Here is a 72,089-nt window from a genome sequence, read left to right on the forward strand (position 1 = left end):
CAAGCAAGGGACGACTATTTATTTTTTAAATTTTTAGGTCCTCCCTTTAAACCTGTAGGTCTAACCCGTTAAACTCGTAGGATTAGCCGTTTCCAACCTTGCATGAAGAAAGCCTGTGGGGCAAAAGTAAAATTTGCCAAAATTGGAGCATAGCTTTGTGAGATAAAGCTCCTTAAAAAATAGTTATCTCATAGGAGGCGTTCTTATTATGACTGGTATATCGAGCAGTTTTAGCATATAGTTCATGCTCGTTAAAAAATAAACGCAAAATTCGAGCAGTTTTATGACTGAATTTATGCTCGTTAAAAAATAGAAAAGTGTGAGCAAAAATTTCCCCCAGAGTTCAAGCTCATGGAAAAAATGAACCGGTAAATAACCTTTTGAGATTGTAAATTCATCAGCCATAAGAACCTTGATCGTGTTTTCATCCATCACCTCCACCGTTCATTTGGCCGATCATTCACTTCCATTTGTGTGTTTACCTCTTTTGAGAAACAGCTGCGAAGAGTGATTTCACCTAGCCACCCTTGTGACACTGCCGTGATTGGAAAATTCCAACCTGTACCTGGAATCTGCTGCTATCCCTGTTTATCACTCGTTCCTCAAAAGACGAGTCTTCTTTGAGCTCTTTTCACTGACTCGTAAAATATGAAAAGTTTGCCGAGTTTTGGCCTTCCAGCTCGTTAAATGACCGGAACGCTATCCCTCCTCTGAATTTTAATCTTTTTGGACCTGAGGGATTATTGCACAAAAGGATCGAGCGCTTGCCTTGTTCGGCTCGTTAAAAGTACCGAACAACCATCCCTTCTGTATTGTTTTATACTTTTTCGGACTTAAGGGATTAGCTGACGAAAAAGGAATCATGGAGTTAACTTTCTGTACCTTTTCAGACTCTCTAAAAATGAAAAGGACCGAGTTTTCCTTGTCGTTAGACTCGTTAAAATGATTAAATAGCGACAAACTTGTCTTTAGACGAGAACGAGTTTCCCTATCGCTAGGCTCGTTAAATCATAGCAATGGGCTTACCCGAAGGGCAGGTTATAGAACAAGCATATGTTATCCTCCTCAAGCTTGACAAAAATAAAGAGGTACTGGTCAGAAATGACTGGGGAAAAATTGGGAGAACATCAAAATTTAATGGTAGCAAGTCACTCTTGAACATGACACTTTTCCTCCGTACCACATCGGGTTGGGTTGTTTCATTCACCGGTCTCATCGCCATGGTCCTCGCCAAACCATCCACATTTGGGGTAATGCTACCGATCCATCGCATCAGTGTCGTTATATGTTCAAGAGGGGTCATTCTGAAAGTGTCAACCGTGTCCCATCCACTACCATACATTATCCTTCATCCATTCATGATCGCCACCCTGAATCATATGTCACAGTTTGTTTTCACCTCCACTAAAATCATTAGCTCCGTTCCGTGTCATTGATGTGGGATTCATTAAGGCCCTCCTTTGGCGGATCGCTTCTTGTCGACTTCAGCTCATTATCCAAGAAGTTGATCTAGGAACACCCCCATCAGTACTTTGAAGCTTGCATGCCTCAATGGCAAGTTTCTCACTTCCGGCGACAGGTATACATCAATGACCTTCGACCAGAAGATTTTGCGTGGCGTTCGACGCCAAGTCCTTTATTCACGCCACGTGAATTGTATTGCAGTACCTTGAGGGTCATCGTCATTATTGGTGATTCCTCTCGCGCTTGTTAATGGTTTTCATTATTGACCGGTAATCAAGTGATGTCTTTCCATGTTCGACTTCAGCGCAATTCTCACATGGATCGACTTGTACTTAGAGTGAAGATCGAACGAGTTTGAAGACCCCGGATCTAGTTTCATCCATCCGGGCTGCGATATATATTCAGGAAATATAAAAGCATTTGCCATGTACATCATTGCAGCAGATGATCATCCTATTCAAAGGATGATAATTTGAGCAGAAAATTATCAGTCTATCTTCAGACGATCGTCTGTCATATGTACCAAAATGTATTTATAAAAGCTGAGCATGGGAATGCCCGCCTCAGCTAGATCATGAAAATAGAATGAAAAATAATGTATTGTATTGTATTGTATTACAGGGCGCCTCCTCAGCACTGGAATGAACTTCGGACCCTCTAGATAAAGCATTTCACCCGATAAACGGCCTCATACTTTAGGGGGCAACTGTTATAGACATTTTTGTGCCTCGCGTCATGGAGCATGAAATGTCGATAATTACAGGGATCCTCAGTCCCTAAACATGTTGTTCTTACCCCTAAAAGAACAAGGTCATCAAACAACAACACTCCCAATCAGTTCTCCACCTGAAAACACTTCAAAACAGGCTTATTTTGGATCATGTCAGCTACTCCACTGAGCTTCTGCGCTGGAATGCAACTGTCCCTCCTTGTACCTACGCTGGAAGTCAAGATTAATGAAGGCTACCTGCGCTGGGCGAGATTGGCCAAGTGGCACAGTCATCCTGCAAGGTGTCAACTGCCCAGGAAGCTTCCAAACTGACACTTGGTTCATGAGATTCGCCCTGTGATGAGTAAGAGGTACTTGATCACCATGTGTAAGCAAGGATCTCCAAGTGGACTCAAGAACTGAAGATTAGCTGAAGAGGGAGAGGACACAAGGCAGCTTCATGTCAGTCTCAAGCTGACTCATCCTCTCTTCTTCTATCCTATATATAGAGCTCTTCTATGAGGTCTAAGGAGGCTGGAATTTTGTGTAAAGCAAGGAGGTGCTGTTGGTTTACAGTTAGAGCTATTGGGTGATTGTTTTACTAGAGGTGAAGAGGAGAGTTCTTGCTGCTGGGGAGGTGCTGCTGGATTGGAGCCATCATTGGTTGTAACCTTCTCAGAACCCTGTTACTTCTATCAATAAAGTTTTGCATGTTCTCCTATATACTTGTATTACATTGATGGATTGTATTTACTTGTATATTTGATTCACTCTAATCCATGCATCAGTTATGAGTACATGTATCTTGTAGTTTCCTCTCTTGTTTTGTGCAGGATCTGTGTGTAGCTGGACCGGCAAAGAGAGCAAGGAGCTGGGAACAAGAGACAAAGAGAGAGGACAAGGATCGACTAAGCGAAAGACACCAGGTTGGTTAATCTTTTCTTCCTTCTCTCTGTACTTTCATAAAGGAAAACATCAAAGCCTTACTTTCAGTTGTTGCTAAAGACTGTCACCTTTAGAGTAGGGATAGGGTCATCCGCATCGGATACTTTTCCCCACAACAGGGGTGTACTAAGAAACAAAAACAACAATTGGAGGAGTTGTTACAGGCATACAAGGAAGTGTTCTGAGAGCCTAAAGGGCTACTCCCTAAGAGAGAAGTGGAGCACGAGATTCACCTATTGCCAGACTCCCCATTGCCAAATATTGTGTTGTAAAGGAAGTCTGTTATAGAAGCAAGGTGAAGAAACAGTTGTAGCAGCTGTTGGAATAGGGTGTCATTCTACCGAGTACATCACCATGTTGGTCACCCATCACCATTGTGCCAAAGAATGATGGGACTTGGCAGATGTGTATAGATTACAATGCATTGAATAAAATCATGCTCAAGGACATATATCCCCTGCCCAAGATAGACGATCTGCTAGATAATGTTGCGGCAAGCAAAGTATCTCACCAAGATGGACTTGAAGTTTGGATATCACTAGGTTTGAGTCAAAGAGAAGATACATGAAAGAACACCTTCAAAACCAGGCAAGGTTTGTATGAGTGGTTAGTTATGCCATTTGGCCTATGTAATGCACCAACTACATTTATGAGATAAACAAATGATGTACTGTGCCCTTTTATAGATTCATTTGTTATTGTCTATATGGATGATATACTGGTATATAGTGCTACCTAGGAGGAGCATATTTCACATTTGACACAAGTGTTGGAAACATTGAAGAAGCAACAATTCCTAGCAAATTTCAAGAAGTGTGAGTTTGCGCAATAGTCCTTGGTGTATTTGTGATATCTAATTGGTGGAGGAAAATTGAATATAGATCCTTCCAATATGGAGGCCATCATGAAATGGACGATGCCTACTAATGTTACTGAGGTTAGGAGTTCCATTGGAGCAACACAACACTTGATGAAATTTATAGCCTCGTTTTCAATGGTAGTAGCACTGCTCCACACCATAACAACAAGTGGCAAGAGTTTCAAGTGGGGAAAAGGGTAGCATAAGGCTTTCGATGAGTTAAAGAAGAAGATCAGTGAAGCACCAGTTCTAGCATTATTAAACTTGCAATGACCCTTTGAAGTGGAGACAAATGAGAGTGGGTATGCTATGGGAGATGTCTTGATGCAAGGAGGAAGGCATGTTTTATACCATTCTGAAGTATTTCATGGGGAAGTTCTTAACTACCCTGCCTACGACAAGGACCTCTATGACTTGGTGCAAACTATGAAGAAGTGGAAGCACTATATGATCAGAAAGGAGACAATAACACACAGAGATCACCAACTGATATAGTACCTACATGCCCAGAATAAGCTACAACAGACTAGGCACTACAAGTGGATGGGGTTTTTACAATAGTTTCATTTGGTGATCAAGTATAAGAAAGGCAAAAAAAAAAGTTGGTCGATATGCTTTCAAGGCCACCCACATCAAAGATTAAAACTTTTTGGGGACTCTTATGCACACGGAGCCATTCACCCATGATGCATACAAAGAGTCATATTGAGAAGATGAGGACTTCAAGGAGGTATATCAACAGTTGTAGAGTCAGAGTCATGTGCATGATGGTGACAACACCGTTGACTACCATCTCTAGTATGGGTTACTCTACATACTGGATAAGCTATGTGTTCCTCAAGGTGAGCATTTGTAACTGATTAGAGAGGTTTACACCTCCAAGGTTGTCAGGCACTTTGGTGTAGGGAAGACCATGGCTAACTTGCAAAGGTATATGTATTGGCCCAAGATGCAAGAACAAGTATCTAGGTTCACAAGGGGATTCATACTTTGTTGTACCAGTAAGACTAGCAACAGGAAAGAGGGCCTGTATAAGTCCTTACCTGTACCTACTTGTCCTTGTGAAAGAATTTACATGGAATTTGTGGGAGGTTTACCGACAACCAGGAAGGGACATGACTACCTATTCATGGTCATTGAAAGATTCAACAAGATGTGTGTTATAATGCCTTGTAAAAAGACCAACAATAGACAATAAGAAACAAACTTATTCTTTAGACAATTCTGGGTACACTTTAGGATACCAAGGAGCATCATTTCAGATAGGGATACAAGATTTTTCAGTGCATTATGGACTACATTGTGGGAGAATATGGACACAAAGCTGAAGAGATCTACAAAATTCCATCCACAGACAGATGGGAAAAAATAAGTAGTCAATAGGACTTTGGTGCAACTTCTAAGGGGTTATAACCAGAAGCATCCGAAGACCTAGGATGAAAATCTGGTGTATATACAACATTCTTATAATAGTGAATTCCACACTTCTACATGAAATTCCTCATTTCAAACTTGTTTTGGATATTTTCCACCTTCACCTTTGGATATTTCATATGGGCAGTAAGGAGGAGTGAAGGAAGACATTACATGAGATGCTTTAAGGGTTGAAAAATTTATAGAGAAGATTAGGCAGATCCATCTATAGGTATAGGAAGCACTGTAGAAGTCATAGGTGAAGTATAATTCTAGGCATGATCAACACAGAACAAAGAAATAATTCAAGGTGGGAGATAGAGTATGGTTATAGTTGAACAAGGAGAGGCTGTAGGGGCCTGGTAAGAACATGAAGGATCTAAGGCATGGTCCCTTTGAGATACTAGAAAATTTGGGTGATAATGCCTATCGACTCAGTTTACCACCATATATGCACATTTACTTAGTTGTAAATGTGGAGAATTTGAAACTCTATGAGCCTTCTATGTTAGATCAGGAAGAGGAACAAGTCTTACCTTCTATGGAGGATTTGACACTAGATGCTCACACAGAGTTGAAAAAAGATACAATTTTGCAAAAGAGGTCCAAAACTACAAGACAAGGGCAACAAGACCTTTGGCAGATTGGGTTGAAATGACAACTTCCAGGCAAAGATAAATGGTACACCAGAGAGAAGGTGGAGAAAAATTTCCTCAGCTCATTCAGTAAAAGCTTTTGGGGAACAAAAGCTTCCCAAAATGGGGAGGTGTGATCCGAATTGGATCATTATATTGTTTGTCATCCATATCGATGCATTTTGAGTGGAAAAAGTGGAGGAATCAACTCACGGGAACATTTTTACTGGTGGGAACCAGTTTGGGAAAACGAGGTCTGAAACCTTTTGGGAGCGTTTTGAGGCATCAAATGATGTTTTTTTAGTGTAAAACTTTGTTGCTCAAGCGTAGCACATTTCCATGCTATTCTACACACAAAGAACTTTCCAACGGAGAAAGAATCAAGTTAATCAAAGTCTGTATGCAAGAGTTATGACACTCCAAAGTTGACCTTCCTGTTTTCACACCTATAGTTCGGGAGGATGTCGCGTCAACCCCATTATCAATGGAAAAGGGGCTAGCCACACGTTTGTGATGTATAATACTCTATAAGAATCTATTTCGTAACTCTATTTAAGAGATGATGTAGTCGAAATTAACCACTAGCAGGCTATTGGGTTGTGTTATAACCCGACCACTAGGAGGTAGAGGCATTCCATTTCTTTTAAGAGAATTTTGTTCCATAGTTGAGCAAAGATAGATAGGAGAGATAGGAGGTAGAGCACACACAGAGGATATGTTCATTGTAGCAACCCATGGGCCACATACATTACTTCTTTGTATCTGCAGCCATCTTTCTGTACAAAGAAAGAGAGCAAAACGACATCACCTTCCAGCTGGGTTTTCTCCCGAAAGGGTTTCCCAGAGAGAATATCTTGTGTTTTATGTGTGTGAGTTTATTTTGTCATTCTCTACTTTTATTCTTGATTTAATTTTACGATAGTTTATGGATCAGTTCAAGATTTCTTGGAAACTTTTCAAAGTTCTAATTTCTTAGAACAACATTTGTTGTGTGAATTATATTTGCATTACATGGGTCTTCCAAAAGATCTAGTTGACCTTGAAATCGATGCAGATTATGTTGGGTCTTGTTCAAACATTTGAGATAAAGGAATGAGGTAGATGGAAAAGACACCAAGGCATAACACAATGATGATGGAAATGATGATGATCGTGATGTTGATGATCATGATAGACATGATGATGATGATGAGAAATCTGTTGGTAGTAGCCGATGACATTTATCATATAGACACCATCATGGATCATTGTAAATTGTTATGATTCCTTTTTCCATGTTTATTATCATATGTATAATTTTCACCCGCAATACCATATTGAGTTGTATTATTTTGAGATGCATCATTTTGACATATATCATTTGGACATGTATTATCTCAGCCTGTATTATGTGTCACTGGTCGCAGATCAACAATTTTTTTTATTAATAATATAAAAATATAGGTTATAGTTAAAAAAAATTATCTTCTTATTTTATTCCAACACTGTGGTGTGGTTTGTAACTATAAGAAACCTGAAAAATATCTACTCTAAAAATCTCCATGATGTGAATTTGGCTTGCATTATGTCTAGCTAGTCATGACCAACAATTTTATTTATTAATAATATAAAAATACCACTTATAGTTTAAATTAAATGTTGTTAGTTTGCATGGATATCCATTTTCTTAAAAAATCATTGTAAGTAGTATGCTATAAAATATTTCAAATGCAATATGACTTACTCTATAATCATATACGTTATTTAAGAGGTATGATATACTTAACTAATTTAATTGAAATAAAAAATTAAATTGATAAATGGAAGCTATAAAGGAAGCATCATGAGTTGTTAAAATGGAAGCAGAATGTGGCTGTAAAATGGAAGTAAAATTCAACATTAAATTGGAAGCCATACTTGGAGTTATTATTGGCTCTAAATATGAAGCTAAATTGCTTGCTTAATAGGAAGCAAAATTGGAGGCTACTTCAAAAAGAAAATTTAATACTAAAAGGAAGCAAACCCTGGACCTAAAAAAGAAGCAAACCCAGGTGATAAACATGAAGCAAACCATGAGGCTTATCACGGAAGCAATTTTGGAAGCAAGAAAGGAAGAAAAAATGGAAGCCGAACTAGAAGAACACCATAAGAAATCTTTGAAGAAAAACTTGGCATTACCTAAGAAGCAAAAAAAGAAGTAGTTTAGGTAGCAAACCAAGAAGTAACAATGGAAGCAATATTAATAGCCCAAATGGGCGTGACCTGAGAAGCAAAAACATAAACAGTTTTTGTAGCCAAATAACAAGTAATTATGGAATTAAAAATTGATATTAACTGATAAGAAAAAGAAAAAGCGATCCAGGTAGCAAATGGAGAAGTAATAATGGAAGAAATATTAGAAACCAAACTTGGCATTCCCAAAGAAGAAAAAAAGAATCCATTTAGGTAGCAAACCAAGAAGAAACAATGGAAGCAATATTAGAAGCAAAAAAAGACACTATAATGGAAGCCATATTAGAAGCTAAAGGCTATTTCTAGTGCTGGGTGTTGACATGGCTCGTCTTCTCAGGGGTAAGGTAGCTCAGGTGGCATCCAATGAAATCATGACTGATATGAACTTAAACATGAACACAAACAATTACAAATATAACCATAAATACAGAGATGCAAAAGAAATAACACTTCATTTCATTAATATCAAATACTGAAATATGCTTACAAACATGATGGAAATAAGACTAGATCAGGCGATGGTAGCTTATCTTTGAGAAGAGATATGTGGCGGCTACATGCCTTTGAATTTTGTTACAATGAGGCTCGAATGCCTATTTACTATTGAGAAATAATGGAAAACCCTGAAAATCCAAAAACATAACCCTAGGAGATGAAACACCAAAACTATGGGCCCTTTTTGGGTAAATTTTTACATCAACTTCCCGGGTTCGTAACTTTGGCATACAATCTCCATTTGACGTGCACACTACCTTGTTAGAAATATCTATCTGAGGAATACAACTTTTGAGATGGATGTTTGCCTTGGTTTTGTTGAATAAAGTGTAACTAGGTTTGGTTTTCACCATAAGTTGTAATTATGATTTTATAAAGAAGAAACAAATGTTTATTTGATTCCTTACATCATGGGTTTCATGAGCAAGAAGTGTTTTGCTTAGGTCAAAGAATTCTTCTTAATGTCTTTAGGATTTATGAATATAATTACAAAATTTTATGTTACACAAGTAAAACCCATACTCGAAGATGTTGTCACTATCTCTCTCAGCTAAACAAACAAAACAATCTCCATATGGATATGCAGTAGACCAACCCAAGGATCTTATGTCGACCTACAAGTTATCGCATAAGCCACTATAAGTATGTAAGTAATATCACTCCAAAAGGATAAGAAGAAGAATCTGATATCTCTACGAATCTCACAAGTAATGCGAAGGAAATCGATTATGAACCATATCTTCCACATGTTTCAGGTTAAAGTATTCTCTGTTTCATCACAGTGATATGAAGTAAACTACGAAATATATATATATCTCTGTCTCGGGTTAAGACAACCTTTGTTTCATCACTATGAAGAAGATTTTCTTGATAATTTCGGGTATACTCTGTCTCATCACATGTACAAATGAACCAACCACTGTCTTAGGACAATATCCATACAAGGAGATATATAAACTATGATGATGTGATATAGAAGACCAAAGATAGAGAATTCTTGTCAAGCGAGAATACTGAACTGTGGGATATATTGTGAAGGAGGAGAATAGGACAGTGTTAAGGTTTAAGAGATCAAAATTCTCCAATACTACGACAGCTAGAAGGAGAAGGATCTCAGAGGTATGCAAGAAGAATGGCTGTGAATAATCTATGAGATAGTGACAAGTGTCTTGTAAGTAAGGCTAGGTCAAGCAGTTTTGTTAAGGGTATTGGTATTCGTCAATTAGATATCTATAAGAAGAGATTGAAGGGTTTTCATCTCCAAGAGGGAGAGGTTTTGGCCTTGGTAGAATGCCAACATCGTGTGTTCTTGTGTCGTAATTTTTGGTAGCAATTTGATGAAATAAACACACTCTCTAATAATAAGAAGAAGATCAAGCTAAGATAAATTGTAATGACACTTCACAAATTTTTATCAAGACTAGAAGAATCTTACTAATCCTATTTGCCAAATATTTTTCAACATGGTATTAGAGCTTTGGTTTTAGTTAGAGGAAGGGTAGAAAAGAGACATTTCAAGGACCAAGTTTCTAGTAGAGCATCAAAGAAATCTGAAAGGATATCAAGATCTACATTGCAGGATCAAAAACCTAACAACCTTCAGATGGTAAAAACAGGTACAAGACCTTGGTGATGAAGTTCTCTCCATCAGTATCAATGAGCACAATGAAGTATGATATCTGAACATTCATGTGATTACAATACAATCTCTATCTCGACCTCCTCATAATCACAGTCCTCAATATACATGTCACCACGTAGTATATTATTAGCATGCTCATCATGAAGAGATACTAACAAGTCTTGGTATCTCTATCTCGGTAATCTCTCAGCATAAGAATGATGGTTTCAAAGATCCTATAACACCGCTTAGTTTCGATGGAAAGAATCATTGTAATCCCATAATAGTGAATTGTCTCATACTCAGTGTCGAATAAGAAACTTAGCAATACTACAGTAATATATATATTCTCCGCACAACCATGACAAGTAAGATCTCGATGATAAACAAAATTACATTCTCGGTCAAGGAGCTGTCATGATCCTAATATAGATTAGGATGTCAGTAAAAACTATGAAGAGACAATCATGATCTGGATAGATCAAAAGGAAAATCTCCAATACACATCTCAATAAAGTCACAGTGATGAATTCAGTGACAAGTTCGGGCTCAAAACACAATGCACAATTCGAATGAACAACACTCATATGACATCACTGTCTCAGTGCAGTGTTACATCGATGTACTTATCATAGTTCCGAATCTTGTAGCATGATGCTTGGATCAGAGCATGAATTTTCTATTGCTGAACTATAATAAGGTCCACTTGTGGGGTGGCAGTATCATGAGCATGTCAACAATGTGCTCAATATCGAAGGAGTCAAAAGAAACAAGAAGATGAATTAGTAATCAAGATTATTTCAAGATCATAAAGTAGTTTCGATGATGGCAATATCACTAAAGTCATGATGCCGGAAGGTCTCCAAAGAAGTTTTGGTAAAAGGATACTAGTGGTTCATGATGGGAAGCTCAAGCAAAAGAAGCATCAAGGTGAAGATCTCCTCTTCACATGCCAAGTAAGTATCTTTCATGTTTTTGGTTTAATAAATTTGTTTTGCAAGGAAATAGAAATATTGAAGGATAGTCATAGTCCTCATGAAAAAGGTCCTTGCATAAAATAAGGAGGATTTTCATAATCCTCATAGAAAAGAAAAATCATTGATGTCTATGGAAAGGTCTTTGAAGGTCAAACAATGCTTGAATGTATCAATAGACTTATAGGAATCATATGAAATCACTCAAAGGTCCTCACATGCTAAAAAGAGGAGACATAAAGAGGGATTTATGAAATTCTAGAGGATATATTCTCTGAAATTATAGTAAAGAAGGTCACATCACTTAGACCAACTCAAAAACTTAGTCCTCAAGCAAAGCAAGAAAGAATAAGTATAGCTAAGATTAAATGCTATAAAAATATTTTGGAAGCTCATATCACAGAAAGATGGAGGAAGATGAAGAAAAATCCTAAGGAAAAAGGGAGTAACAAATCTCTCCTATGAGTAAGATAACATCCCTCACAAAAAGTGTCCTATCATAAGCTCCTAAATTTTTAGATATGGCCATGATTAAGATGTATCGCGGCATCATGAAAGAATTAGAAGCAAGATCTCGTGTCATCGCGATGGGAATCATGGAAATAAAATACATGACAATCAAACATGAAGGACATAACTCTTGGGACCCTCATTGGACATTGAAGCAAAGGAAGAAGTCATCCAGGATAGGTGTCATCATACTTCAAGTCAAAAGGGAAACATTTGTCATATGAGGATATACAAGATCCTCAAAATTCTCTGATAGAATCCTATTTGGAGGATTCACTAATCAAGAGAGGAAGAAAGTGTTTCATCAAGAACTCGAACTTATGGAATTTATGGGATAATGGTATGATGTCATAAAATATGAAGAAGATCAAGGGATTGAAGACACTTCAATCAAGGAAGCTGTTGGAAGAAGCCTATATGACCCAAAGATAAAATGAGGTATGTATGCTTGTATTTAATTTTTATAATGTCATGTCATATGGTTACAGGTAATATAGATCATCATTGAAGCATGATCAAGGTAAAAGGATCTCCTCCTTTGAAAGGATGCATAAAGGCATAAGTCACACTAGATGAAATCAACATATGAAGTATGAGGTGGTTGATTATGATTACAAAACTCTTATTAGAAACCCCTGAGAATGAAATGTGTGAGGAAGGAAGAGATTGTAAACTATGAAACCATGATGAAGGTGATCAACATCAAAAATACCAAGAAGAGTTGACTAGGAAATCTCCCTAAAAGGTATGAAAGCTGTAATGAATGTCTGAAAAAGATGGAGACCCTTGACAAAATATATCTTTGGGAAATGTGTCAACATGTGTGCAAGATGTTGATACTTACTAAAAGGATTTCATGATAAAGAGCCATCTCAAAAGGTATGATTTTATTTAATGATATATATTGATTTCTTAAATAATATTTGGATAAGTTCATGTAGGGCTACTTACAAGTACAACTAGCATTCATGTGATGAATTGAAGAAGCATGATGAGAAAGAAGTAGTCAATATGATGAAGGTTCCAGATATGAAGAAGGCCACTTTCCATGAAGAAAGGAATGACATGAAGAAATAAGGAGGAAAGTGATCAATGACTATTGCCCTTCAAGAAAGAAGCTGAACTAATTTTCATGAGGAGAAAAAATGATCTAGCAACTGAAGGACCCACAAAGAAGAAGTTGTTGATATATGGAAGAGTCCCTAGCTAAGAGGGAGCTCTGACTGGTCCCTGATCAAGAGGGAGATTGGATTATATCTCCTCCAACTACAAAGGAGTGACAATCGTGTTTTTCTATTTCATGTGTCATGCACTAGACCAGGACTAACAACTGTAAGTCTAGGTGAAGGCCATGGATGGAAATGAAGACACATGATAGACACAACATTCTTGTCTTCACTTGGGAAGAAAGAACAGGAGTATTAGGTAATAATCTAGCATCTGATACTCTTTGAGGATGTGTAGGGCATCCAAGAAAAGAGTAGGCAAGAGGACCAATATTCTTTGAGGGTTTGGAACCCAAGACAAGAATAGTCCTAGAAGGTCATACTCAGTGAACACCTGAGTGGGTATGTACCTTGAGAGACAATGACTAAGGTGTCTATAAGTCATTGGTCTCACCAACATTTTGCTTTGATCTATTGAGAAATAGAGATGTTAGTCAAGGCCTTGCTATGTGACAATGTTGGTTATATGATGCTATACATATGGATTACTAGTCCGACTCTTCTTAATGGATCTCTTCTATATTGAGAATAACCATGTACCATGTGTGAAAACCTCCCTAGTTAAGAGGGAGTGTTGAAGAAAGTGTAACTAGGTTTGGTTTTCACCACAAGTTGTAATTATGATTTTTTAAAGAAGAAACAAATGTTTATTGTATTCCTTGCATGATGGGTTTCATGAGCAAGAATTGTTTTACTTAGGTCAAAGACTTCTTCTTGATGTCTTTAGGATTTATGAATATAATTACAAAATGTTATGTTACACAAGTAAAACCCATACTCCAAGACGTTGTCACTATCTCTCTCAGCTAAATGAACAAAACAGTCTCCATATGGATATGTCGGCCCAACCCAAGGATCTTATGTTGGCCTACAAGTTATCGCATGAGCCACTATAAGTATGTAAATAATATCGCTCCAAAAGGACAAGAATAAGAATTCAATATCTCTACGAATATCACAAGTAATGCAAAGGAAATAAAATATGAACCATATCTATCACATGTTTTTGGTTAATCTCTGTTTCATCACAGTGATATGAAGTAAACTATGAAATATATATATCTCTGTCTCGGGTTAAGGCAACCTCTATTTCATCACCACGAAGAATATTTTCATGACAGTTTCAGGTATACTCTGTCTCATCATGTGTACAAATGAACCATCCACTGTCTTAGGACAATATCCATACAAGGAGATATATAAAGCATGAACCTGTGATAAAGAAGACCGAAGATAGAGAATTCTGGTCAAGAGAGAATACTGAACTGTGGGATATATTGCGAAGGAGGAGAAAATGTTAGTGTTAAGGTTTCAGAGGTCGATATTCTCCAGTAGTACGACAACTAGAAGGAGAAGGATCTTAGAGGTATACAAGAACAATGACTGTACATAATCAATGAGATAGTGACAAGTGTCTTGGAAGTATGCCTGGGTCAAGCAATTTTGTTAAGGGTCTTGGTATTCGTCAATTAGATATCTATAAGAAGGGATTGAAGGGTTTTCCTCTCCAAGAGGGAGAGGTTTTGGCCCTGGCAGAATTCCAACATCGTGTGTTCTTGTCTCTTTATTTTTGGTAGAAATTTGATGAAATAAACACAGTCTCTAATAATAAGAAGAATATCAAGCTAAGATAAATTGTAACATCACTTCACAAATTGTTATCAATACTAGAAGAATCTTACTAATCCTATTTTTTAGAGATTATTCAACATGTTTTCCCAAAGAACGTTGTTTAGGACCTCAAAACTGCTCTGGAAGTTTAGGACCCAGAAAACTACCAAAAATAGTATACTATGCTACAATTAAGGAAATTGAAAAACTAAAAGATACATTGGTGGGGGTCCAAGTGGAATAGGCGGGTGGCCACCAACATCCACCTGGATCAGTCCTCCCCCCTTAGGAAGAAATGGTCCCCATTGCGTTGAGTGCCTCCATGAGATGGGGAAACTGCTGCTGAACTTGGTCCAGTGAGCCACTTGCCTTGGTGGAGGAGTTGGCTAGCTTTGACAACCCGATGTAGTTGGAGCTTCTGCGAGTAAGTGTTTTTGATCCGTGTGTTCATAATCTGATTAGTTGTGTCCTGTTCCATGCGGTAAAGGTTTAACTCTGTTGCTGTGAGTTGTTCCACAATGCCTGACGTGTCTAGTAATGGTGGGAAGTATGGTCTAAGGCAATCCACATTGGACATTGGGTGCATGCCAAGGAATGGGGGAATGCTGAGCTCAAAAGCATTGTTTCCCATAGCCTTGGTAATGGTGTAACGACGATATCAAAGTGGTTTGAGCTTTTGATGGGCTCCAGTAAGGCGTTCTTTATATAAATACAACTAAACTTTGTCGCCCACCTGAAACTTGTGTGGCACCTGATGTTGATCATGTCGCTTCTTGTACTTGGAATTTGACTTCTCCAAGATGTCGTGAACTTGCTGGTGGATGTGGTTGATGCATTCAATAAACCTGGTCACTTTATCAACCTCAGACAATACATGTATGTATTATGTCTGTGTAGTCACATGAGGCATGCTAACATTTATCAAACACAATGGTTGAAATCCTAGATCCACTTGAGAGGGGCTGTGACTAGTCGAGCTATGGAGATCTCTATTATAACTGAGCTTCACATAGGGAAGACTCTCATCCCAAGTTCATGGATGCTTGGAGTTGTACATGTAGAGTATGTGCACTATCATCCTATTGACGACCTCCGTCTGGCCATTAGCCTGAGGATGGAAGGCAATCGACTTGGTGAGCTTGGTGTCCAATAGTGTCCAGAGGCTTGACCAAAATGTGCCTAGGAATCTACGATCTCAATCTGATATAATGGTCTACGTGATCCCAAAATGTAGCCACACTCGTTCAAAGAAGAGGTTGCAGTGTCCTCTACTATGATACTCTTCTTGCAGGCCGCCAATATAGTCATCTTAGAAAATCTATCCACGACCATAAATACACAGTCATTACCATGCTTAGTAGAAGCGAGGCTAGACATATAGTCCATGGATATGGATTTCCATGGCTGGTTAGGAGTAGGAAGAGGAATGTACATGCCTTTCTTCTTAATGGTTGACTTGACAATGATGCAGGCAGTGCAAGATTTGATATATTTCCCAACATCCAGTCATAGTTTTGGCCAATAAAAGTACTTTTGTAGTACAACCATAGTTTTATCCACACCAAAGTGTCCTACAAATCAACTGTAGTGTGCTTCCCAAATCATCTTGGCACGCTCGCTTAAAAGAACACAAAGGTGGTCCACGTAGCATACTAATGCATCATGGAGGTGGAAATCAAGAACTTGCTTTCCATTTAATAGCATCTGGTATGTGGAGGCAAACTCTAGATCATTTTTGTATAGTTGTGACCATCTAAAGGTCTTGTGGCCATAAGAGTTGAGAACAGTAATCAATGCTGCAACTAGGGGCTGGCTGAGATAGTCTGCAACATGATTGGTGCTGTCCTCTTTGTATTTAATATTCAAGTAGAATTGTTACAGATATGTAGACCAATTCTGATGGTATTCATTTTGAAACTGCTCTTGTGTCTATTTAAACTAAAGAGGTTGTTGATCAGTGTGGATGATCGTATCCTTCCCCAAAATTTAATGCTTCCATTGCCAGCAAGCTTGCATGATGGAATACATATCTTTATCATAGGTGGGGTACTTACAAATTGTATCAGAAAGTGTCTCACTATGATAGGCCACTAGATGCTCGTGCGAGGACCACACTAATAGCATAGTCAGAGGTGCCTGTCTCAATTTCAAATGACTGTTGCAGGTATGGAAATGTGAGTACCAGTGCAGAGTATAGGCAATGCTTCAAATAAATGAACGCCTTTTGTTGGGACTTAGACTAGGAAAACTTTTCTTTCACCCCACTCTTAGTAATTTGACTCAAGGGCCAAGTGATATGGGAGAACCCCAACAAGAACCTTCGATAAAAATTTGCATGACCCAAAATGATGCAAAGCTTTATTAGAGTGGTCGGGGCTGACTAATCCCTTATGACTTACATCTTGGTTGGATCCACATTCACGCAACACTCATCTATGATGTAACCCATATATTGGACATGGCTCATGCCAAAGGTGCATTTATACAAGTTGGCACACATTTTGTGACGTCGAAGGGTTTGAAGGACCCACCAAATGTGTTGCAAGTGTTATTCCCAACTCTTCCTGAAGATGAGGATGTCATCCATATAAACAGCCACAAATGAGTTTGTGAAGGGTTTCAAGATGTCATCCATTAGCCTCATAAAAGTAGCAGGGGAATTTGTCAACCTGAAGGGCATAACCAACCATTCAAAAAGGCCTTCCTTATATTTGAAGGAAGTTTTCCATACATCTATGGGCTCTATTGGAACTCGGTGATATCCATACTTCAGATCGATCTTGCTAAAATAGTTGGCCCCCTTGAGTTGGTCCAAAATGTCATCAATCCGTGGGATTGGATACCATTCCTCTTAGTGATTTTGTTTAGTGCCTGATAATCAATGTAGAGCCTCCAGGTCCTATCCTTCTTCTGTACAAGTACAATCAGGCTCCCACAAGGCGAGGAACCTGGTCGGATGTGCCCTTTTTGTATCAACTCTTGGATTCATCATTTGATCTCTTCATTTTCTAGAATGGAGCGATGATATATCGACCCATTCGGTAGAGGTGCTTCGGGAGTTAGATCGATTGAATGCTTGACCTGACAATGCAAGGGTACCCTTGTGGGTGAGGAGAAGATGTCTCTGTATTCTTCCACGATTGTATCCACCTTCTTCGGTTGCCTGGAGTAACCCTCCCCGGGGGCCATGGATATGGCTACGATCTTCTGCTTACTTGGAGAGCGAATTAGAAAGAAAAAGAATTCCCAGTTTGGGAGATGATCTTACTGCATTCCTTAGCAGAGGTCAAAGAGATGTCGATAGGTGGGGCTACCTCTGGTATCCTGTATAACTTATTACCCAAAGAAATAATAACAGAGTGAGGTCTAGACTAATATACAACATGCAACTTTCACAAGTATGGTTGTCCTAATAATACATCACAAACTTCAAGAGGATCAACATTACATAGTACCTCATTTGTGAAAGGCTTGATGCTGTAGGGAAGGCGACACTGCTGGCTTGTGTGGAGAGCTTGTCCTTGGTGAAGGCACCCGATGGTGTACGACTGCAGATGTGCTATAGTTGGTAGTCCCAGTAGCTTCATGAACTCTACTAAAATGAGGTTCTTTTGGCTCCTGCTGTCGACAATGAACTGCAATGGAGAACCCTTCACCCACATCTGTGAGTGGCAGAGGAATCCCCCCTCCTTTGGATCTTCAGGCTCAATCTTCTAGATCTTGGTGGTGGCCACAGTGACACTGGTCTCTACGTCAATGATCTACTTCCCTTTTTTAGTCTCCTTGTCGGTTTCCGACTCAGATTTGGAACATGCATCTGATTCAGAAGCCTTCAACAAGACCACCAATGAATGCTTGGCCTGAAACTCACTTGTGTTGTGAGTGGAACTCTTATGGAACCCACACCACTTTCCCATGTCCTTATTTGTATTCGTGGTGTTTTTCTTTGCTTACAGCTTCAACGGGTTATCCTGGGTTGCCCCGCCTTGGCTCTGTCCTTTGATCTATGATTTGGGGGCGCATTTCCCTTGCTTCAGATTCTCAGATCCAAAGTATCAATTTTTCGGTTAAACTTTTGCTCAACCTTGACAGTGTATTAGTACATTGTGTCGAGTGGGAGATGTCCAAGAAATCCATCTCATCTTGGATATACCTATGTAGGTGGTCACGATACTTGAGTACCAAATGTCGCTCAGAATCCTTGATACGCAACTTCGTTCGAAGGGTATGGAAAACATTGGTAAACTCATAGCTCCTGACAGGGTAGTACTGCTCCTTGATGGCATCCCAGAATGAATTCCAATTGGGTTCAACTGTAGTGAGGGTGTACTTTTTTCCTTCTTCTCATAGTAGGTTTCCCACTAGTCCTTAATGTGGGGGGTGACTTTGAGAAGTGAAAAAGTAATATTTTCCCGTTTAGAAAAATCATGAACAAAATAATTTCCCTCTAGCATACTCAACCATTTATCTATGGTGTCCACATTTATATGACCGTCCAATATGGGGATGTTAAAGTTAACTTGTACCTGGTGCTTCTAAAGTAGCTGCTGGAAGGAGATGTGTTGTGATTGGGTAGCCACTGAAGGATTTGGGAAAAATTGTCCATCATCGCATTCCTTTGTCACTTGAGGACTTCTTCAAGAAATATTTTGAAAGGATCTCTTGCCCCATTTTCTTTCTTCTCTTCCACCATGGGAGGCCATATGGATTTTCGAGGCTGGTCTTGCAAAGGTTTGACCAGTTCGAGCCCTAATTCCTTATATCCTCACCTCGTTGGTGACATGAAAAGAAAAGAAGAAAAAGAGCAGAACGCTCTGATACCACTTATCCAAACTTAAACAGGAATGCAACAAATTACATATATAACCATAAATATAGAGATGTAGTAGAATTAACACTTCATTTCATTAATATCAAAAACCTGAAATATGCTTACAAATAGAATGGAAATAAGACTAGCTTGGGCGATAGAAGCTTATCTCTGAGAAGAGATGTGGCGACTACATGCCTCTAAACTGTGTTACAATGAGGCTCGAAGGCCTATTTATTATTGAGAAATAATGGAAAACTCTAAACATCCAAAAATCTAACTCTAGGAGATGAAAGGCCAAAACTATGGGCTCCGTTTGGGTAAATTGGTACATCAAATTCTCGAGGTCGTAACTTTGGCATATGATCTATGTTTGACACGCACAATACCTCATTAGAAAGAACTATCTGAGGAATACAACTATTATCCATGGTAAGAAAAGCATGTTCTCCCTGGCTTTCCCAAAAAATGTCATTTAGGGCCTCAAAATGACTCCAGAAGTTCAGGACCTGAAAAACTGCCAAAAATAGTAAACTATGCTACAATTAAGGAAATTGAAAAATTGAAGGAGACAATGGTGGGGTCAAAGTGGAATAGGAGGGTGGCCATCAACATCCACCTGGATTAATGATACTACCGAATAATATCGTGACTCCTTTCCAAACTAAATCCGATTGAGAATTCACCAAGCCTCTTCAAAAGCCCAAATAGAAAGGGAGGATCACTTTAATTTAGAAGATTTGAAATATGTGGCTGATTGGCTTCCTAATTTGGGGCATACCCATGGGAGGTAGATTCTTTACATGTGTACAATAGAGTTGTACTGGCACATGACGATTTTAGTTAGAAAAATTCTTTCAGAAATAAATGAAGCCAAGTGACATCTGTCTCACTAGAAGGACAACACATAGGAGGAGTATAGAGCCATGTTTTTGGAACACTGGTACATGACACTCATACTCGCAAGAAGTGAAGCATTATTAACTAAAGGAAAGGGACCAACCTTGCCTCGCACTCGTGATACACCCATAGATGTCTTAGCCTTGACCTGATGGCTTTCATCATTTTAGCTTTGATCATAATTTCTCATCTTTGAGCTTTTATATGCTATATTTTATGTTTTATGTCCCTCTATTTAAACAAAAATATAAATATTGCATAATGGTTGTAAAATTTTGGACAAAAACTTTTCTCTTTCACCACCAGTTTGGTTTCCCTAGTGGCAGATCGAGACAAAAGGACTCTTTGTATGGTTGTACATGATATAATTTCTTGATTTAGTAATAGAATATCAAGCTTACAAAAAAAAAATTATAACTCTTAATTTTATGGATATTTGTTATAATTTAAATGTTTTATGAATTGATATTTTTTCCTTGTAATTTAAAATAATAAAAAGAAGCCCATGGGGTGTAGAATAGATGGTGATAGAGTGTATTATTAAGACAATCGATGATGTGAAGGTCACCGATTCAAAACTCTATGGGAAAAAATCTGGCCATATCAAGGGCTGGTGTGGCTCAGGTCAAGTGTGATACCTGAGTGATTTTGATGGCTTAGATGCCCTTGGGTCACATTTCTCAAGCCAAAGCTTAAGCATGTAGTCATCTCAGGACTTACACAACTTAGCAAACAAAAAAATAATAAAAAGAAAAAATGGTATTTTATAATTAAAATATATATATATATATATATATATATATATATATATTTTTTTTTCTAGTTAAGACTAACCTAAGTACCCATGGGGGATTTGAACCGGTGACCTATCGCAAGGAGTGCCTTGACAGCGCACCCATTCACCGTAAATCCAAAACCCCATGGGCATAATTAAAAATATATTTTATAATAACAATTATTATTATTTTTTTTAATTTTAATTTTAATTTTTATTATTTTAATTTTTTTTTATTTATTTATTTATTTATTTATTTTTTTTATTTTTATTTTATTTTATTTATTTATTATTTATTTATTTATTTTTATTATTTATTATTTATTTTTTATATTTTATATTTTATTTTTATATTTTTGTATTTTTTATTATTATTATTTTTTTAAATTTTTTTTGTTTTTATTTATTTTTAATTTATTTTTAATTTTTAATTATTTATTTTATTTTATTTTATTTTTATTTTATTTTATTTTATTTTTTATTTTTTATTTTATTTTATTTTTTATTTTTTTATTTTATTTTATTTTTTTATTTTATTTATTTATTTTATTTCTTTTTCTGCCTCCCCGAGCTCTGCGAACCACTGCGTGCTCTCACGAGCTGGTTGGCCACGCTAGGGCTGCGCCCCTCTGCCATGGATGAGCTGGGCTCATCCCAGGCTCCTCCCATCAATCTTCCGTCCTCCCCTAAGGCTGAAGATGTTGCTTTCAAGTCTCTTCTAGCTTCGATGCCAGCCAAGAAGAAACCGAATGTTTTGAAGTTTGTTAAAAAGATGGAAAATATACCGGAGGTCTCCCTCCCTCTGGAGGGGTCGATAAAGGTAGCTCTGTCACTGGTTGAGAGGGCTCTGGTAGGACAGTTCACTGGCCTTTGGCCTTCTCCCAAAGTCATGGAAGCCTGGGTCTATAGGAACTAAAGACCGTTAATCAAGCAAAGTGTCACCTCGTATTTTCTAGGGTGAGGCTATTTCATGTTCGAGTTTATTTCAAAAGAAGACAAGGATCTAATCTTCAGGAATGGGCCCTATTTTATGGGCCCTCAAGGTCTCTATTTGAACAGATGGACTCCCAATTTTGATCCAGCTGAAGATGTTCCATCGACAGTTCTAGTGTGGGTAAGGCTTTCGAATCTTCCTATACATTGCTAGAACTAGGATTCTCTCCAACATATAGGCAATGCGCTGGGAGAATTCATGGACCACGCAAGCACCAGGGACCAATATGACTGTGTTAGGATCTATGTCGAAGTGGATCTATAAGTGGGGCTGCCAGAGGCTATAAAGATAAATGTAGGAAGCTGGACCCATGTGCAAAAACTTGACTACGAACAACTTCCTTTCAAGTGTCGTAAGTGCTAGGAATATGAACATTTTGCCAAGAACTGTACAAAAGATGAAGAGGCGGTGCAAGGAAGGGAAGAAGGATGGAAGCAGGTCAAAAGATCAAGGGCTAACCCTAAAACCTCAAACTCTCTTGGAGCTTCAAAAGGGAAAGGGTCGTAGCCTTCTTCTAGTGGTCAAGGACAGCAGCCAAAGGCACAAGAGAATGCTTTCGCTGCCCTATCCTCACCCTCAATTAAAGTGCGAGAAATAGAATAGCAGCAAAATGAGGTAAATGAGGAGATTCTCAAAAACCCCAAGCAAGGTGAGAGTGTAGCCGTAAGCCCTAATGTAAAGGCCATAGATATGGAAGAGGAAGAACAAGAATCGAAAGAATCTGAGGAGTAAGGAGAAATAGGTGACTCCCAAACACTGTCTCATAGATCGACAAGAGGAAGGAAGTCTGACCAGGAAAAAAGAGAGCGAGAAACATATAAAGACAAACTCCAAGGCAGTCAGCCAACATTGGAAAAGCTACTAGCAAAAACACCAAAGATTACAAGAAGTCACGGATAGGGGCCCAAAGGGGCCACCCAATCTTAGAAAGGTAAATAATGAATATTGTCTCCTGGAATTGCAGGGGGTTGGGGAGCAAGAAAAAAGAGGAAGTAATGTGAAGTTTGATCAGGATAGAAGCCCCAGATATCTTACTGATCTAGGAGACTAAGTTGGAGGAAAAGAGCTTCCTTCAAGTAGGCAAGAATCTTTGGAGAAAAAGTTGAGGGTTAGCTGTCTCAGCCCAAGGTGCATCGGGAGGGCTGGGAGCTCTATGGAATGAAGCCAAGTTGGAATTGGTTAATGGAAAGTAGAATACGCACTGGCATCTTATGCAATTCGTAAGCCGAGAAACAAGGGAGGCCTTTAGTCTCTTTAATGTTTATGTGCCGGTAAACGCAAGGGAAAAGAAGCGGTGTTGGGACTCAATCAAACTCATGGCCAAGGAAGAGATGCTGAGCAATATTATTATAGCAGGGGATCGAAATATAACCTTAAGTTCTTCTGAGAAGAGAGGTGGTAGCATAGTAAGGGATCCAGCGAGGGAATGGGTGGAGGACATCATACAAGATTGGGATCTGCTCGACATCAAGCCCTTGAAAGGTAAGTATACTTGATCAAATAAAAGAATGAGTCCTGGCCATATTACTGCGTGATTAGATAGATTTCTTATTCAAAGTTCCTATCTTCTCCTTGGTTTAGAAGCTAGGATGCTCATTCTACCATGTAGCATTTCGGATCATAAACCTATAAGACTGGAGATATTAGGACAAATTTTTTTTGGGCCCATTCCTTTTTGATTCAGTGCTTTATGGATTGGGCATCCAAACTTTATGGATAAGGTTAAAGAGAGCTCGAATCAGCCTGTCACAGAGTCTCCTTTCTTTGTATGGGAAGAAAAATTAGGAAGAGTAAAAGCTGTTATGAAGAGCTGGGCTAAAACTCTTCTGAACCCGACTGATGAAAGGAAGATGGCCCATGCCTTCCTTGAGAAACACCAATTGCATATGGAAGAAGAGGACCCTACAGAGGAATCTAGAGGCATATAAGGAAATCTGCAGCACAAAATTCCACAAAGCATGTTTGCAAGAGGAAGAATATTGGAGGTAGAAATCCTGTAGCCTGTGGTTGAAAGTGGAAGACAGGAATACCTCCTTCTTCTACAAGCAAGCCCAAGCTAGAAGGTCCTTCAATACCATTTCTGAAAGAAAAGAAGATCTTGTTACCCACAAGGACTTCACAAGTATCAAAGGGGCAACCTTCTCCAACTTTGAGAAACTATATAGTGAAGTCGAGGTAACGAGCTAGGACACTATGTTCTTAGATGTTATCCCCCCCAAGATCTATCCAAATATGAATCAACAACTGGAAGCTAAAGTCATCAGAAAAGAAATAAATGTTGCACTCTATGAAATGGAGCCGGATAAAGCCCTGGGTTCGGATGGCTTCACAGCCAGATTCATCCAAGTCTGTTGGCAAATAGTGAAGAAGGATTTGCATAGAATGGTGTCAAAATCTCAATACTGCCAAAAAATTGGAGGAAGCACGAATTCTGCCTTTCTCGCCCTCATCCCAAAGGAGAAGGGAGCCAACACTTTTAACAGGTTTCATCTGATTTCGTTATGCAACATTGGCTACAAACTCATAAAAAAGGTGATTGCCAATAGACTAAAGGTCCTCTTGCCCTCCATTATTCTTGAAAACCAAGGGGGGTTTGTTCAGGGTAGGCAGATCGTGGACAACATAATCCTCATGCAAGAGGCTATTCATTCTAGCTTGCAGAGGAAAGAAAAAGGTATGGTGGTTAAGCTGGACCTAGCTAATGCGTTTGACAGAGTACATCATAAGTTCCTCTTTGATGTGATGCATAAGTTTGGGTTTGGTCAGGAGTTTATTAGATGGGTTCGGGCTTGCATCTCTGAGCCCCAGATTGCCCCACTGGTGAATGGAAGAACAATGGAGTTCTTTAAAGCCTCTAGAGGGCTGTGCCAGGTTTGTCCGCTTTCTCCTCTTCTTTTTGTTTTGCAAGCTTCAGTTCTAAGTTTTTATTTAGAAAAATGCCAGGTGGACCAAGAGATTATGGGTCTTAGGATTTCTCGAGGATTCAAGGATATTAATCATGCATTGTTTATTGATGATTCTCTTTTGCTAGGTGTTGCCTTTTTTACTTTTGCCTCCAGATTTAGGAAAGTGTTGGATGATTTTTGTGGTACTTCAGTGTAACATCCCTATGGTAATAACTTAGCGTAAATTAGATGTGATGACCCCGGGTAAAATGTAAATGTGGGAATGTTACTGTGGTAAGAAATGATTGGAAAGTTGATTGTTCATTTACTCTTTTTGTTGTGTTACAAAAGAGGATGACTTTATCGTGCTGTTAAAAATTAAATATTTTGGAAATAGATATATATATATATATATATATATATATATATATATATATATATATATATAGTTCTTTTTGAAATGCTAGCTGCCTCTAGGAGGAGGATTTTCTTTAAAAGAATCAGTTATGAAACTAAAAAAAAAACTACCCTCTCACACAGGAAAAGTCCTGAAAAGAAGAAACCCCGGGGCTGTTGGGGAGAGAGAGGGGGAGAGAGAGAGAGAGAGAGAGAGAGAGAGAGAGAGAGAGGGGGAGTTTTTCCCAAGGAAAAAGGGGAAAAGAGAGGAAGGGGGTTAAGTCTGGTAAGGACCAGATAACCCAAGCACGAAGTGCAGAGATCTTGTTGAGGGCTGTGGGCCTGCAAGATGGCTCGGGGGGAGAATCCAAGTTGAAGATGGATCTCAAGGTTGGGTGGCAAGAGCAAGCATGAGTTGCAGGTGAACATCTGGAATCTTTATTCATGTAACTGGTAAACCAGGTATGTATATATAACCACAAATATTGTTAAGAAATAAGCTGTGTCTAGAGCAGAAAAAGGATTGTAATAGAAATAATCTAAATCTGAATCCATTGATTGATACAATATTACTAAAAAAATGTCGACGGTAGCGTAAGTAGACATCTAAACTCTGCCTGTCATTACCAGTAAATGCTCGTGGACTTCCTGCTATAAATCAGCAACATTAAAACCAAGCATGAGGGTAACCATGCGAATAGAGAACAATAGAAATAACTTAGAGTACGAACAGTGTATTAAAACGATTCATCATAGTCGCTATCTAATGGGCTTGTGCCCAGTAAAGAAGGAAAGACTTAAATCAGAGAAGAAATTAGTTACTACAGCGCCGTGACCGGCATAAATAAAATAATAACCAGTTCTACTTTAAACCCTCATGAAAGGGCTCGAATATTATCACAAAACGTTATTACAGAATCCCTTGCATCGCAACCCTGAGCCGAGAGGTCGGGTCTCGATTTCACGGGATGTAATGCATATTACAGTGTCGGAGTTGATCGGCGGGAACATCCAATAGGGCGGCCACTATCAACGAAAGGAAATAATATATCATAGGAACAATATACCCTACCAGAGTAGGCGCACCCGACCGATGGTACATGGCCGCATGCCCTGCTGTAGGTGGCAGTAATAGCAGCAAACAAGATATAGATAAGCGATATATGGATCTATATCTGTCCTGACCTGGTGCCGCACTATAACCGGCGGAAATCATAATCTTTAACCATAATCAAAGGCAGTGACACCGTAGTATAGCAGACAATCATCACTGAACAAACCCCACGGAGTATAGAAGGCGAAGCAAAAACTTATACAATACTCAGGAAAAGCGATAATGGAGCTGTATGATTAATCTATAACAGTCGCCGTAGCCATTAGATATTTAAAAAAAAATAAAAATGAATGGAAATCATTCTGTGGACTGATAAATCTGTTACAGATCTCTGATAAAGTAAAGTGTAAAAGTCTCAGCCATGGTACATGCATAAAAACAAACAAAGGGTGAGCATTTCATTGCCCGATTAAACCCAGTGAAAAGGGCGACTCGGTGGTCGAGGAACCATTGTGCAAAACATATTCATTATGTACAACCTCAGTCAGGCATAAACGCCAGAAAACCCCAATAACCATAACCCTTAAATAGTCAAGAGCTGCACAGACCAAGCATGGGACAGACGACCGTAACTCATAACCGGGTATGAGTCGAACGTGAGCCCTGAAAAGAAAGAAAACAAGCGAACCAGAGCCATGAGGGACCCCTCTGGCAAAACTTCAACCGTTATGCATACGTGCAGAGCATCCACCACACAAGACGAGCCCAGGCTTCGCTCTATGGGGGAGGAATTGGAGGCATACCTGAGTAAATGACGGGGCTCGGTCGTCCCTTGAGCGAGGAAGGCTGTAGCAGAGAGCCCGTCTGCACATCATAGAAATCATAGGGTTAACAGAAACAAAACTTCAACCGAATCACATAATCGAACCCTAGCTGAAACGAGCTCATGTGAATACATATTAAATGGCGGAATCGAAGCAATTGAGCAGAACCAGAAGTAATACCTGAACAATCGTGGTAGCGGGACCTTAAAAAGAAACACAGAGGAGGGATCGGCGAAGCGGTGGAGTACCAGGGTGCGCTGCGGGAAGGAGGAACCAGCCATGGGGTGGAGCGATGCCACAGAGCGAGTGCACAGAGAAGCGCTGCAAACTGACTTTCCAAATGAGCCAAAGATAACCTGTCGGGTTAAGTAAAACCCCAAGCCTCAAATGAAGTAGAGCTCTTGGATGCGAAGGATAAATCGCTACCGTTGAATTGAGCGGGAAGATCAATCTGCGCGACGTCCAAGGAGTCACATGACTCCACAGAAACGCCAGGCCACTTGGCAGGAGAGCAGTGAGCTATTGGGACCTCCGGTCTCCACCTGTCGCCGGAGAAAAACCATGCATACGACAGACCATGCGTGGCGGCCCATGATACCAGAGTTATACTCCATCAACCGAGAATAATTAAAACTCATATCAGTCGTAAAGATTGGTCGTAGCATAAACGTTAATGCATAGCTCACATCGAGAATCGAACACATATATCCAAACAGTAGTGGTAATATGCTATTAATTAATGCTTAGTCAGGAGCTGTGTATGCGAATAGATATAAACGTTACGGAAGAGTTAATAACGTTGGTTATTTATTGATAAGCCCATACAATGGTTATATAAGTTTTATTTGATAGGTCCATATAATAGAGGAATATGTTATCAAATTTGTGTATATTTTTATTGGGACCATGACAATATTGGGACCATGACAATGTGGTATCAGAGCTAAAGGTTGCAGTACTGGCGCCTTTGGGAATTGGTAAGCGGAAAAGAAAGTGAGGTACGTCACCAGTGGCATTAACTCAGGTATGAGTTTATCCATTCACATATTGATTTATGTAGTACACTACTTTCGGTAGGATATGTGTGATTCATGTTTATAACTTCTTGAGTAGTAAGTAATAAAGTTGTTGCATAACTATGTTCATGAAACTAGATGCCTGATGAGGATAAAAGACATTGAAACTTTTGTCACACCTAAGAACAATATTGAACACTCAGTGAGGAAAGTGACAATCAACTACCAACTTTTACCTTGCAAATATGGCAATAACAATGATACATTCATTAAACAAAATTGAAGTTACCATGAACAAAACTTAATGAGTCAATGCATGAATATAAATTATGGGGAACATCCTTGAATAGGATGACAAATTGTTATAAAAGGACATTAGAAGAACCCCCTTAGATATTGAAAACATGCAATGAGTCAAGCAGTGAGACTTGATTGTCATGACTAACTTTTGGTTCAGTCTTGTCATGGGTGCATAAAGACGATGGGTAGTTGAGATTGGTTAGTGTTGTATGACTAACCCATAGAACTTATATGCATTAATTGAATTGGACTAAGATTGTTACAATTCGTAAACAAGTAAAGGTTGATTGATGTTACATGCATGGAATGTGTGTGCTATAGTTCCAGTTGTTTATGAGAAGAGTTCTTAATTTTATTCACCATGAGCATGCATAATGAATAGTATATTCTTATGTCTTAATAGATCTAATGATGATTGGCCTCTAATTAAGTGAAATCCATTAGCATGGTATGTGTTTATGATTACTTGTTGAGAGATAAAAACCATTGGAGCCTCGATTTAAGTGATGGTTGAATTTATCTCCACTATGGGAATGATGGATTTCTTATGCATATTGCATTCCAGTGTGAACTTAATTGGAAAGGCATGTTCAGTGGGTAAAATTTCTAGGACCCATTCCTGGCATAATTACATGTGATAATTATTCATAAATAGACTACTTGTGCCAAGGCAGTTGTCAGTAAGCTCTAACTACCTTCCGCAACTATAGATGCTTCCAAAGGAAAGGAAGCAAGGAGAAGGAAGAAGACCATACTATAGGGATAGCCGGTGATGGGAAAAGAAATCGCTAAGTCTGGTGGTGACCAGATAGCGCAAGCTTTGAGTGTCAGAATCTTGCAGAAAACTTTAAGTCTGGGGGATGACTAGATAGCGCTCGATGTGCATGTGAGTATTCCCTTGATCATGCTTAAGGAGTTGGAAAATGATAACTATAGTGTGTTGATGTTAATGATTTTCATAATGTCTCCTTGAACTCATTATTCTGAAATGGTCACATAGTAGTTTTATGATAGTTGTTGCATATAGCACCAAGTGGTAGCTCTAGTGCATGTGTGACACTTAGGAGATTATGCTTCTAATTGCATAAGTAGAGTAATTGCTTCTGGTAAGGGTGGTTTAAGTTGTGAGTTATGCATGTTGATTCAAGGATAAGATAAGTATCTTGCTCACTTCCTTGAAGAACACGTATGAATGTTTTATATGATTTCTTAGTAGAGAAAGTATTTGAATGCATGCAATAAAAGAATAGTTCTTTTATAGATTTTCTTGGTAAAGGAAATGTGTTAAGGCATGCAGTTAAAGATTGATTATTCTATATACTTTCTTAATAAAGAAAATAGGTAGTTCCTATTAGAAAGACTCCACGTGAGTCTTGTGTGAGAAATGCTTGTCTCTTGTCTATAAAATCTTTGCTAAATATAGCCAAAGCATCTTCTTGAGAAAAGAGGATGAGGCATATAAATGTCCTGAGGACATAGCATGGAAGGTGGCCAAGTTTTCTTGAATTAAAATATGTATCTTTATTTGATAAAAGCTTCTTGGAAATATATATATATATATATATATATATATATGCTAATTGCATTATGATTCTAGTGAAATGATTATGCATTACATGCATGATAAAAGATAGCTAAGGATGTGCTTCTAGGCACATAGATATTCATTTCTAACTTCTTGAGGAAAGAGTGTATTACATATATACATAAATATAGTCTCATCCTAAGAGTATCCATACTTCATGTATGAAGATGAAGGATTTTGTGAGAGTTTTCTTGAAAATAAAAATAGAGGTTCTTACCCTTAAAGACACATTAGAATAGTGTTCATGCAAGAAACAAAATCCTTACTTGTTTCATGAAAAGAACTATGTGCATTGAAGTAAAATAATTGTGTAGGAGAAAACACATGTTGCATGCACATAAGGGTAGTATGAGTCTGTGTGTACTTAGAGGAAGTGGTCATATTAGCTTTCTTGAAGATAATAATCTCTTGGGAGATTGTCTTGTTGGATGAGCTGTGTTGATTGCTTGATTTTGATGCATAAAGGATAAGTAAGCCTTGTTTTTGTATCTTCATTTTTATGCATAAAGATGCATATCTTTAATAATTCCTTGAAAGGGAATCTTGAGAAACCCTCATATAGGAAGATAGAAGAATGAGGTTAAAATGACTTCCTTTAAGAAAGAGGTATGTGGTTTGTTGTGTGAAATGATGGTAGCCTTCTAGTGAAGGGAATGGGTGTTGCATACATTAAAGAAGGGCTTATACGATAAGCAATGGTATGCACAAAGAGTAGTCATTGTGATATGGAGTTATGTTCTTTGTACTATGCATGACCAAAGTTATCCATAGTAAACGTAAGACAATACTCCATTAATGACGAATTGAATTAGGACAACAGACTATGGCAAAATTGGAAATGTTTAGATTATTAACTCAACTGATGTTGACATTTATACATTAATGTGTTTGCATATGCTTTTATACATGACAATATTGTGTGCATGCACATTCCTGGAAATGGAATACGTGTTAACTGATGCATATTTAGAACTAACGTTGCTGATGGGATTAAGTAGTGGTAGGTTAATGGCAACAAGAAAACTCATCACGTAAATTGCTGCAATGTGAATTGCAATCATAAATGAGAAAGAATGAGGTTATATGATATGCATGAATTATGTTGTGGACCCATGATGAGGGATAAGTGTAAATGCATGGTGTACATGCATGTTTATTTTGTTAATGATAATGATCATATGGTTCCTTGTGTAAATTACTTTGAGAAAGAGTAATAAAAGAGAAATTTAACATGCCAGACAGTCGCGGATAGTTGGGTTGATGACAGTTACCTTCCTGGAGGGGTTGATGGTACTTGTTTGCCCTGATTGTGAAAGGCTTGAATGCCTTGGGTTGATGACAGTTACCTGCCTGGAGGGGTTGATGGTACTTGTCTGCCCGGATTGTGAAAGGCTTGAATGCCTTGGGTTGATGACAGTTACCTGCCCGGAGGGGTTGATGGTACTTGTCTGCCCGGATTGTGAAAGGCTGGAATGCCTTGGGTTGATGGCAGCTACCTGCCCGAAGGGGTTGATGGTACTTGCCTGCCCAGATTTACTCTCCCTAGAATTCTTGAGCTGGTTGGCCAGTGGAATTCCATGTTAGACCTGGTAAGGTCTCTATCAAAGAAACTATCTGGATGTGAAAATGACTCAGTTTGGTTGTGGAAACCAGTTCCCATGGATTGGGAATTCTTTAGCCTATTATGGTGCTCATAGCTAAAGTAATGAACGAATCAGCTATATGATATGTTGAAGATGAATTCTATATAAGGAGTTATTGGAAATGTTAATTCCTTTGTTGTATTACTAATCTTGTGAAAGTCTTAATAGGGGCTAAGACCATTCTCAAATAATGCAGTGCTTGACTGTTTTGATGATTAGAGGGCTAGGTGCTCTTTTGGTACATCTAGAAGCACTTTGCGGATGTCTTTAGTGAGAATTCGTTCAGTGTGCACGTGAGCAGTGATCTATCATTTGATGATTAGTGTTAGTGCTCTTTAAGTACTTGTAAAAGTATTGCGATTTAGAAATCATCTAGCATTGCACAATTGATTGATAGTCAAAAGTATTTCATTTGACTCAAAATATAGTGACTAATGCAATTGAATTTGTTAGTCATATATTACAGGAATTACTTACCATGGAGGGTTGAAGAATTGTCCAACCACTATTAAAATTCTTACATGAAAGACTTCATGATTTTCAAGAATAGATGGTAAGTAATGGTAAGTTGACACAGAGAATTGTTTATTATGAATGAATAAGGGCCAAGTGGTGGCGATTAGAAGTTGCATATTTTTGTAATTACAAACGTTTATGACTATTGATGTTTATAACGAATGATATTTCTTATGACTATATCATTACTATTTCGGTTTGTTGTCATTTCTTGGAATGACAACTTTGATTTTTAAGAGGTAGGATCACATTTTGTGTGGTTTAGATGGTAATACCATGAGTAAAACCTAAAGTTCCAACGAAAGATGAACACCGAGGACGGTGTTCCTGTTAAGGGGGGAGTATGTAACATCCCTATGGTAATAACTTAGCGTAAATTAGATGTGATGACCCCGGATAAAATGTAAATGTGGGAATGTTACTGTGGTAAGAACTGATTGGAAAGTTGATTGTTCATTTACTCTTTTTGTTGTGTTACAAAAGAGGATGACTTTATCCTGCTGTTAAAAATTAAATATTTTGGAAATAGATATATGTATATATATATATATATATATATATATATATATATATATATATATATATATATATATATATATATAATATATATATCTATATATATATATATATATATATATATATATATATAGATATATATATATATATATATAGTTCTTTTTGAAATGTTGGCTGCCTCTAGGAGGAGGATTTTCTTTAAAAGAATCAGTTATGAAACTGAAAAAAAAAAAACTACCCTCTCACACAGGAAAAGTCCTGAAAAGAAGAAACCCCGGGGTTGTTGGGGAGAGACAGGGGGAGAGAGAGACATAGAGAGAGAGAGAGAGAGGGGAGCTTTTCCAAAGGAAAAAGGGGAAAAGAGAGGAAGGGGGTTAAGTCTGGTAAGGACCAGATAACCCAAGCACGAAGTGCAGAGATCTTGTTGAGGACTGTGGGCCTGCAAGATGGCTCGGGGGGAGAATCCAAGTTGAAGATGGATCTCAAGGTTGGGTGGCAAGAGCAAGCATGAGTTGCAGGTGAACATCTGGAATCTTTATTCATGTAACTGGTAAACCAGGTATGTATATATAACCACAAATATTGTTAAGAAATAAGCTGTGTCTAGAGCAGAAAAAGGATTGTAATAGAAATAATCTAAATTTGAATCCATTGACTGATACAATATTACTAAACAAATGTCGACGGTAGCGTAAGTAGACATCTAAACTCTGCCTGTCATTACCAGTAAATGCTCGTGGACTTCCTGCTATAAATCAACAACATTAAAACCAAGCATGAGGGTAACCATGCGAATAGAGAACAATAAAAATAACTTAGAGTACGAACAGTGTATTAGAACAATTCATCATAGTCGCTATCTAATGGGCTTGCGCCCAGTAAAGAAGAAAAGACATAAATCAGAAATGAAATTAGTTATTACAGCGCCGTGACTGACATAATTTAAATAATAACCAGTTTCTACTTTAACCCTCAGGAAGGACTCGAACATTATTACAAAACGTTATTACAGAATCCATTGCACTGCAACCCTGAGCCGAGAGGTCGGGTGTCGGTTTCACGGGATGTAATGCATATTACAGTGTCGGAGTTGATCGGTGGGAACATCCAATAGGGCGGCCACTATCAACGAAAGGAAACAATATATCATAGGAACAGTATACCCTACCAGAGTAGGCGCACCCGGCCGATGGTACACGGCCGCATGCCCTGCTGTAGGTGTCAGTAATAGCAGCAAACGAGATATAGATAAGCGATATATGGATTTAAATCTGTCCTGACCTGGTGCCGCACTGTAACCGGCGGAAATCATAATCTTTAACTATAATCAAAAGCAGTGACACCGTAGTATAGCAGTCAATCATCACTGAACAAACCCCACGGAGTATAGAAGGCGAAGCAAAAACTTATACAGTACTCAGGAAAAGCGATAATGGAGCTGTATGATTAATCTATAACAGTCGCCGTAGCCATTAGATATTTAACAAAAAAAAAAATGAATGGAAATCATTCTGTGGACTGATAAATCTGTTACAGATCTATGATAAAGTAAAGTGTAAAAGTCTCAGCCATGGTACATGCATAAAAACAAACAAAGGGTGAGCATTTCATTGCCCGATTAAACCCAGTGAAAAGGGCGACTCGGTGGTCGAGGAACCATTGTGCAAAACATATTCATTATGTACAACCTCATTCAGGCATAAACGCCAGAAAACCCCAATAACCATAACCCTTAAATAGTCAAGAGCTGCACAGACCAAGCATGGGACGGACGGCCGTAACTCATAACCGGGTATGAGTCGAACGTGAGCCCTGAAAAGAAAGAAAACAAGCGAACCAGAGCCATGAGGGACCCCTCTGGCAAAACTTCAACCGTTATGCATACGTGCAGAGCATCCACCACACAAGACGAGCCCAGGCTTCGCTCTATGGTGGAGGAATTGGAGGCATACCTGAGTAAATGACGGGGCTCGGTCGTCCCTTGAGCGAGGAAGGCTGTAGCAGAGAGCCCGTCTGCACATCATAGAAATCATAGGGTTAACAGAAACAAAACTTCAACCGAATCGCATAATCGAACCCTAGCTGAAACGAGCTCATGTGAATACATATTAAATGGTGGAATCGAAGCAATTGAGCAGAACCAAAAGTAATACCTGAACAATCGTGGTAGCGGGACCTTAACAAGAAACACAGAGGAGGGATCGACGAAGCGGTGGAGTACCAGGGTGCGCTGCGGGAAGGAGGAACCAGCCATGGGGTGGAGCAATGCCATAGAGCGAGCGCACAGAGAAGCGCTGCAAACTGACTTTCCAAATGAGCCAAAGATAACCTGTCGGGTTAAGTAAAACCTCAAGCCTCAAATGAAGCAGAGCTCTTGGATGCGAAGGATAAATCGCTATCGTTGAATTGAACGGGAAGATCAATCCGCGCGGCGTCCAAGGAGTCACATGACTCCACAGAAACGCCAGGCCACTTGGCAGGAGAGCAGTGAGCTATTGGGACCTCCGGTCTCCACCTGTCGCCGGAGAAAAACCATGCATACGGCAGACCATGCGTGGCGGCCCATGATACCAGAGTTATACTCCATCAACCGAGAATAATTAAAACTCATATCAGTCGTAAAGATTGGTCGTAGCATAAACGTTAATGCATAGCTCACATCGAGAATCGAACACATATATCCAAACAGTAGTGGTAATATGCTATTAATTAATGCTTAGTCAGGAGCTGTGTATGCGAATAGATATAAACGTTACGGAAGAGTTAATAACGTTGGTTATTTATTGATAAGCCCATACAATGGTTATATAAGTTTAATTTGATAGGTCCATATAATAGAGGAATATGTTATCAAATTTGTGTATATTTTTATTGGGACCATGACAATATTGGGACCATGACAATGTGGTATCAGAGCTAAAGGTTGCAGTACTGGCGCCTTTGGGAATTGGTAAGCGGAAAAGAAAGTGAGGTACGTCACCAGTGGCATTAACTCAGGTATGAGTTTATCCATTCACATATTGATTTATGTAGTACACTACTTTCGGTAGGATATGTGTGATTCATGTTTATAACTGCTTGAGTAGTAAGTAATAAAGTTGTTGCATAACTATGTTCATGAAACTAGATGCCTGATGAGGATAAAAGACAATGAAACTTTTGTCACACCTAAGAACAATATTGAACACTCAGTGAGGAAAGTGACAATCAACTACCAACTTTTACCTTGCAAATATGGCAATAACAATGATACATTCATTAAACAAAATTGAAGTTACCATGAACAAAACTTAATGAGTCAATGCATGAATATAAATTATGGGGAACATCCTTGAATAGGATGACAAATTGTTATAAAAGGACATTAGAAGAACCCCCTTAGATATTGAAAACATGCAATGAGTCAAGCAGCGAGACTTGATTGTCATGACTAACTTTTGGTTCAGTCTTGTCATGGGAGCATAAAGACGATTGGTAGTTGAGATTGGTTAGTGTTGTATGACTAACCCATAGAACTTATATGCATTAATTGAATTGGACTAAGATTGTTACAATTCGTAAACAAGTAAAGGTTGATTGATGTTACATGCATGGAATGTGTGTGCTATAGTTCCAGTTGTTTATGAGAAGAGTTCTTAATTTTATTCACCATGAACATGCATAATGAATAGTATATTCTTATGTCTTAATAGATCTAATGATGATTGGCCTCTAATTAAGTGAAATCCATTAGCATGGTATGTGTTTATGATTACTTGTTGAGAGATAAAAACCATTGGAGCCTCGATTTAAGTGATGGTTGAATTTATCTCCACTATGGGAATGATGGATTTCTTATGCATATTGCATTCCAGTGTGAACTTAATTGGAAAGGCATGTTCAGTGGGTAACATTTCTAGGACCCATTCCTGGCATAATTACATGTGATAACTATTCATAAATAGACTACTTGTGCTAATGCAGTTGTCAGTAAACTCTAACTACCTTCCCCAACTATAGATGCTTCCAAAGGAGAGGAAGCAAGGAGAAGGAAGAAGACCGTACTATAGGGATAGCCGGTGATGGGAAAAGAAATCGCTAAGTCTGGTGGTGACCAGATAGCGCAAGCTTTGAGTGTCAGAATCTTGCAGAAAACTTTAAGTCTGGGGGATGACTAGATAGCGCTCGATGTGCATGTGAGTATTCCCTTGATCATGCTTAAGGAGTTGGAAAATGATAACTATAGTGTGTTGATGTTAATGATTTTCATAATGTCTCCTTGAACTCATTATTCTGAAATGGTCACATAGTAGTGTTATGATAGTTGTTGCATATAGCACCAAGTGGTAGCTCTAGTGCATGTGTGACACTTAGGAGATTATGCTTCTAATTGCATAAGTAGAGTAATTGCTTCTGGTAAGGGTGGTTTAAGTTGTGAGTTATGCATGTTGATTCAAGGATAAGATAAGTATCTTGCTCACTTCCTTGAAGAACACGTATGAATGTTTTATATGATTTCTTAGTAGAGAAAGTATTTGAATGCATGCAATAAAAGAATAGTTCTTTTATAGATTTTCTTGGTAAAGGAAATGTGTTAAGGCATGCAGTTAAAGATTGATTATTCTATATACTTTCTTAATAAAGAAAATAGGTAGTTCCTATTAGAAAGACTCCACGTGAGTCTTGTGTGAGAAATGCTTGTCTCTTGTCTATAAAATCTTTGCTAAATATAGCCAAAGCATCTTCTTGAGAAAAGAGGATGAGGCATATAAATGTCCTGAGGACGTAGCATGGAAGGTGGCCAAGTTTTCTTGAATTAAAATATGTATCTTTATTTGATAAAAGCTTCTTGGAAATATATATATATATATATATATATATATATATATATATATATATATATGCTAATTGCATTATGATTCTAGTGAAATGATTATGCATTACATGCATGATAAAAGATAGCTAAGGATGTGCTTCTAGGCACATAGATATTCATTTCTAACTTCTTGAGGAAAGAGTGTATTACATATATACATAAATATAGTCTCATCCTAAGAGTATCCATACTTCATGTATGAAGATGAAGGATTTTGTGAGAGTTTTCTTGAAAATAAAAATAGAGGTTCTTACCCTTAAAGACACATTAGAATAGTGTTCATGCAAGAAACACAATCCTTACTTGTTTCATGAAAAGAACTATGTGCATTGAAGTAAAATAATTGTGTAGGAGAAAACACATGTTGCATGCACATAAGGGTAGTATGAGTCTGTGTGTACTTAGAGGAAGTGGTCATGTTAGCTTTCTTGAAGATAATAATCTCTTGGGAGATTGTCTTGTTGGATGAGCTGTGTTGATTGCTTGATTTTGATGCATAAAGGATAAGTAAGCCTTGTTTTTGTATCTTCATTTTTATGCATAAAGATGCATATCTTTAATAATTCCTTGAAAGGGAATCTTGAGAAACCCTCATATAGGAAGATAGAAGAATGAGGTTAAAATGACTTCCTTTAAGAAAGAGGTATGTGGTTTGTTGTGTGAAATGATGGTAGCCTTCTAGTGAAGGGAATGGGTGTTGCATACATTAAAGAAGGGCTTATACGATAAGCAATGGTATGCACAAAGAGTAGTCATTGTGATATGGAGTTATGTTCTTTGTACTATGCATGACCAAAGTTATCCATAGTAAACGTAAGACAATACTCCATTAATGACGAATTGAATTAGGACAACAGACTATGGCAAAATTGGAAATGTTTAGATTATTAACTCAACTGATGTTGACATTTATACATTAATGTGTTTGCATATGCTTTTATACATGACAATATTGTGTGCATGCACATTCCTGGAAATGGAATACGTGTTAACTGATGCATATTTATAACTAACGTTGCTGATGGGATTAAGTAGTGGTAGGTTAATGGCAACAAGAAAACTCATCACGTAAATTGCTGCAATGTGAATTGCAATCATAAATGAGAAAGAATGAGGTTATATGATATGCATGAATTATGTTATTTGGAAATTTTCATGCATACAACGTGTATGATAGATATGTTCCATCGATCTAGATGTTGTGGACCCATGATGAGGGATAAGTGTAAATGCATGGTGTACATGCATGTTTATTTTGTTAATGATAATGATCATATGGTTCCTTGTGTAAATTACTTTGAGAAAGAGTAATAAAAGAGAAATTTCACATGCCAGACAGTCGCGGATAGTTGGGTTGATGACAGTTACCTTCCTGGAGGGGTTGATGGTACTTGTCTGCCCTGATTGTGAAAGGCTTGAATGCCTTGGGTTGATGACAGTTACCTGCCTGGAGGGGTTGATGGTACTTGTCTGCCCGGATTGTGAAAGGCTTGAATGCCTTGGGTTGATGACAGTTACCTGCCCGGAGGGGTTGATGGTACTTGTCTGCCCGGATTGTGAAAGGCTGGAATGCCTTGGGTTGATGGCAGCTACCTGCCCGAAGGGGTTGATGGTACTTGCCTGCCCAGATTTACTCTCCCTGGAATTCTTGAGCTGGTTGGCCAGTGGAATTCCATGTTAGACCTGGTAAGGTCTCTATCAAAGAAACTATCTGGATGTGAAAATGACTCGGTTTGGTTGTGGAAACCAGTTCCCATGGATTGGGAATTCTTTAGCCTATTATGGTGCTCATAGCTAAAGTAATGAACGAATCAGCTATATGATATGTTGAAGATGAATTCTATATAAGGAGTTATTGGAAATGTTAATTCCTTTGTTGTATTACTAGTCTTGTGAAAGTCTTAATAGGGGCTAAGACCATTCTCAAATAATGCAGTGCTTGACTGTTTTGATGATTAGAGGGCTAGGTGCTCTTTTGGTACATCTAGAAGCACTTTGCGGATGTCTTTAGTGAGAATTCGTTCAGTGTGCATGTGAGCAGTGATCTATCATTTGATGATTAGTGTTAGTGCTCTTTAAGTACTTGTAAAAGTATTGCGATTTAGAAATCATCTAGCATTGCACAATTGATTGATAGTCAAAAGTATTTCATTTGACTCAAAATATAGTGACTAATGCAATTGAATTTGTTAGTCATATATTACAGGAATTACTTACCATGGAGGGTTGAAGAATTGTCCAACCACTATTAAAATGCTTACATGAAAGACTTCATGATTTTCAAGAATAGATGGTAAGTAATGGTAAGTTGACACAGAGAATTGTTTATTATGAATGAATAAGGGCCAAGTGGTGGCGATTAGAAGTTGCATATTTTTGTAATTACAAACGTTTATGACTATTGATGTTTATAACAAATGATATTTCTTATGACTATATCATTACTATTTCGGTTTGTTGTCATTTCTTGGAATGACAACTTTGATTTTTAAGAGGTAGGATCACATTTTGTGTGGTTTAGATGGTAATACCATGAGTAAAACCTAAAGTTCCAACGAAAGATGAACACCGAGGACGGTGTTCCTGTTAAGGGGGGGAGTATGTAACATCCCTATGGTAATAACTTAGCGTAAATTAGATGTGATGACCCCGGGTAAAATGTAAATGTGGGAATGTTACTGTGGTAAGAACTGATTGGAAAGTTGATTGTTCATTTACTCTTTTTGTTGTGTTACAAAAGAGGATGACTTTATCCTGCTGTTAAAAATTAAATATTTTGGAAATAGATATATGTATATATATATATATATATATATATATATATATATATATATATATATATATATATATATATATATATATATATATATATATATATATATATATATATATATATATATATATATATATATATATATATATATATATATATATATATAGTTCTTTTTGAAATGCTGGCTGCCTCTAGGAGGAGGATTTTCTTTAAAAGAATCAGTTATGAAACTGAAAAAAAAAAACTACCCTCTCACACAGGAAAAGTCCTGAAAAGAAGAAACCCCGGGGCTGTTGGGGAGAGACAGGGGGAGAGAGAGACATAGAGAGAGAGAGAGAGGGGGAGTTTTTCCCAAGGAAAAAGGGGAAAAGAGAGGAAGGGGGTTAAGTCTGGTAAGGACCAGATAACCCAAGCACAAAGTGCAGAGATCTTGTTGAGGGCTGTGGGCCTGCAAGATGGCTCGGGGGGAGAATCCAAGTTGAAGATGGATCTCAAGGTTGGGTGGCAAGAGCAAGCATGAGTTGCAGGTGAACATCTGGAATCTTTATTCATGTAACTGGTAAACCAGGTATGTATATATAACCACAAATATTGTTAAGAAATAAGCTGTGTTTAGAGCAGAAAAAGGATTGTAATAGAAATAATCTAAATCTGAATCCATTGACTGATACAATATTACTAAACAAATGTCGACGGTAGCGTAAGTAGACATCTAAACTCTGCCTGTCATTACCAGTAAATGCTCGTGGACTTCATGCTATAAATCAGCAACATTAAAACCAAGCATGAGGGTAACCATGTGAATAGAGAACAATAGAAATAACTTAGAGTACGAACAATGTATTAGAACGATTCATCATAGTCGCTATCTAATGGGCTTGTGCCCAGTAAAGAAGAAAAGACATAAATCAGAAATGAAATTAGTTATTACAGCGCCGTGACCGACATAATTTAAATAATAACTAGTTTCTACTTTAACCCTCAGGAAGGACTCGAACATTATTACAAAACGTTATTGCAAAATCCATTGCACCGCAACCCTGAGCCGAGAGGTCGGGTGTCGGTTTCACGGGATGTAATGCATATTACAGTGTCGGAGTTGATCGGTGGGAACATCCAATAGGGCGGCCACTATCAACGAAAGGAAACAATATATCACAGGAACAGTATACCCTACAAGAGTAGGCGCACCCGGCCGATGGTACATGGCCGCATGCCCTGCTGTAGGTAGCAGTAATAGCAGCAAACGAGATATAGATAAGAGATATATGGATCTAAATCTGTCCTGACCTGGTGCCGCACTGTAACCGGCGGAAATCATAATCTTTAACCATAATCAAAGGCAGTGACACCGTAGTATAGCAGACAATCATCACTGAACAAACCCCACGGAGTATAGAAGGCAAAGCAAAAACTTATACAGTACTCAGGAAAAGCGATAATGGAGCTGTATGATTAATCTATAGCAGTCGCCGTAGCCATTAGATATTTAACAAAAAAAAAAAATGAATGGAAATCATTCTGTGGACTGATAAATCTATTACAGATCTATGATAAAGTAAAGTGTAAATGTCTCAGCCATGGTACATGCATAAAAACAAACAAAGGGTGAGCATTTCATTGCCCGATTAAACCCAGTGAAAAGGGCGACTCGGTGGTCGAGGAACCATTGTGCAAAACATATTCATTATGTACGACCTCAGTCAGGCATAAACGCCAGAAAACCCCAATAACCATAACCCTTAAATAGTCAAGAGCTGCACAGACCAAGCATGGGACGGACGGCCGTAACTCATAACCGGGTATGAGTCGAACGTGAGCCCTGAAAAGAAAGAAAACAAGCGAACCAGAGCCATGAGGGACCCCTCTAGAAAAAATTCAACCGTTATGCATACGTGCAGAGCATCCACCACACAAGACGAGCCCAGGCTTCGCTCTATGGTGGAGGAATTGGAGGCATACCTGAGTAAATGACGGGGCTCGATCGTCCCTTGAGCGAGGAAGGCTGTAGCAGAGAGCCCGTCTGCACATCATAGAAATCATAGGGTTAACAGAAACAAAACTTCAACCGAATCGCATAATCGAACCCTAGCTGAAACGAGCTCATGTGAATACATATTAAATGGCGGAATCAAAGCAATTGAGCAGAACCAGAAGTAATACCTGAACAATCGTGGTAGCGGGACCTTAAGAAGAAACACAGAGGAGGGATCGGCGAAGCGGTGGAGTACCAGGGTGCGCTGCGGGAAGGAGGAACCAGCCATGGGGTGGAGCAATGCCACAGAGCGAGCGCACAGAGAAGCGCTGCAAACTGACTTTCCAAATGAGCTAAAGATAACCTGTCGGGTTAAGTAAAACCCCAAACCTCAAACGAAGCAGAGCTCTTGGATGCGAAGGATAAATCGCTAACGTTGAATTGAGCGGGAAGATCAATCCGCGCGGCGTCCAAGGAGTCACATGAGTCCACAGAAACGCCAGGCCACTTGGCAGGAGAGCAGTGAGCTATTGGGACCTTCGGTCTCCACCTGTCGCCGGAGAAAAACCATGCATACGGCAGACCATGCGTGGCGGCCCATGATACCAGAGTTATACTCCATCAACCGAGAATAATTAAAACTCATATCAGTCGTAAAGATTGGTCGTAGCATAAACGTTAATGCATAGCTCACATCGAGAATCGAACACATATATCCAAACAGTAGTGGTAATATGCTATTAATTAATGCTTAGTCAGGAGCTGTGTATACGAATAGATATAAACGTTACGGAAGAGTTAATAACGTTGGTTATTTATTGATAAGCCCATACAATGGTTATATAAGTTTTATTTGATAGGTCCATATAATAGAGGAATATGTTATCAAATTTGTGTATATTTTTATTGGGACCATGACATTCGGGCAGCAAACTAAATGAAGGGAAATGCCATTTTTATGGCTGGAACATATCCAACAACAAGCTTTCCTCAATTTCCAGATGTTTGGGCTTCACTGGCTCTGCTTCTTGGAATTCTTTCATATATTTTGGCCTTCCTATCTTCCAAAAGAGGCACTCCACTAAAGATTGGCTCCCAATGGTTGAGAAATTCAAGAAAAATATTTAGTCTTGGGGCTTCTCATGGCTGAATCTTGCTGGGAAGACAATATTAATTAAATATGTTCTAACTAGCCTACCCATCTTCCAATCTTCAGCCATGTTGGCTCCCTCCAGCATCCTCAAGAAGATTGAGTGGATTAGAAGGTCCTTTTGGAAAGGTGGCAAGCATAATGACGGGAAGATCCCCCTTATCAGTTGGGCAAAATTGTTAAATCCCTGCTACAAGGAGGCCTGAACTTCAAGGACCTGAGGACTCGAAATACTGCTATGGGGGCTAAGATCCTGTGGAGACAAATAGCCCTGCAATCGGGATGGGATCAAAAGGTTCTATGGAATAAATATTTTAGGGGTCATAGATTACGAAGCTTGGATGACCTCACCCACACCATTAAAGGCTCTCATATACACAGACTTTGCATGCCGGCCTTACCACTGATACAAAAGCATTCCTTTTGGGTATTGGGTAATGGAAAGCTCATTAATATCTAGACCGATAAAATCATGAACGAAAAACCTTTAGGTGAAGACTAAGAGCTCTCTGGGCTTCGAATCTGGGCATTGAACAACGACATCAAAACTTTGCGGGATATCTCTAGTTGGAAGGATAATGCGTGGGTAGGCTGGAAGAAACCTCAAATGCTAGATGCTCTAGATCAGGCGTGGTCACTCCTGCTGACTAAACTGAAAGGTATGAGCCCGATTAGCATCAGAAAACAAGATAAGAGAGGCTGGGGCTCTCAAACTGGTTCTTATACTGTTGCTCAAGGCTATGCATAGCTAAAAAAAATTCCTCACGTTCCTTGCTGCCTTGCGATTTGGAGAGGACTCTGGAGGCAGAAATGTGTGCCAAAAATTGATTTCTTTAGCTGGCTATTGTGCCACAACAACATTTTAACTTAGGACAGGCTTAAAAAGAAAGGCTTCCTAGGCCCTTCCAGATGTAGTCTATGCCTCGAAAATGAGGAAAATGCCTCTCATTTATTGATTGAATGCAGATTCACCAAGAGTATTTGGGCTGATGCGTTTTCCTCATGGGGAGCCACTGTTTGTCTGCCCAACTCGATTGCTGGTTTCTTTGCTGATTGGGCTCATCTCTACCTCAGAAAGTTCCCCAAAATTAATTGGTTCAAGGCAGCCTAGCTAGTTTATCCGAAATTCATCTTCTGGCAAATATGGATTGAGCGCAATCACAAATTTTTTCAAGAGAAAGCGCAGAAGAGTAATCTTATATTGTCAAAAGCTAACAGCCTGCTCAAGGAGTTTCTCAGTGAGAAATTTGAGAAGCTGGAAAATAAAAATTTAATTCCTCAAGATCTGACGTGGGGGAGCAAGCTTGGCCTTTAGTTTTCTGAGTACGAGAGACATTTCAAAACTACAAAAAACTGGCAGATCAGGCTTACTGAGGGCGATTTCTGCATGTGGCTTCATAAGCGTGATAGTTCCTCCTTATTTTTTGATGGGGCCGCCAAAGGAAATCCTGGAATAGCTAGGGCTGGAGGTCTCATCAGGAATGCAGATGGTTGCATAGTAAACAGGTATGCCTTGGGGCTAGGTCATAGTACAAACATGCAAGCAGAGGCCATGGCTCTATTGCAGGGACATAAGCATTTACAAGATCTTGGTATTGAGAAAGCCATTATTCTTGGTGACTCCCAATCCTTGATTCAAATTCTAGTGGATAACACGTCCCCCAGGGACTTTTGGCTACCAAGAGTGGTGGCCAGAATAAGGAAGTTTGTTGGCTCCTTTCTTTAGGTGAATTTTTTCCACATTCTTTGGCAGAACAATAAGGAAGTGGATGCGGAAGCCAACAAAGCTGTCCTCCTTCTTACAAGCATTCGGATAAGAGACAGGGTTGAAGATTGGGATCCAATCCCTTAAATCTGTTTCTCATGTATTACTGTCTTTTACTTTAGTAGTTTGTCTGTGTTCACAAGCATGGGGAAATTCAGGAAACCAACATGACTAACAGAGTCAAGAAGATTCAAAACATTAAGGTTACGGTGTTGGTTTATCTATATGTTAAGGACAACCCCTTCTTGGTCTTTCTAAATGTAATCGGCGAGCAGGCTTTGGATTTCTTTTAATACAAATTATAACCATTTTCGTTACAAAAAAAAACAATTATTGTTATTATTATTTTGTATCTAGAGGAATCCACAACTCTCTTGTACTCATGTGACGAGGTTGATTCCAACTGTTACCACTATAACTTCTAGGTTCCTATGTATGCCCCTTCCACAAGCACAGGTAAATAAAAAAAAATTGAACCTAGAACCTCCTCCCACATAACATTTTATTTTCACAACCATTGAAAATTGAGTTATCCCCCAAGAGCTTTTTATAAAAACCATTTTAAATAGATGAAATTGCATGTATTTTATATTAATATCACATAAATAAAAAGAAGCCCATGGGGTGTAGAATAGGTAGTGATAGGGTGTGGTGAAGTCAATTCATGATGTAAAGGTCACCCGTTTGAAACTCTATGGGAAAAAAATCCATCCATGTCAAGGGGGTGTGGCTCAAGCAAGGTGATACCCGTGTTATTTTGATAGCATATTTTGATAGCTTAAGGTGCCCCTGGATCGTGGTTTCTCAAGCCAAAGGTTATGCGTGTAGTCATCTCAGGACTTACACAACTTAGTAAAAAATAAATAAATTATTTTTAAATTAAAAATCTATTTTATAATAATTATTATTGTTTTTAATAGTTTGTATCTAAAGGAATCCACATTTGGTTGGCCTTGTAGTCATGTGACAAGGGGTCGATTCCAACTGCTACCACTATAACTTCTAGGTGCATATGTATGCCCCTTCCATAAGCACATGCAAATTGAAATTTGAACCTAGAACCTCCTCCCACAACATTTTCTCTTCACAACCATTGCAAATTGAGTTGTCCCCCAAGAGCTTTTTATAAAATCCATTTTAAATAGATGAAATTGCATGTATTTTATATTAATATTACATAAATAAATTAGGTTTGAAATACTTGAAAGTAGAGTTAAAATTAAAAATAATAATTTCATGCATTTAAAAAGTAATTTAAAAAAAAGGTCAAATCAAATTATATTGTAATAAGTAGAATAAACACTTAAAAACTTAAGCTTTTTGTGATCCAAACTAATCTAGTAAAGTTTAATAAGTTTGAGAGGATATATATTTTTTAATATAAATCATAATATATATATATATATATATATATATATATATATTAAAAAAATGTTTTAAGTAATAGATATACAAATTATCCACGACCATGATAAGATACTTTGTTAAGATGTAGAGTCACTAGTTCCATGTTATATGGACATGATGATGATGTAGTCCCACCAAACTTAAAAATTAAATAACAGATATAGAAATTAAGAAAAAATAATTAGTAATTATTTAATTAATCATTTTATAGGAGTTCTTTATATTGGTTTAACATTATTATAATGAAGTTTATAACTATTTTAATAAAGTATATTCACTTGCGAGATTAAATGTGGATAGAGAGGATGATAATTTCCTCGACAGGTGGTCTATAGCCTGGTATGGGGTATATCTCACTTACAAACTTAAACATAAACGTAAATGTATATCTCACATAAAAAAGTAAACATGTAAATGTAAACAACCCATTATGGGGGTAGATTTTACATAAAAAAGTAAACATAAATGTAAATGTAAACAATCCAGTATGGGGTAGATCTCACATAAAAATGTAAACATAAAGGTATATCTAACATAAAAACATGTAAATGTAAACGTAAACGTAAACATAAATGTAAACAACCCATTATCGGAGTAGATCTCACATAAAAACCTAAACATGTAAATGTAAACATAAATGTAAACAACCCATTATCGGGATAGTATGGGGTAGATCTCACATAAAAATGTAAACATAAAGGTATATCTAACATAAAAACATGTAAATGTAAACATAAATGTAAACAACCCATTATCGGGATAGACCTCACATAAAAACGTAAACATGTAAACCTAAACATAAATGTAAATGTAAACGTAAATGTAAAAAAACCCATTATGGGGGTATACCTCACATAAAAACCTAAACATGTAAACATAAACGTAAATGTAAACAACCCAGTATGGGGTAGATCTCGCATAAAAATTTAAACATGTAAATGTAAACGTAATGTAAGCATGTAAATGTAAACAACGAGTATGGGGTAGATCTCGCATAAAAATGTAAACATGTAAATGTAAACGTAATGTAAGCATGTAAATGTAAACAACATGGGGGTAGATCTCGCATAAAAATGTAAACATGTAAATGTAAACGTAAATGTAAATGTAAACGTAATGTAATCATGTAAATGTAAACAACATGGGGTAGATCTAGCATAAAAATGTAAATGTAAACGTAAATGTAAACAACCCACTATTGGGTAGATCTCGCATAAAAATGTAAACATGTAAATGTAAACGTAAATGTAAATGTAAAGGTAATGTAAGCATGTACATGTAAACGTAAATGTAATGTTTAACATTTAACATTTTTAATTTAATGTCGCCCTATTTAAAAATCAATCTAACAAGTCTAGATCCATTTAACTAAGGATCTATCAAGCACCGGTGCAAACCTCTTTTTTGAGTGCAAAACTTGAGGAAATGTTTGTACCTCCAAAGATTTGATCCCTCAGGGGTGCTTAATAGATCCAGAAGTAAGATGGATCTAGGCTGTGATCTTTCAATTATTTTGCTTGTTTATTTGGTTGTTTGTCAAGTGGTGTGAGTTCATGAGAGATTACATCAGGATTGACTTGGCTTGAGAAACCGGACCCAAGGGCATCTAAGTTGTCAAAATCACTAGGGATCACACCCAGCTTGGGCCACACCAACCCTTAATATGCACGGAGTTTTGAACAAATAATCTTCACATCACAGAGTTATTTAACAATACACCCTATCACAATTTATACACTCAACTATTTGAAATAAATCTAATTAATCATTATCCTTTTCACTCTGAAAATATAAATTATAAAAAATAATTGTTATTATATTTGTAATTAATTAGAATTTAAATTTAAAATTTATTTGGAAAAAAATAATAATTTATCTAATTTAAAAAAAATAAACATAAAATTTATTATATTACAAAATATCCTTTAAAATTTATATTGAAAATGAAATTCACTTTTTAAAGATGGCGTTAATATAATCAAAATTTATAAGTGATATTTATAATGAAAATTTGATTTATGGAATTTAAAATAAAATATTTTTTTTATTAAAATAAAAGAATTTATTGAAAATTTAATTTATATTAAAAATATATATAATAATTTATTTATTTTCAAAAATAATTAACGGAATCAAGTTTTAAAAAATCAACTTTAGTTAAAAATTATATTTATTACATTCGAACCGTCCAATTCATTTTTTTAAAATAAAATTTTAAACTAAAAATTTAAATGACTTGGTCAAGTTTGTTTTAAAAAAATATATAAATATAAAATATATTTTTACATATAAAAACTAACCCTTTAAAATAAAAAATTAAATGACTTTGGCATATTTACTTTTATTTATATAAATAAAAAAAATACAAATGAGTATAATCAGATTAGAATTTCAAAACAAATTCATAATTATATTCTAAAAAAACATTTAATTATACAAAGTTTAACTGACCGGTCCATATCTCATTTCTTATCCCATCCCATCCCATTGCAGAGTAACTGACCGGTCCATATATCTTATTTCTTTGCTCACTTGGACTCTTTATATAAACACACACCACCTTTCCTTTCTTCCTGCATCTCGTCTCAACCCTAGCTGTCTCCACATCGAATCCATCCGCGGGTTTCAACCATCTCATTTTATTTTCATCAACCTCCTACAGTAGCTGCTACAGTGAGTGAATAATCCATCTATGGCTACTAATCTGGCAGGTATTTCTTATTTTTTCAAAATATTAGATTCTTATGGGTTTTCTCTGTTTTCTTAATATTAATCTATCTATCCATCGTTGTTTGTTTGATAAGTAGTAGGGCAAAACGCAGCGGGAGGCTCCAGTCGTCGATGGAAGCCAACCCTGGAACAAAAAGCCGTACTCGATTCTATTCATAAACAAGGCATTCATTCACCAACGTTGGAACAGATCGAGAGGATTACCAAAAATTTACAAATGTATGGCGAAGTCGAAGAAAAGAACGTGTTCTATTGGTTCCAGAACTCCAATGCTCGCGAGAAAGAGATACAGAGGAAGAAAAAGTTATTGCTTTCACAATCACAACCTCAACCAGGTATGTGTTTTATATAAAAGTTTACTTGTATGGTTTTCATTCTACCTCTGATTTTAATTTTAATAATTTTCAGCTTCAAAGGGGACTGCACTCTCGAATCCAAAACTGTTCATGAATACATCTCCATCTCTGTCTCTATCACTATCAGTACCAAGAACACAAGTAAGTAAAATAAAATAAAATTAAGAGCCTTTCTGTGGATATTATCTAAGAATTTAATGAAGATATATATTTCACATGTTGCTTTATATCATTGTCAGTTGAGAGATGAAGAAAGAATGGAGCATTGCTTGTTTTACGACCATTCATGTTCGTTTTGCGATAATGCGGAGACAACTCCAACATTGGAATTATTTCCGCTCCGTCCGGATGGCGGCGGATGTGAAAAATCAGGAACCAATCATTAATATTCACGGTTCTGTTGTGATTATTGGGTGAAGGCCTAATTCAAAGGATGCATGTTTTTCTCAGAGATTTTGCACAACGTTGACTTATTTCTGTCATCGTAAGGCGACGTATTTGTTTTTAAATGTTTATATCATCACTCGGCTGCAACTGGTCTATATCATGAGGCATTGTAAGTCATTCATGAAATATGAAATCCACATTCTATTAAATATTTATAGATAGAATGATGCAGTTGTGATGCAGCGTAGCGTAGCTTCCCAGCAGATATATATCGAAAATATACATGTTCTTGTTCTTATGTTCCTTAAAAACTGGTTATAATGGAGTTTTTGTAATTGTTTTTTGGAAGTGATTAGTTGTACAAAGTTCAAAAGGTTAAAAGAGAAAAGATAAGAATAAACTAAACTGGATTGTCTGATATATATATTTATATATATATGAAAGAATAAATTAAACTGGATTGTCTCTTATATATATATTATTTGATGTTGAAAAGAAATCCGGTAAGGCATAGACTGTTGTAACATGTGAATGGACACTGTTGAAAACAATGGTGGATGATAATGAATTAGAATTGAAATAGTTAGTTATGTGTATTCTGAATATGAATATTTTGTAAATAATAGTAGGGCGATGTGGAAGAATATCTGGACATTGTTGAAAGCAAGGGTGGATGATAATGAGTTACACTTGAAAGTATTAATTATGTGTATTTTGAATATGGATATTTTATAGATAATAGTAACGTATGTAGAGGTTATCTATTATATATCCATGTAGTTGTTGTTGTTTATGTAGACATGTTTTTGTACATTATTTTAAGGTTTTTTTGTAGAGATGTATTTTTTTCTATATGCTACTTATTTATGGTGTTATAAATTGTAATGAAAAAAGTGAGATAAAATGAAACTACCTCTTCTTATATATCTTTAAATTAAATAGGCTATATATAATATATATTTTATATCACATAAAATCACACAAATAGAATAAACTAACTGTTTTTTAATTTTATGGTGGAAATAAAATAAAAAATCATCATTATCATTTATTAAAAATTTAATTAAATTATAATTTACGAATTTTATATTTAAATATTTGATAGAAACCTTACAAATTAGAATAAAATTGTATTTCAATATACAACTTCAAATTTTAATATGCATCCTAGAGTATAATGGTCAGGGTGGTTTGTGATGAAGGCGTACTGCAACGTCCAAATTAAAAGTGTATTTCAATGTACAACTTCAAATTTTAATATGCATCCTAGAGTATAATGGTGAGGGTGGTTTGTGATGAAGGTGTACTACAATGTCCCAAATTCTCCAGGTATTTATCATTTGTTTCTCTCGTTAGTGGTGTTTCCAATCCCCATAGATCTGCATATTCCTTGATGTTTGGCTCTTGGGTTACTTGTAATTAGAAATTTATAAACTTTGACATTATCTTGGTATGTCTCTCTATCAGATTGAGGTATGTCTTTTTATCAGATTTCATTTTTTTGAATGTAAAGGTGAATGTTTTTGTATTTCAATATACAACTTCAAATTTTAATATGCATCCTCGAGTATAATGGTCAGGGTGGTTTGTGATGAAGGTCTACTACAACGTCCCAAATTCTCCAGGTATTTCTCATTTGTTTCTCTCGCTAGTCGTGTTTCCTATCCCCATAGATCTGCGTAGCATATTCAGGCGTTTCCAATCCCCATAGATCTGCGTGGCATATTTCTTGATGTTTGGCTCTTGGGTTACTTGTAATTAGAAATTTATAAACTTTGACATTATCTTGGTAGGTCTCTCTATCAGATTGAGGTATGTCTTTCTATCAGATTGCCTTTTCTTGTGAATGTAAATGTGAATGTTTTTATTTTATTTTCAAGTAAAAAGTGGCCATCTCTTGTATGTCCAGAACATGAGCTGTGTACCTTCCTATTATATGACAAGGCAGGTTGAAATTAATGAGAAGATGAGGGCAAGACAAGGATGAGGGCAATTCTGATTGATTGGTTGACGGAGGTATGAATTTGTTCCTGTGTTGGTTTTAGTTGTTTTCAACCTTAGATCTAGCTTTAGCTTTTGCCCTGAAAGTTGTTTTCAACCTTAGATCTGGCTTTAGATGCCCTGAAAGGTTCTAGTCGTTTTCAACCTTAGATAGCTTTTGCCCTGAAAGTTGTTTTCAACCTTAGATCTGGCTTTAGATGCCCTGAAAGGTTCTAGTCGTTTTCAACCTTAGATCTAGCTTTGGGTTTAGATGCCCTTAAAGTTGTTTTCAACCTTAGATCTAGCTTTAGATTCCCTGAAATTTGAAATCTTAAATTTGGCAGTGCATCTGAAATTTGAACTAATGCCAAATGCCAGAGACATTGTATCTCACTGTGAACATCATTGACAGATACCTTTCTATTGAGACTGTCACAAAGATTTCTATTGAGACTGTCACAAGGAAGAACTTACAATTATTGGGTATCACTGCAATGTTGTTAGCTTGCAAATATGAAGAAATCTGGGCTCCAGAGGTATGTGACTTGCTGAATGCTGACATCCACAAGGATGGTTATAATGTGACCTTTACACGGTTACACACACTATTAATATGGGAACAAAAATCTTTTCTCCTGGACAAGAATATCCTTTTTGTTTGAACGCCTAACAGAATATTTAAGAACTGATTCATTCTTGCTACAGATCAATGACTTTGTATGCATCTCTGCAAAAGAATACGCATCAGAACAATTAGTGTCCATGGTAATTAACTCCAGCCAATATCTTTGTTTTTTCATTGGATTACGACATAGTCTCCTATGATGCAGTTTGACTGATAAATTGATAATAATGCTTGGCAGGAACATACAATATTAAATCAACTGAAATTCAATCTTACAGTTCCTACTCCATATGTATTTCTCCTCTGGTTTATGAAGGCAGCTGGTTCCGACAAAGGTAAATACCGCCTTTTTTTTCTATTGTTGGATGGTCATCTGCTGTACAGATCAAACCTGCTTTCCGATAGACGTCTTTTTTTCATTGTATTCCTGATAATCATCTGCTAAACTGATAAGTCAAAATGCCTCAGATGGAAAATCTGGCATTCTTTTGGTTGACCTGTCATTGCTTCATTACATAATGATCAAATACAGTTCATCAATGCTGGCTGCTGCTGCTGTCTACACTTCTCAATACACTCTAAAGAAGACTTCAGCTTGGAGTAAAACACTTATCCTTCGCACCTGCAACTCTGAAGCAGACCTCAAGTAAGTCTTCTAGTTTTTACGGCATCGTGATTTCAATGATTTTAACCTTCTAAAGGTTGCCTACATCATAGGTTTCTTAATCAATTATAGGCAGGAAATCTGTTATAATGTTATATGTCGAACTGCCTGCTGTGTCTGTCTGGGCCCTGGTACATTTACTTAACTCTGTACAATGTGAGGTACTGACATATTATTTGACTTGTTCCAGAGAATGCGCACACTACATGGTTAACTTCCACCTAAATGCAGGAGGAAGTAAGCTGAGAGTTGTTCATAAAAGGTATTCAGATCCATATTTTGGCTGTGTTGTTTTTCTAAGCCCTGCCAACTTACCAGTTGATGACAGCTGCAGCTCCAACAGCCGATGAGTATGAAAATCAAAATTACTCCAGGAAACCAAATTGAAGTTTGTCTATTCTTCCAAGTTGAGTGAAAACCTACCACTTCTAAGTTGAGTGAAAACCTACCACTAGTGGCGCCGTTCTCAGAAAGTTTTGGGTTATGTTATGTAAATAGCCCTTGACAAAACATATGTAGAAATCAAACTACTTAGAAATTTTCCATACCTCGTGAAATTCATCAATACTGGACATTTTCACTAGCAGAGTGAATGCTAGGTCTTAAATATTCTGGTGACATGCTCAGACTACTTTTGAAGTAGGCGGGCGATCAATTTCTTCCGGTCTATATAATTCATCATTTTACATTTTTTCGTTGATGGGCTTTGAGTACGTTTCAGTGATTTTTATTTATGATATTTTTATTTGTAAGTAGAATTATAGTTCAAATATAATTTTGTCAAAATTTAAATTTTAGTATTTATGATATTTCCATATGTAAGTAGATTTATAGTTCAAATATAATTTTGCCAAAATTTAAATTTAAGTAGGCTACTGCTTCAACCTTATGGCATTGCTGGTATTCTATGTTAATTTTTCTGCAGTTTAGCTTGGAACATGAGCCCTTTTAGAATGATAGTCTTGAACATAATCATATTCTTCCAATATATATAATTCATCATTACTGCTTCAAGCTTATGACAGTGCTAGTATTCTATGTTAATTTTTCTGGAGTATAGAATGATAGTCTTGAAGATAACCATATTCTTCCATATATATAATTCATAATTTTACATCATTTGTTGATGGGCTTTGAGTACCTCTAATTTTTTATTTATGATATTTCCATATGTAAATAGATCTGTATTCAAATATAATTTTGCCAAAATCTAAATTTAAATATGTTACTGCTTCAACCTTGTGTCATTGCTAGTATTCTATGTTAATTTTCATGTAGTTTAGCTTGGAACATGAGACCATGTAGAATGATAGTCTTGAACATCAGATCTGCCATAGGGCATCCAATGCTATGTATTTGTGGCTGATAGATTATAGTTGATAGATTGTCTATTGATTCACTTTTATTGTAAATAGATCTGTATTCAAATATAATTTTGCCAAAATCTAAATTTAAATATGTTACTGCTTCAACCTTGTGTCATTGCTAGTATTCTATGTTAATTTTCATGTAGTCTAGCTTGGAACATGAGACCATGTAGAATGATAGTCTTGAACATCAGATCTGCCATAGGGCATCCACTGCTATGTATTTGTGGCTGATAGATTATAGTTGATAGATTGTCTATTGATTCACTTTCATGTTACAAGTGGTAAAATGTTTTCCAGAACTTTAGTATTACAACATTAAGTTTTCGGTATAATAAAATAGTTGTGCATTGATTGTTGTACAACTTTGTAGACTTGTGCTACTTTAATAGGATCTAGGAATGAATGGGTGAATGAGTTGTATTGTAGCATAGTTAACTAAAGCTCGATGAGTTATGCCACAAAATACTTGAATGAATGAATTTTAATGACTTTCACAAGAAATCATGGTCTAAGGGAACAACAAATAACGATTTTAATTATTGGTCACAAAGTGATTGTTGCATGAATTGAATGGTGACTTGAAAATGACCGTGTGAATCATGTGTCATGAAAGGTAAGTTATATGTTGGTAGATTTTACAGTTATAAATAGACTTGTGCTAGTTTAATAGGATCTAGGAATGGATGGGTGAATGAGTTGGATTGCAACATAGTTAGCTAAAGCTCTATGAGTTATAGGGATGCCACAAAATACTTGAATGAATGAATGAATTTTAATGATGTTCACAAGACCTCATAGCCTAACCTCATTTCAACAGGCCAGTGTGAATCATGTCTCAAGAGTGCTAAGTTATATGTTGGGAGTAACTTTTACAGTTACAAAATACTCATGGATTGATTTTTATTGCATGAAAGAAAATTATGACTTAGACCAATCACCTTGAAAGAATACTTTACAAAAGCCAAATTGTAACCAAGTCTAGGGTCCCTTAGTGTATTCCAGTGATGTGTTTGGAGGGTATGTGCTATTGCTATTTTAGTGGGTGAATGAGATGGATTGCAACATAGTTAACTAAAGCTGGGTGAGTTGTGTATGCCAAAAAATACTTATGGAAATCGATCACGAAGTGATTGTTGCATGAATTGAGTGGTGACTTGAAACCATCTCATTTCAATAGGGCAGTGTGAACCATGTGTCAAGAGTGGTAATTTATACTACCAGTAACTTTTACAGTTATAAAATACTTATAGATTGATTTCATTTGCATGAAAACAAATTATGGCGGATCACATTGAAAGAATACCTCACAAAAGCCAAAATGTAATCAAGACTAGGGTCTCTTAGTGCTAGTATTCTAGTGATGTGTTTGGAAGGTTTGTGCTATTTTAATGGGGGACAATTATGTTATTTCTAATGGGTGAATGAGATGGATTGCAACATAGCTAAATCTCAAAGCCAAAATGTAATGAAGACTAGGCTCTCTTAGTGCTAGTATTCCAGTGATGTGTTTGGAGGGTTTGTGCTATTTTAATGAGAGAAAATTATGTTATTTTTAATGGGTGAATGAGATGAATTGCAACATAACTAAAGCTCAATGAGTTATGCCACAAAATATGTATGGATTGGTCACAAAGTTATTGTTGCATGAATTGAATAGTGATTTGAGAATGACCTAATTTTGACTTGTCCATGTGAATCATGTGCCAAGAGTGGTAAGTTATATGTTGGCAGTAACTTTTACAATTATAAAACACTTATGAATTGTTCTATTGCATGAAAATAAATGATGACTTGGACTAATCAGACTCCCGAATGTTTAGAGGGTTTGTGCTATTTTAACTGGAGAAAAATGTTTAATGTGACTTATTGATTTGGATTGCAGCATTGTTGTTGCATGAAGAAAGTTGTGACAATGTGAGTGGTAAAAAAATGTAAATTTCATGGAGTGCAAGATTGCAGCATAGTTAACTAAAGCTCTATGAGTTATGCCACAAAATACTTGAATGAATGAATTTTAATGACTTTCACAAGACCTCATGGTCTAAGGGAACAACAAATAATGATTTTAATTATTGGTCACAAAGTGATTTTTGCATGAATTGAATGGTGTCTTGAAAATGACCGTGTGAATCATGTGTCATGAAAGGTAAGTTATATGTTGGTAGCTTTTACAGTTATATAGTTATAAATAAACTTGTGCTAGTTTAATAGGATCTAGGAATGGATGGGTGAATGAGTTGGATTGCAACATAGCTAGCTAAAACTCTATGAGTTATACAGATGCCACAAAATACTTGAATGAATGAATGAATTTTAATGACGTTCACAAGACCTCATATCCTAACCTCATTTCAACAGGCCAGTGTGAATCATGTCTCAAGAGTGCTAAGTTATATGTTGGCAGTAACTTTTACAGTTACAAAATACTCATGGATTGATTTTTATTGCATGAAAGAAAATTATGACTTAGACCAATCACCTTGAAAGAATACTTTACAAAAGCCAAATTGTAATCAAGTTTAGGGTCCCTTAGTGTATTCCAGTGATGTGTTTGGAGGGTATGTGCTATTGCTATTTTAGTGGGTGAATGAGATGGATTGCAACATAGTTAACTAAAGCTGGGTGAGTTGTGTATGCCACAAAATACTTATGGAAATCGATCACAAAGTGATTGTTGCATGAATTGAATGGTGACTTGAAACCATCTCATTTCAATAGGCCAATGTGAACCATGTGTCAAGAGTGGTAAGTTATATTGCCAATAACTTTTACAGTTATAAAATACTTATAGATTGATTTCTGTTGCATGAAAACAAATTATGGCGGATCACATTGAAATAATACCTCACAAAAGCCAAAATGTAATCGAGACTAGGGTCTCTTAGTGCTAGTATTCTAGTGATGTGTTTGGAGGGTTTGTGCTATTTTAATGGGGGAAAGTTATGTTATTTTTTACGGGTGAATGAGATGGATTGCAACATAACTAAATATCAAAGCCAAAATGGAATGAAGACTAGGCTCTCTTAGTGCTAGTATTCCAATGATGTGTTTGGAAGGTTTGTGCTATTTTAATGGGAGAAAATTATGTTATTTTTAATGGGTGAATGAGATGAATTGCAACATAACTAAAGCTCAATGAGTTAAGACACAAAATATGTATGGATTGGTCACAAAGTTATTGTTGCATGAATTGAATAGTGATTTGAGAATGACCTAATTTGACCTGTCCATGTGAATCATGTGCCAAGAGTGGTAAGTTATATGTTGGCAGTAACTTTTTCAGTTATAAAATACTTATGAATTGTTCTGTTGCATGAAAATAAATGATGACTTGGACTAAAAAGACTCGCGTATGTTTGGAGGGTTTGTGCTATTTCAACTGGAGAAAAATGTTTAATGTGACTTATTGATTTAGATTGCAACATTGTTGTTGCATGAAGCAAGTTGTGACAATGTGAGTGGTAAAAAAATGTAAATTTCATGGAGTGCAAGATTTATCATAATTAATGTTTTGAAAAGCATTAGATATAGAAAACATTTATGCATTGGAACAAATTGTTTAATGTGACTCGTTGAGTTGGATTGCAACATTGTTATTGCATGAAGTAAGTTGTGATAGTGTTAAGAGTGGTAAAAAAATTTAAATTTCATTGAGTGCAAGATTTATCATAATTAATGTTTGAGAAATCTTTAGATATAGAAAACACTTAGGCTTGGAAACACACAATAGGAGAAACAAAATCACATTTCTAGGAAATTAGATTCAAACACATCTACAGAATAATGGACAACCTATCAAAATCAGCTCTATCTCTGGAACCTGGGTCCATTCTTTATGAGAATTATATTAGACCACTTGAATTAACACTCAGCTACTCTGACCTCTTGGGCAACTATATCTTCCAGCTCTATAGTACAAAATGTTTCTATGCATTCAACATCATAGGTATGTTTATGTTCCAGGCATCAATTTTAATTCATTTCAGATTTCAGGACATCTTTTTCAATTTCAAAAATCCTTTTGAAAGTTTTAGAATTGTGTCTATTATTGTATTCTCACATTTCAGAGGTGCTTAGGATTCTCACTCAGAATGCTTTTTTTCTTATACCTACAAGTAGTTGGATTTACAATTATCCTCTGTCTCTTAGAGATCATTTAGATTGTACACAATGAAAAGGAACAAGTTCTGCAACATTTTTATACCTATAGATAGTTGGATGTACAGTTCTTCCAGCATAAGAGACCAGAAGGCAGCTACAACAATATTGTACTTTGTTTTATTCATTTGAATAACAAAGGAGTAAATATTTATGTGTGAAATAATATAGAAAACACTTAGGGAGTTGATCCTCGAAGATTATTACTCTCTAAAAATCTTTTGTAAATTAAGAACCAATAGCTCGTGTTTGGATTTATTTTTATTTAACCACTATCTTCACTATTAAGCAAACCGACCAATCTTTGTTGTAGGTATGTTTTACACAAATGATTGTCCCATGTGAATTGTTGGGAGTGATAATATTGTTGGGGTGTAGGATTTACCTAGATTAGCATTTTTGAAAACCTTTGCCAATTAAAAGATCAAGATATACTCAACAAGTTGATGTGAATGGAGTAGTATGGGGAGTGAATATTGATCTGAAAATCACTCGTGAATGATCTCAGTTAATTAATGAAGGTATTACAGACACATGTGCTGGGGTGTGCCTATGTTATTTTAAGCAACGTATCGATAAGATTGCAAACTACATAGGCACTTGAAACAGTAAGAGAAACACAACAAGCAAATACAAAACACAAAAAAATTAATAAGGAGTTCACCCAATCCTCCTGGGTTACATCTCCTAGTCTAGCCTTCAGTCGTGGACTTTCTATTGTGTCTTAAAGCATAGATTTTACAACAAGGAGCTCAATTTGAGTCTCGCTTAAAAGAGAATGATTAGTCGGATTGTACTTGGACCCCCTAAGTCTATGGAGTGCATAGACTCCCCTTACTGAATCTCGACCTCAACTGGTCTTAGTGGTATGAGTCCAATTCGGTACTCAATACCTAACAAGAATACACAGAGGAGTTGCTCGAACCTTTCAAGCCTTCTCTGGAGTTCACAGACTCTTAGACTCTCTCTCTGTTCTGTCTGCTCGATGCTGCCTTTGCTCTGCAGGTCAGCTCGGCTTCTCTGTTCTCTCCAATTCACTTACTTGTCTACTTCTATTCCCTCATCTACTCTTTGTCTGTTCGTGGCTTAAAGCCAATCTGCCACCTGTGTCCCCATGAACTGAGTGTTAGTTCTCTTTAAACGGTCGTTATTTCCGTCGCTCCAAGATCGCTCGCGAAATTGATTCCTCTACCAGCTCAGCGGTCATGTTGGACCTCAAAGCTCATGCACCTCAGTCTATTCCCCTATCAAATCGAGTCTTCCATTGGGTTGATTCTTCGTCGTTGATCTGGAGCATCCAGACCCTATGGTCTCTTTCTATATCATGCGAGTAATTTGCTCAACCATTACTCACGCGATGTAAGTGGTTTTCTCTCACATCTACTGGACACGTGTCACCCAGTGTGTGGCATCGCGCTAAACTCGGCCAAACCCACTTATGATCCGGATTTAAACAGGAACGCAATAAAATACAGAGATAACCATAAAGATAGATATCCAGAGGAAATAATACCTCAATTCATTACTGTAAAATACTGAAATATGCTTACAAACAGAAATGGAAATAAACCAGCTAGGGCGATGGTAGCTTGTCTCTGAGAAGAGATGTGGTGGCTACATGCCTCTGAACTGCCTTACAATGAGGCTCAGAGGCCTATTTATTGTTGAGAAACAATGGAAAACCCTTCACATTCCAAAACCTAACCCTATAAGATGAAACGCCAAATTGTGGGCCCCGTTTTTGGGTAAGTTGGTACATCAACTTCACGGGGTCGCGAATTGGTCGTACTATCTCCATTTGAAGTGCATGATAGCCCGTTGGAAAGATCTCTCCGAGGACTACGACGGAAAAGACGATTTTTATCAAAAAAACGCTGGCGGTAGATTTCCCAAAAAACGTCGTTTAGGGCCTCAAAACGGCTCCGGAAGTTTAGGACCCGAAAAACTGCTAAAAATAGTAAATTGTGCTATAATTAAGAAAACTATCCACCTGGATCATTCCTCCCCCCTTAGGAAGCAATGGTCCCCATTGCGTTGAGTTCCTCCATGAGATGAGGGAACTTCTGCTGCACTTGGTCCCTGGTGAGCCACTTGCCCTGGTGAAGGAGTTGTCCTGCTTTGACAACTCGATACAGTTGGATATTCTGCTGGCGAGTGTGCTTGATCTATGTGTCCATGATCCGATCAGTTGCAACTTGCTCCATGCAAGCTGGATTTAACTCTGTGGGTGTGAGTTGTTATGCAATGTCGGACGTGTCTAGTAATGGTGGAAAGTATGGCCGAAGGCGGTCGACATTGAACACCGGGTGCAGGCCAAGGAATGGGGGAATGCTGAGCTCAAATGCATTGTCTCCCACAGCCTTGGTAATGGTGTAAGGGCCATATCGAAGTGGTCTGAGTTTCCAATAGGCTCCGGTAAGGCGTTCCTTTTGCAAATGCAACCAGACTTTGTCGCCCACTTGAAACTTGTGTGGCACCCGATGTTGATCATGTCGCTGCTTGTACTTGGCATTTGATTTCTCCAGAATGTCATGGACCTGCTGGCGAATATGTTGGATGTGATCAATGAAGCTGTTTTCCTTATCTGTTTCGGACTGGACATGAGCAAAATCTGCGTGAGTAGCTGCAAATGGCATGGCCACATCGATGGGACATAGTGGCTGGAATCCCAATCCCACCTGGAAAGGGTTGTGGCCCGTCGAGCTGTGGAGAGCCCAGTTGTAGCTGTGCTGAAAATAGGGGAGGCTCTCGTCCCATGTGCGTGGATGCTTTGAGTTGTACATGCGCAAAATGTGTAAGATCATCCTGTTGACGACCTCAGTCTGGCCATCAGTTTGAGGATGGAAAGCTATGGACCTAGTGAGTTTGGTGTCCAGCATCGACCAGAGGCTAGACCAAAATGTACTGAGGAACCTGCTGTCCCGATCTGAAATGATAGAATGTTCAAAGAAGAGTTTAGCAGTGGCTTCTGCTGTGATATTCTTCTTGCAGGCCGCCATAATGGCCATCTTCGAGAACCTGTCGATGACCACAAAAACACAGTCATTTCCATGCCTAGTGGAAGGGAGGCCTGACATGTAATCCATGGAGATGGATTCCCAAGGTCGACCAGGGGTAGGTAGCGGGGTATATAGGCCTTGCTTCTTGATGGTCGGTTTGGCAATGGCGCAAGCAGTGCATGATCTGATGTACTTCCCGACATCTTGTCGAAGATTCGGCCAATAGAAATATTTCTGTAGTACTGCCACGGTTTTTTCGACCCCAAAATACCAAACAACCCGATTGTAGTGTGCTTCCCAGATCATCTTGGCACGCTCGCTTGAAGGAACACAAAGGTGACCCAGGTGGCATAACAGGTCATCCTGGAGGTGAAAATATGGAACATGCTGACCCTCCAAGAGTGTCTGGTATGTGTGGCTGAATTCCGGGTCACTTTTGTAGAGCAGTGGCCAATCAGAAGTCTCGTGCCCACAAGAGTTGAGCACGGTGGTTAGCGCCATGATCGGTGGTTGACTGAGGCAATCTGCAACATTATTGGTGTTTCCCTTCTTATACTTGATATTAAAATGGAACTGTTGCAGGTATGTGGACCACTTCTGATGGCGATCATTCTACAATTTCCCTTGGGTCTGTATGAACTGCAGGGGTCGGTGGTCTGTGTGGATGACCGTTTCCTTCCCCAAAATGTAATGCTTCCATTGTCGGCAGGCCTGCACAATGGAATACATCTCTTTGTCATAAGTGGGATACTTCCGGGCTGTGTCTGAAAGTGTCTCACTGTGATATGCCACTAGATGCCCGTGTTGAGTAAGGACTGCCCCAATAGCATAGTCAGAGGCATCTGTCTCGACCTCAAATGGTTGTTGCAAGTCTGGTAATGCAAGAACTGGTGTTGTGCAGAGTCGATCTTTCAACTCTGTGAATGCCTTCTGTTGAGATTTAGACCAAAATTTTTTTGCTTTCATTCCTCCCTGGTGACCTGACTCAAGGGCCAAGTGATATGAGAAAATCCCAACACGAACCTGCGGTAGAAGTTGGCAAGGCCTAGAAAGCTGCGAAGCTCTGTCAGAGTGGTTGGAGATGGCCAATCCCGAATGACTTGGATCTTGGCTGGATCCACATGCACCCCCCGTTCATCAATAATGTATCCCAGATATTGAACCCGAGTCATGCCAAAAGTGTATTTCTCCAAATTGGCACATAACTTATGTTGTCGCAGTGTTTCGAGAACCTGTCGGATGTGGTGGAGGTGCTCTTCCCAAGTCTTGCTAAAGATCAAGATGTCATCCAAGTATACCACTACAAATGAGTTGGTGAATGGCCGCAAGATGTCTTCCATTAGCCTCATGAAGGTTGCAGGAGCATTCGTCAATCCGAAAGGCATAACCAACCATTCGAAAAGGCCCTCCTTGGCTTTGAAGGCAGTCTTCCACACATCAGAGGGTTCGATTGGTACCTGGTGATATCCTGACTTCAAATAGATCTTGCTGAAATATTTTGGCCCCTTTAGTTGGTCCACGAGGTCATCAATCCGTGGGATTGGGTACCTATTACGGACAGTGATCTTGTTCAGCGCCCGATAGTCAATACAGAGTCTCCAAGTCCCATCCTTCTTTTGTACCAGCACGATTGGGCTCCCACAGGGCGATGAACTCGGACGGATGTGACCTTTTTGCAGCAGCTCCTGAATTTGCCTTTTGATTTCATCGTTCTCTAGAACAGAGCACCGATAGATTGGTCCATTGGGCAACACGAACCTGGGGTCAGATCAATGGAGTGCTTGACTTGACAGTGCAGAGGAACCCCTGCAGGGGAGGTGAAGATGTCCTCATACTCCTCCACGACCTTGTCCATCTGTAGTTGTCGTGCGGAGGGGCCCTATTTGGAGGTCGTGGTCACCGTATTCTTCTTTTCTTGAGGGCGTATCATCAGGAAAACAAACTTCCCAGTTTTGGAAATGAGCTTACTGCATTGTTTTGCGGTAACCAAAGAGATGGCGGTAGGCGGTGCTACCTCTGGTATCCTGTACAACTTATTTCCCAAAGTAACAATAACAGCACGGGGCCTTCACTCATACACAACATGTCGCTTCCACAAGTATGGTTGTCCTAATAACACATCACAAACTTCAAGGGGAGCAATGTCACACAATACCTCATCCGTGAAGGGCTTGATGTTGTATGGAAGGTGACACTGTTGGCTCACGCGAAGATCCCGTCCTTGGTGCAGCCACCCAATGGTGTATGGTTGTGGATGTGCTGTGGTCGGTAAGCCCAGCCGTTTCACGACCTCTGCCGAAATGAGGTTCTTTTGGCTCCTGCTGTCGACAATGAGCTGTAGCAGGGAGCCCTTTACCCACATCTGGGAGTGGAAGAGACGCTCCTCCTCCTCTGGATCTTTAGGTTCCTCCTTCTGGATCTTTGTGGTGGCAACGGTGGCGTTGGGCTCCGCATCGATAATCTGCTTCCCTTTGTCATTCCCCTTATCGGGTTCTGACTTAGAGTCAGAACATGCATCTGATTCTGAAACCTTTAGCTCAGCCACCAGTGACTGCTTGGCCTGACACTCACTTGTGTTGTGAGTGGAGCTCTTATGGAACTCACACCACTTTCCCGTGTCCTTTTTCGGCTTCGCGACACTGTTCTTTTCTTGCAGCTTTGGCGGGTTGTCTTGGGCCGCCCTGCCTTGGCTTTGTCCTTTGTTCTGCGGTTTGGGGGCACCTTTCCCTTGTTTCGGATTCGCAGACCCAAAGTCTCGCTTCTTCTGTTTAAACTTTTGCTCGACCTTGACGGCATATCGGTATGCCATGCCGAGCGAGGAGATGTTCAGGAATTCTATTTCTTCTTGGATGTACTTGTGCAGACAGCCACGGTATTTGAGTACCAAATGCTGCTCTGTATCCTTGATACCCAACTTTGTGCGAAGGGTATGGAAAATATTGGTAAACTCTGGTACGTCTTGGTCCCTTCCCTGCCGTAGCGTGGTCCACTTTATGTATTGATCCTCATAGCTTCCGACAGGGTAGTACTGCTCCTTGATGGCATCTCGGAATGAATCCCAAGTCGGTGCGACTGAAAATAGTGAGCCTGTATTTTCATCCTTCTGGTCGCAGTAGGTTTCCCACCAATCCTTGACGTGGGGGGCTGCTTTGAGAAGAGCGAAAATAATCTTTTCCTGACTGGAAAAATCATGAACAGAAAAATAACCCTCTAGCACATTTAACCATTTATCAACGGCATCTGTGTCTATCTGACCCTCGAATATGAGGATTTCAAAATTAACATGTACCTTAAATGGTGTGGCGTTTCCAGAGTTGCTGTTGGAAGCTGATGCGTCGCCCCTGGGTAGCCGCTGAAGGATTTGGGCAAAGTTGTCCATCATCGCATTCCTTTGTCGCTCAAGGGCTTCTTCGAGCAAGATTTTGATAGGATCTCCTGCCCCCTCGTCTTTCTTTTCATCCGCCATGGGAGGCCGTCGGGATTTGCGAGGCTGGTCTTGCAAAGGTTCGACCAGTTCAAGCCCTAACTCCTTATATCCCGACCTCGTTGGGGACATGCAAAGAAAAACAGAGAAGAAAAGCAGACCACTCTGATACCACTGATCCGGATTTAAACAGGAATGCAATAAAATACAGAGATAACCATAAAGACAGATATCTAACGGAAATAATACCTCAATTCATTACTGTAAAATACTGAAATATGCTTACAAACAGAAATGGAAATAAACCAGCTAGGGCGATGGTAGCTTATCTCTGAGAAGAGATGTGGTGGCTACATGCCTCTGAACTGTCTTACAATGAGGCTCGGAGGCCTATTTATTGTTGAGAAACAATGGAAAACCCTTCACATTCCAAAACCTAACCCTAGAAGATGAAATGCCAAATTGTGGGCCCCGTTTTTGGGTAAGTTCGTACATCAACTTCCGAGGGTCGCGAATTGGTCGTACTATCTTCGTTTGACGTGCATGATAGCCCGTTGGAAAGATCTCTCCGAGGAATACGACGAAAAAGACGATTTTTATTAGAAAAATAGCTGGCAGTAGATTTCCCAAAAAACGTTGTTTAGGGCCTCAAAACGGCTCCGGAAGTTTAGGACCCGAAAAAATGCTAAAAATAGTAAACTGTGCTATAATTAAGGAAACTGAAACAAACTGTAAGAAGCACTAGAGGGGATCCAAGTGGAATTAGCAAGTGGCCACCAATATCCACCTAGATCAACTTATCACTCGAAGTGCACACGATATCTTGTCGGTTTTGGGCGCGAGACCTGCCTTTTGATGGTTTCCGCACAGTTTCTTATTTTCCTCGTGATCAAGCACTCGAGGCTTTCCTTTATTGAGGGTTTTCCCCTGCGATATGCGATTAGCGCAAAGCACTAATTGCGTATCAGAAACTGCCTTTGTTTTTGGATCTGGGCTTCCGATTGCCAATTTGTGTCCATGCACGGTCTCCATGGGCCATCGGTCAACGCGCTTTGATCGAGGGTCCTCATTGTTCCATGTTGGCCACACATTGCCATTGTCCAGAGGTATTTTCTGATAAGCTTGTCATTCATAAGATTTTGAAGCCTGACATAATTTGAAGTAGTCATGGAAATGTTTAAGGATCCGATTTGGATCATGACCTTCCCATTGAAAAAGCTTTTAGACCACCAACAGTTGGTTTTCAAGCATCAACTGAGGGTATAGTTGTTTCACTTGTCCAATCTCTATCCATTTTGCACTGCTTGGCTTTGACCCCTTGAGTCCAATCCTAAGGTACTCAAAATCTCCCTTGTGCATCATCCTCACCTTCCTGTCTAGAACTGTGTCTTCCTGCAATTCGTTGAGATATTCAGGTAACATATCATCAATAGAAGGCCATTGACTCTGCTCTTTAGGATCTTCAATTAATGAAGGTTCAAACAGTCTCAAGATGTCTACATTGACGACTGAGTAGATGTGCATGTAAGCTGGTAAATCAAGGTGAAAAACATTCTCACTAATTTTCTCAAGTATCTTGAAAGGTCCATACCTTATTGGCTTAAGCTTTTTATCTTCACCTCGCATTTTGTCCTTGTTGATATACAACCAGACTTGATCGCCAACTTGGAAACTATGCTCCATCTGATGCTTGTCATGCCTTGCCTTATATTTGGTTTGGCTCTTTTCCAGCTATTCTTGTACTGCCTGGTGAATCTCTTGGATTTGTTCAATGAAATTGGTTGCCTTGTCCACATCATTGTGTCCATCAACTGCTATGTCTTTACCAAAGAAAAAATCCAAGGGAGATCTTAGTGTGAAACCAAAATAGGTCTCAAAAGGAGATCTCTGAGTAGAAGAATGTTTTTCTTGGTTGTAAGAATGTTGCACATAACAAAAATGTTCATCACAAAGTTTGGGATGCTTGCTGCAATAACCTCTAAGCAACTGGATCACTGTCCTATTGACCACTTCTGTCTGGCCATTTGTTTGTGGATGAAAGGCTGCGCTTTTCTTCAGTTTGGTGTCCATCAGTTCCCACAGACTCGACCAAAATTTCCCAACAAATCGAGTGTCTCGATCATATACAATGGAAGTGGGTAATCAAAAATAAACCCATACATGCTGAAAGAACAACTTTGTGGTTTGTTCAGCTATAATCTATTTGTTACAAGGTATCAAAATACACATTTTTCTGAACCTATCCACAACAACATATAAATAGTCATGACCTTTCCTAGATTTAGGCATTCTTCCAACAAAGTCCATGGAAATACTTTCCCAAGGATGAGAGGGAATTGGCAGTGGAGTGTACAAGCCTAGTTTTCTATTGCCAGGCTTGCTTTTAGCACACATGGTACATCCTCTTACATATCTAGAAACTGTCTCATTCATTTTTTTCCAATAACAAAATCTTTGCAACCATTTTACCTACCCGAAAGTGACTTGATATTAGGGAAATGTGTGCTTCTCGAATTATCTTTACTCTTTCAGTTTGTGGAATGCACAACTTCCCCCAATGGTACAGGAGTTAGTCCTTGACATGATAATCCAATTCTTCTACTCGTTTTCCTTGACTTAAAGTTGCATATACATCTTTGAAATCTATATCTTGAGCATATTGTTCAATGTAGCTCTCATGCAGTATTGGATTATGCTTAAGTATAGTGGATGCATTAATAATAGGTCTAGATAACATATCTGCAACTTTATTGTGTAAGCCCTTTTTATATCTGATGACTAAATGAAATTGTTGTAGAAATCCCATCCACCTATAGTGTCTTGATTGTTTCAATTTAGTTTGGGAGTGTAGATATTGAAGTGGTTGATGATCAGTATGGATAACTGTCTCTTTGCCCATTAAGTAATGTTTCCACTTTTTCACACTCTGTACTAATGCATACAATTCTTTATCATATGTGGGATAGTTAACTACTGCAGAATTAAATGTCTAAGAATGATAACATATGGGTTTACTGTGTTGTATCAACACTGCTCCCATGGCATAGTCACTGGCATCTATTTGGATCTCCGACGGTCTTTGAAGACCAGGTAGTGCTAGTACTGGCGTTGTACTAATCTTTTATTTCAAGGTGTCGAAGGCTTTTTGTTGTTTGCCTCCCCACTGAAACACCTTGTTCAATCATGTTAAAGCATGTAAGGGAGCTACAATTGAGGAAAAGTCAGAAATGAACTTTCTGCAATATTGTGCTGCTCCTAAGAAGCTTCTAGCCTCTATAGCAGATTTGGGTTTAGGCCAGTTTACAATGACTGCCACCTTAAAGGGATCTATCTTCAATTTACCAACCCTTACTATATGTCCCAAATAATTCAAAGATGTTTTTCCAAATTCACATTTTGAGAGTTTAACATAAATTTTTTCTCTTTTCAAAACATATAGTGTCTGCTTAACATGCTTTAAATGTTCTTCCCACATTTTGCTAAAAATAAGAATGTCATCCAAATATACAATAACAAAATCATTAAGAAAAGGTCTGAGGACATCATTCATTATTCTCATGAAAGTATCAGGAGTATTAGTTAAGCCAAAAGGCATAAACAGCCACTCATACAATCCCTGCTTTGTTTTGAAAGCAGTCTTCCACGCATCTTGCTCTGCAACCCTGACCTGATGATATCCACTATGCAATTCTAACTTGGAAAAATAAACAACTTCTTTCAGTTGATCTAATAAATCATCTATGCGAGGAAGGGGATAATGATTTTTTATCATTATCTTATTCAGTGCTCGGTAATCAATGCACATTCTCCACGAGCCATCTTTCTTTCTCACCAAAATGATTGGAGACCCACATGGTGATGTGCTAGGTCTGATGAATCCCTTCTCGAGCAACTCCTGCACCTACTTCTTGATTTCTGCATTCTCTAAAGCGGACAACTTGTACATTTCGATTTTAGGCAATGGAGCATCTTGTTGTAAATTAATATCATGCACTATTTCCTTTTTGGGTGGTAGACCTTTAGGTTCTTGAAACAAGATATCATACTCTGAAACAAATTTTTCTAAATCATCTTACTGTTTAGCATCACATCCCTCAAATACATTAGTTTTATCAGGTTTCTTTTCCTTTACAACCATCAGCAAAAATTGTTTGCATGATTTACAATTCATTTCATCTGCCTTGAGTTTATGAGAGTATAATTATTCTTGAGCTTATGAGCTCTTACAAAGTATTCGATTCCATCTTTAACAAGATACTTTTTCTCAGCTCTATAGAAAATAGATTTTCTATCATACAAGTAAGGACTTCCTAAAACAATTCCACATATATCCAGAGGAGCTATATGTAACTCAACCTCATCTACAAATGTTGACCCAAAAGAAAACTTAAGTTTACATTGTCTAGTCACTTGTAGCTATGCTTTTCACTTAACCACCCTAATGGGTATGGTTTCTTGTGAGGTGTAGTTAGTAATCCAAACTTCTTTACAATTGCTTAAGAAATTAAATTTACTTGTGAACCACTATCAAACAAAGTATCAATCTTTTGATGTTTGGAAATAACTCGAATATGGAAAAGCTCATGTTTATTTCTCTCATTTTCTTCATCATTAATAGATTGTGCAGAATTTCTAGTAGATGCTTCAGAATTTTTGCCTTTTATAGCTGTGGTTGCAATGGTTGTTTCATCTCTTGAGTCCGACACCAAATCTTTCTAAATAGATGTAGCAATCTTCTTCTTCTTGCCCTCGAACTTCTTAGGTCTCAACTCCAGATGTAGAATCCAATAGTGCTCATCATCATGCCCATCCTTCTTATAGTGAGTGCATGAAGACTTTGTTTTTTATGCAGTATTGGCCTTCCTGTCTTTCCATTTCTGTTTTCTTTTCTCCTTATTCTTTCTTGCAATGGGCTTGGATGATCCTCCAACTTTTGGGTTCCCATTCTTTCCTCTAGCTTCTAGATGCGTAGCTTGAACAGATACCTCATCTACACTAGTGGGATTAAACATGAGGATAGTGTGCCTCATGTAGTTGTGTAGACCCCATATATACTTCAACAAAGTCTCAGGTGAGTCTAATCAAATTTCTAAAATCAAAGCTCTCTTCTTGAATTCTTGGGTGTAACCCTCTACACTTTTCCCTTTCAATTGGTGAAGAGTTTGCCAGCTCATCATGGCTTGTTGCATGTAAGCTAGTGGATAGAACTATTTTTTGATTGCAGAAACAAATTCACTCCAGACATAAAGAATCTTACCATGTTTCTTCATGTCAGCTTAGGTCATCCCTTCCCACCATACCAAGGCAATGCCTCCAAGGCGTAAGCTAGCCAATTGAATCTTACTCTTGTCTGAGTCGATACTCTGCATTCTGCAATAAACATCAATTTGTCTGATCCAATTATCCAGCTTCTCTGCATTCAACTCTCCATCACATATTGGTAAACAAAATTTAACATCTAATTTAATAAAATATGTCTTCTTTTTATGTTCAGGGCTATTAGGAGGTGTGAGAAAGATTTCTTCTTCCCTTTGCCTTTTGAGTGGTCACGGAGGAGAGATTCTTCTTCTCCTGTTTCTTGTTTGCAGCTTGATGAATCTTCATCTTTATGTTTCTTGAAGTACTTATACATTTCCTCTACCATGGACCTCATGGCCAGGAAACTATCTATAAATTAGGGATCTGGTCCCAAGGGACTTTCTTCTGACATTTTCTTCTGAGGATAGACTCTTCCAATCTTTGGGTTAGATTCGACCAACTCTCCTTCTCCTAATCTAAGCTTTGATCTAGTTAGCATTCAACAACAAAATTCAGCACAAGCTTGTATAACCATAAACAACCTAGAAGCTTTGACACCACTTGATCTGAAAATCACTCGTGAATGATCTCAGTTAATTAATGAAGGTATTACAGACCCATGTGCTGGGGTGTGCCTATGTTATTTTAAGCAAAGAATCGATAAGATTGCGAAATACACATGCACTTGAAACAGTAAGAGAAACACAACACAGTTAATAAGGAGATCACCCAATCCTCCTGGGCTACATCTCCTAGTCCAGCCTTCAATGGTGGACTTAAAGCAGAAATTTTACAATAAGGAGCTCAATTTGAGTCTCGCTTAATAGAGAATGATCAACACGATTGTACTTGGATCCCCCAAGTCTCTGGAGTGCATAGACTCCCCTTACCGAATCTTGACCTCAACTGGTCTTAGTGGTATGAGTCTAATTTGGTATTCAATACCTGGCAAGAATACACATAGGAATTGCTTGAACCTTTCAAGCCTTCTCTGGAGTTCACAGACTCTCAAACTCTCTCTCTTTTCTATTTGCTCAATGCTGCCTTTGCTCTGCAGGTTAGCTCAACTTCTCTATTCTCTGCAGTTCACTTCCTTCTCTACTTCTATTCCCCCATCTGCTCTTTGTTTATTCATGGCTTAAAGCCAATCTGCACCCTGACTGTTCATTTCTGCTTCCCGGCTCTTTGGATTTCCTGCCTCTGTCTGTTGGAATTCCCCTGCTCTGCGTCATCATCGTTATGTAACACTTCATAGAGAGGTGGCCGCCTGTTTCCCCATGAACTGA

At 38.0% G+C, this 72,089-nt stretch overlaps 1 pseudogene; it reads left to right on the plus strand.

The window, feature by feature from the left end:
- The first annotated feature begins 23,468 nt into the window (after positions 1–23,468).
- Positions 23,469–53,904, plus strand: LOC149194197 (G2/mitotic-specific cyclin S13-7-like; annotated as a pseudogene).
- Positions 53,905–72,089: the final 18,185 nt, after the last annotated feature.

Source organism: Pinus tabuliformis, chromosome 2_2, assembly GCF_031772625.1.
Source record: "Pinus tabuliformis cultivar Carrire ecotype Pingquan chromosome 2_2, CPIR1, whole genome shotgun sequence".
NCBI classification, from domain to species: domain Eukaryota; kingdom Viridiplantae; phylum Streptophyta; class Pinopsida; order Pinales; family Pinaceae; genus Pinus; species Pinus tabuliformis.